Source organism: Podarcis raffonei, chromosome 7, assembly GCF_027172205.1.
Source record: "Podarcis raffonei isolate rPodRaf1 chromosome 7, rPodRaf1.pri, whole genome shotgun sequence".
NCBI lineage: Eukaryota > Metazoa > Chordata > Lepidosauria > Squamata > Lacertidae > Podarcis > Podarcis raffonei.
The window spans coordinates 7660231-7731006 of record NC_070608.1 but is presented as its reverse complement, the minus strand read 5'-3'; the positions used below and the strand labels follow the sequence as shown (position 1 = coordinate 7731006).

General features: G+C 41.6%; 10 protein-coding genes and 1 pseudogene across 11 annotated transcripts; all 11 read left to right on the top strand.

Annotated features, from left to right (window-relative positions):
• The first annotated feature begins 6823 nt into the window (after positions 1-6823).
• Positions 6824-7750, top strand: LOC128417920 (mas-related G-protein coupled receptor member H-like). Its single transcript, XM_053397152.1, has one exon. The coding sequence runs from the start codon at positions 6824-6826 to the stop codon at positions 7748-7750; it is 927 nt and encodes a 308-aa protein (XP_053253127.1).
• Positions 7751-14420: 6670 nt separating this feature from the next.
• LOC128417282 (regulatory factor X-associated protein-like) lies at positions 14421-15611 on the top strand (annotated as a pseudogene).
• Positions 15612-16954: 1343 nt separating this feature from the next.
• On the top strand, positions 16955-18390 carry LOC128417044 (mas-related G-protein coupled receptor member H-like). Its single transcript, XM_053395228.1, has one exon. It carries the CDS (start codon positions 16998-17000, stop codon positions 17979-17981), a length of 984 nt encoding a protein of 327 aa, XP_053251203.1. The 5' UTR covers positions 16955-16997; the 3' UTR covers positions 17982-18390.
• Positions 18391-21022: 2632 nt separating this feature from the next.
• LOC128417043 (mas-related G-protein coupled receptor member H-like) lies at positions 21023-24102 on the top strand. 2 transcript variants are annotated; one of them, XM_053395227.1, is made up of 2 exons: positions 21023-21388; positions 22606-24102. In XM_053395227.1, the coding sequence occupies exon 2, from the start codon at positions 22650-22652 to the stop codon at positions 23631-23633; it is 984 nt and encodes a 327-aa protein (XP_053251202.1). In that variant the 5' UTR covers positions 21023-21388; positions 22606-22649; the 3' UTR covers positions 23634-24102. The 2 variants fall into 2 exon arrangements, with proteins under 2 accessions (XP_053251202.1, XP_053251201.1); XM_053395226.1 differs by having other exon boundaries at positions 22603-24102.
• A 3648-nt stretch (positions 24103-27750) lies between these two features.
• On the top strand, positions 27751-28992 carry LOC128416847 (proto-oncogene Mas-like). The gene has a single exon (XM_053394864.1). It carries the CDS (start codon positions 27766-27768, stop codon positions 28732-28734), a length of 969 nt encoding a protein of 322 aa, XP_053250839.1. The 5' UTR covers positions 27751-27765; the 3' UTR covers positions 28735-28992.
• Positions 28993-31059: 2067 nt separating this feature from the next.
• On the top strand, positions 31060-32055 carry LOC128416846 (mas-related G-protein coupled receptor member H-like). The gene has a single exon (XM_053394863.1). It carries the CDS (start codon positions 31060-31062, stop codon positions 32053-32055), a length of 996 nt encoding a protein of 331 aa, XP_053250838.1.
• Positions 32056-36395: 4340 nt separating this feature from the next.
• Positions 36396-37549, top strand: LOC128416844 (proto-oncogene Mas-like). The gene has a single exon (XM_053394862.1). The coding sequence runs from the start codon at positions 36407-36409 to the stop codon at positions 37385-37387; it is 981 nt and encodes a 326-aa protein (XP_053250837.1). The 5' UTR covers positions 36396-36406; the 3' UTR covers positions 37388-37549.
• Positions 37550-41557: 4008 nt separating this feature from the next.
• On the top strand, positions 41558-43016 carry LOC128416843 (proto-oncogene Mas-like). The gene has a single exon (XM_053394861.1). It carries the CDS (start codon positions 41603-41605, stop codon positions 42533-42535), a length of 933 nt encoding a protein of 310 aa, XP_053250836.1. The 5' UTR covers positions 41558-41602; the 3' UTR covers positions 42536-43016.
• A 3262-nt stretch (positions 43017-46278) lies between these two features.
• LOC128416842 (mas-related G-protein coupled receptor member H-like) lies at positions 46279-47435 on the top strand. Its single transcript, XM_053394860.1, has one exon. The coding sequence runs from the start codon at positions 46318-46320 to the stop codon at positions 47320-47322; it is 1005 nt and encodes a 334-aa protein (XP_053250835.1). The 5' UTR covers positions 46279-46317; the 3' UTR covers positions 47323-47435.
• A 2637-nt stretch (positions 47436-50072) lies between these two features.
• Positions 50073-51068, top strand: LOC128416851 (proto-oncogene Mas-like). The gene has a single exon (XM_053394869.1). It carries the CDS (start codon positions 50073-50075, stop codon positions 51066-51068), a length of 996 nt encoding a protein of 331 aa, XP_053250844.1.
• Positions 51069-62116: 11048 nt separating this feature from the next.
• Positions 62117-63318, top strand: LOC128416841 (mas-related G-protein coupled receptor member H-like). The gene has a single exon (XM_053394859.1). The coding sequence runs from the start codon at positions 62117-62119 to the stop codon at positions 63110-63112; it is 996 nt and encodes a 331-aa protein (XP_053250834.1). The 3' UTR covers positions 63113-63318.
• The last annotated feature ends 7458 nt before the right edge of the window (positions 63319-70776 follow it).

Below are 70776 nucleotides of genomic sequence, written 5' to 3'. Positions count from 1 at the left end.
CACTGGCAATCATTTTTCTCATCACATGATACTGCCAAACTGTTTAAGTACAGATGGAGATTTCTGTATGAGTTCCTGTACATTTTGCAGTGAGCATGAAACACTGAATTTTCCTCAGGACTTCGGAGTTTCTCTGGTTTCTGCAAATTTTCTGATTGCAAGCTATTCCAGCACATTTATTTATTTATTTACTTATTGTCTCTTGATCTCTCTGATTCATTATACCTGACCCAAAGTTTGCCACAAGATATAACACTATCTTCGCCCAGCTTTGTTTCTCTTCAAAGGTGTATTGAAAACCATAGCGGGGTTGGCTTTGCACAGCCCTAAACAGGAGTATACAAGAGAATGTGCTTTGGAAGGCAAATTCCATGCTAGGGATCATTAGGAAAGGAATTGGAATTGGAATTGGAAATAAAACTGCCGATATCATAATGACATTATACAAATCTATCAGCTATCAGTGGCAATTGAAATGATCCTATGCATTTATCAAATACATTCTAACCAAAGGGAAAACAAAATTTTGCATTCAGGGAGCTGTTCATTCAAATCCTAGTTTTAGTGTCATCTAAACACTGGGCAATGTAAATGGTGGGGAAGCATTTACATGTGTATCCAAACAGGTTTGCAGACATAGACAGAGAATTTCTTCAGTGCAGTGCAGACCTCCATACCAATGTGTGGGACATTTTAAGGTGTGGCCGGCAGCATAGTTTTGAGGCTCCATATGCCAGTGTTCATGAAGTCTGGGATGAACTGGCCTTTTTTGCCCTTTACTTTCCCTCTTTACATGACATGTCTTTTTTAAAACAAACAAACAAACAAAACTTTATTTAAGATTCAACAATAACCAAAAATCCACAATAGCTGCTACATCAGTTCATTACAACTGACCATCTTTAACAATAGTTGAAAAATTGTGGAACATCACTTTAACTTACTCAAATTTTTATATTTAACTCTTATCTCTTTCTTAACAGATCAAAAAGAAAAAAGACCCAAAAAAAGAAGGTAAAAAGAAAAAAGAAGAAAAAGAAAAACAAGGGGGGGAGAGAGATTTAAAGAAAGAATTAAAAGAAAGGAAAAAAATATGAAATAATAATAATAATCACATTTGACATGTCAGCTTTGGTGCAAATACTGGCTTGTATTGTGCTAGAGTCCTCTGTTTCTTCACGCCAAGAAACTGTGGTCCAGTCTTGGTTCACCAGAGCAAGAGTGAAAGATGGTGAGAAGTGTTTGGCCTCGATGCCTGTTTATAGTATCATAAACAATTTACAAAGACTCAAATTATCATCCAAACACAGCTTGTGTTTACTTCCCTTCAGCTATCAATGACAATTTAAATGAACCCGTGAATTTATCCAATGCATTCTAACCAAAAGAAAACAGCATTTTTCACTGAAGGGGTTGTTCATGCAAATCCTAGTTTTGGTGTCAGTATCACCTAAACATTGAACAATGTAAATACTGGGGAAGCATTTACATGTGTACCTGAACAGCTTTGCAGACGTAGATGTAGACTTCTTCAGGGCAGGACAGACAACCTCAGTAATGCGTGGAACATTTTGGGGTGGGGCCAGCAATGTGCTTGTGAGGCTACATGGGCCGTTTTTCAGGAAATCCAAACCTCCTCTGCAGTAGGAAGTAACAATGGGACAAAGAATGTATTCTAAGGAGCTCTCATCCCCTAATCCCTGAAGGTGTCTGATATGTTTATTTAGCTGTAGCTATTAGATAAAATGTGTTAGTTAAGGACAGAAACGTGAAAAGCAATTATACATATTTGATGATTAAATGATATATAATTATCATTTAACAGAGATAAAGAATGCAATTAAAGATGTGGAATTAGACTTTATTTATTTTTAAATTGCTATCTCAGCCAGTGTGGTGTAGTGGTTAAGAGCGGTAGATTCATAATCTGGGGAACCGGGTTTGATTCCCCACTCCTCCACATGCAGCTGCTGGGTGACCTTGGGCTAGTCACACTTCTCTGAAGTCTCTCAGCCCCACTCACGTCAGAGTGTTTGTTGTGGGGGAGGAAGGGAAAGGAGATTGTTAGCCACTTTGAGACTCCTTCAGGTACTGATAAAGTGGGATATCAAGTCCAAACTCCTCCTCCCCTTCTTCTTCTTCTTCTTCTTCTTCTTCTTCTTCTTCTTCTTCTTCTTCCCTATGGAGGAAAATCACTGAAATATGTGGAGTTAGAATCATTTAAACAGGAACAGTTCACAGGGTAGAGGAGGAATTGGATAAACGATTACATAATTGGTCTGTATATTAAGTAGGCAGGCAGGCAGGTAGGCTTATAATATGAATGGAAGAGGGAGAGAGACAGAGGAAAAAGATTCCTGGCTCCTTATACTGCAAGATGATCATGGAAGTGTCAGAGGCAGACTGAGGCAGAAGAAACCCAGGCTCCATTGGTTGTGGAAGGGAGGGGAAAGGTAGAGAGAGATGCAGGCGGGGGGGGGGGGGAGAATGGAATGAAGTTGGAATGGAGCTTCACCGTCTGCATGTGTCTCTTTCTCTCTGCCTCTGTTATCCCTTCCAGAGTTGAGGGAGTCAGATTTCTTTTTCCCCCTCTGCCTGCCTCCACTATTTCCACACACATTGTGTAGCAGAGGGAGACTGGTTGCCATTCCCTGCTCTCCCCTTCTTGCTATGACACCTGAAGGAGCGTCTCCACCTCCATTGTTCAGCCCGGACACTAAGGTGCAGCTCCGAGGGCCTTCTGGTGGTTCTCTCCCTGCGAGAAGTTACAGGGAACCAGGCAGAGGGCCTTCTTGGTAGTGGTGCCAGCTCTGTGGAACACCCTCCCATCAGATGTCAAATAAATAAATAAACACTATCTGACTTTTAGAAGACATTTAGGGAAGCTTTTAATGACTGATGTTATATATAGATATAAAAAATTGTCCAGTAGCACCTTAGAGACCAACTAAGTTTGTTTTTGTTATGCGCTTTCGTGTACATGCACACTTCTTCAGATACTATTTTATTTTATATATATATATATATTTCTACTGTGTCAGACCAGCACAGCTACCTACCTTTTGTTGGAAGCTGCCCAGAGTGTCTGGGGAAACCCAGCCAGATTGGCAGGGCATAAATAAATTATTATTATTATTATTATTATTATTAAGAGGAGAAAAAGCAATTTGCTATTGCCCTCCAACACCAGCTTGCTAGCCAGAGGCTTTTGGTTATATATGGATTTTGCACAAACACACTGCACCTGTAACAGAATTGTTGTGTGTGATGATTGCGTTGTAATGCATAATGCACAATGGTACATAACACATAACGAATGACATATACAATCCAACACATCAAATTATACACAATATCAAGGGAATCGGACCACACACACAGGAGATTGCTGAAGAACCCAGGAGGAGAAAGAGAACCTGCACATGGCATTTGAGGCACCTGCTAACTGATTTGCACAATTTAACAGGATGTAAAATTATCTGCCCCACCCTTCCTGAACAAACTCAAATCTATCTGATGTTCTCTGACCAAGGTTGTGCGCTGCCTTCTGAATGGGCAACATCTCTTTTGAAAAGAGGTCTTGATTGAGACCCAAGAATTCTAAGAGAAGATCCGAAGCCTTATGGTGGGAAACCAGGTGGAATTGAATAAGGTAGGATATTTTGTGCAGAGAACCTTTTATGGGTGACCCATTTTCCTCTTCTTTGAGGCCACTTCCTATTCTCCCTTCCTTCACATCCTCCTCAAAGAAAACCTGTTCTCTAAAGATTTTGGCTTAACTTCTTTGTCATCATCCTAACCAAAATGAAAGCAAACCATTTCTAAATGACTTTGCTAATATTCATCTATTCCTTTCCAGATCTCCTTCTCTGTTTTTGACATTTAAGTGGTGGCTTCCTCTGAAAATTCTCTAAGTGTGACCATGGACCCAAGTAATAGCAGGATGGTCACTGATACATATGTATGTTATCTCTATCTTTCCCCTCAATGAGATCCACACTACGTGGGTATTTTGAATGGCACATCCCTTAAAGTTTGCATGTACCCTCTCTGAGCAGCTTTGCAAAGATGACTAACTGCAAGGGAAAAGCTTGTTTTCTAGTAACCACCATAGTACAAGTTAATACTAAAAACAGGGTGGGGGGAGAGAAAGGGAAACTAAATTTTATTCCGAAGGAGAAATTGACATGCTATATCTATGCTATTTTTTTTTTTGTAAACCACTTTGAGTGTTTCTTTTTTACAATTATACATATGATTGCAACTTACACACGTTTAACATCTGTGAATTGGACTTTATGTGGCTGAAGGCCAGCCAGTGTAAATTATTATTATTATTATTATTATTATTATTATTATTATTATTATTGATTGATTGACTGATTGATTTAGACCCCACCTTTTTCGCTGGCCTGACTCAAGGTGGCTTACAGGTAAAAATACAAACCACTAAAAACACAGAAAAGGATGATAATTTAAAAAACCATTAAACACTGAAAGAATTAAAACTGTATACACATAATCTATTAAAACCGTACAAATAATTACAATGAAAGCAACACAGCACAAGCACTTTTGTTAAAAGCCGTCCGATCCCAAAAGCCCGTTGAAACAAGAAATCACACAGATGAAATGCACAGAAGGCGGAGAGCTTAAAAACTCTTTTTTTGTACAGGGTTTTCCTGGTGCAGAAACAGCTTTCAAGCTCTTTGCCTTGCAGAACATTACCCAGGGTGCTCTCACGCAAGGCCCACTCAGTGCATGGTCCTAGAAAGATAAGAATGGGGGCAGTTCCAAAGAAGTGGTTTGAGTATATGTATTTTTTTGTAGATGCACACCACCCCTGGAACACGATCATACTGCATAAACGTTGTTAAATAAATAAATAACTATTGCTGCATGGTGTCTGTTGCAGAACCACCTATTCATTTGTCTGCCTTGACTCCTCTAGTGGCTTCAAAAGATCATACCACGTGGCTGCATATGAAGTAGGTGACCAAGTCCCACCAGGCCTACATGTTCTCTGCAAGCAACCATTATTTAATGAGGAAGAATACAAAAAAAATCTGCAATCTGGGTGTGTACATATTCTTGGTGGCATATTCTTCCACTCCCCCAACTCTCCCCAGTTGTCTCCCACATGCTGTCCAGAAAGAAAGTGTGTAATCTTCCATCACATCTTCTCATTTGTTTCCTCTGTCAATTTCAGCTTTCCCAATTCCTCATTTGCTATTTCTTAAAATAAAAAAAAATCAAATGAAGATTATTCAGCATTTTAGGGCACTTTATGCAAATTTAAGCAATGTTCTCCCCAGAGAGGCTCACCTGGTGCCTTCATTACATATCTTTAGGCAAAGGCATTTATCTTCCTTCAGGTCTTTGGCTAATTAAATAATGGTTGGCCTTTTAACCTGGGGTGGGGTATTGTTTTTGTTTGTTATGGTGGTATGTATTTTTGTGTTTTTTATATTGTAAACCACCTACGATCCTCAAACAAAGGAAATTTAATTGATAAAACATAATAATAAATAAGTTTCTGAGCACACTTGTAGCTAAGCATGTTTGCTTACTGATCAATCATATTCTTTGGCATTAGCACGCATAGCAACATGCTGTAAGAATTTTCATGGTACTTCAATCTGGGTTCAGGTGCAGTTTGCAAACTGAATCAGCCTTGATCACCCTCACTGGGGACCCATATTAAGGGTGCAACTCTGTTTCCAACTCTCTGATTCTATGATTCCATGCTCTGCAGGAATGGAGAAGGAAGAGGGATTATCTCAGCAACTATCTGCAGTTCAGCTTCAGCCTGGATTTTTAAAAAAATCTACAGGAATGTATGGAAAGATAGAAAAATTAATCAATTCAGAGCACGTAGACTAAGGTCATAGAATCATAGAACTGTAGAGCTGGAAGAAAACCTGAGGATAATTTAGTCCAATCCCCTGCAATGCAGGAATCTGCAGCGGTCCCATACAGGGATTGAACCTGCAACTTTGACGTTGCCAGTATCAACCTCTAACCAGCTGAACTATCTAGGCTAATGTTGTTGTTTAGTTGTTTAGTCATGTCCGACTCTTCATGACCCTATGGACCAGAGCACACCAAGCACTCCTGTCTTCCACTGCCTCCCGCAGTTTAGTCAAACTCATGCTGGTAGCTTCGAGAACACTGTCCAACCATCTCGTCCTCTGTCATCCCCTTCTCTTTGTGCCCTCCATCTTTCCCAACATCAAGGTCTTTTCCAGGGAGTCTTCTCTTCTCATGAGGTGGCCAAAGTATTGGAGCCTCAGCTTCAGGATCTGTCCTTCCAGTGAGCACTCAGGGCTGATTTCCTTAAGAATGGAGAGGTTGGATCTTCTTGCAGTCCATGGGACTCTCAAGAGTCTCCTCCAGCACCATAATTCAAAAGCATTAATTCTTTGGCGATCAGCCTTCTTTGTGGTCCAGCTCTGACTTCCATACATCACTACTGGGAAAACCATAGCTTTAACTATATGGACCTTTGTCAGCAAGGTGATGTCTCTGCTTTTTAAGATGCTGTCTAGGTTAGTCATTGCATCTAGGCTAATAATTATCATTATTTTTAATTCCTGAAAATGCCACAGTAACTGGAGATGAGCCAGGAAGAATTATTTCACTTCAACAATATTTTAGGAAATTGCTATAATGGATAAGGCAAGAAAGACTAGAGTAAACAGAAAGCTTTAATTCAATCTTCATTTGCTCAGCTACATTAGCAAAAACTAATTCCACCCTTGATTCTTTACTTCCAGCAGAAATATATATACCAGAAGAAGCACAGAAACAAAGATTGAAGATGATGACCAGTTTCAACCTAACATCTTTGTCCCTTTCATACAATGAAACTACTTTTTCCAACAACAGCAACAGTAATGATGACACAAAATCGATTGTGTATTATGAATTAGAACTAAATGTTTTGTTTGTATTAATAATTATAATTTGCATTTTGGGGTGCTGGGGGACTGGAAATGTCATCTGGTTGCTTGGCTTCTGTATTAAGAGGAGTCCTTTTACCGTGTACATCCTGAACCTCGCCATTGCTGACTTTGGCTTACTCACAGTTGAATTGATTATAGAAGTAGTTTGGGCTGTAGGAGGTCTGAAGGAGAGCCTTCTGCATGTGTTCCTTGGTGATGTTTTCCAATTCATGTACAATGCCGGTCAGTTTCTGCTGACAGCTATCAGCCTTGACAGGTGTGTGTCTGTCCTGTTCCCACTTTGGTACCGATACCACCGGCCGCCATATTTGCCAACCGTTGTGTGTGCGTTAATATGGATGTTTTCCTTCCTTCTCCCTGGAATTCACTTCATTGTCTGCCTGACTTTTAAGGGAAAACAGGATCTCATAAAATACTATCAGTATACTTTTAATGGCTTCTTTTGCCTACCACTCATGACTATCTCTACCCTGATCCTGTTTATCAAGGTCTGCTTTAAATCACAACAACGAAAACGGGGGAAACTACTAATGGTTATCCTGCTTACTCTGTTCTTCTTCATCTTTTTTTCTTTTCCAATGAATGCCTATTACATGATCATTTATATTTTTCATTCACCAGCGCCCTATTCCTTACCTTATTGCTACTTAAGCACTGCTCTGAACAGCAGTGTGAACCCTTTGATATATTTCCTGATTGGGAGACAGAAAAGAGGCACGCCTAGGGAGAGCATGGAAGCCAGGCTCCAGAATGTTTTCAAAGAAGAAGAAAACTCTACAAAGTAAGTGGAGGCCACCTTTGTTGAAATCCACTTATGATGACTCCAAAGAATACAGGTTTTAGCTGTATCACTCTAGTTACAATAAGACACTATAGTTTCTACTTAGTTAGATATTTGCGTGTTCAGACCCAGAAACCTCCCCCCTAAATAAATTTACACATGACTCAAATTTTTTGTTTGTTTTTGGCAGAATTTAGGCCACAACTTTATTGATTACATAAAGTGACTGGTTGCATAGGCTCTGGTTCAACTAGCTCCCTGCCATGCAGGGTTCCAGCATAGGTCAGCCAAGGGTGAACACCTGGATAAGCGGAAAGCTGGGAACAGGCTAACTCCGCCACCCAAATGTCCCCCTGGATTCAGGCATGGGCACAACCCCCTCTCAGGGGTTGACCAAACCATTGAGTCCATGGATTCCTTTAATGGAATACCCTTCACAGAGGGATGGCGAGAGTGTTCTCCCATCCCTATCACCTGAACCAGAGCCTTTCCGCAACCTTACAAGTTGTGATGATTTGCTACACGGCAGGCGAAACCCAAATGGCAACAGCCAATCAGCCAAGTGGGGAAAATTCCTGCCATGCCCCTGTCCCAATGGCAGATGACACACGATGGCATAGCAAAGTCAAGTGCAAAGTCCTAAATGTAGGGAGAGGTGGGCGGGTGTTCCAATGCACGTGCCGAAAGAGGGAGCTCTGGGTCACGTGCATGGGCATAAATAGGTCCCTTGAACCATTTGGACTGCGTCCCATTGGCCAGATTGCACCCAGCTACAAGGGACCTACCAATTGGGTGTTATGGCTGACCAATCGTACTCACCCACAACACAGGGTGTCGGTTTTCCAGGTCTCACCGTAATATGTGCCCTCTTTAAGGGAGGACCTGATGTATCCCAAATCTGCTGACATTTCTTTCTTGTTCAAGGGTGGTGAGGTTTGGCTACCTACTATAGGTCCAAACATGAGAAGTTCCACATATGAAAACTTATTTACTGTATTAAGGACATTTATAGTTCACCTAATCATATACCAAAGGAGCATATAGAGCTAAGCAACCATTGGACCATATAGCTCTGTATTGTAAAAAAAGGTAAAGGACCCCTGGATTGTTAAGTCTAATCAAAGGCAACTATAGGGTTGCGGTGCTCATATCACTTTCAGATCAAGGGAGCCGGCGTTTGTCCACAGACCGCTTTCCGGGTCATGTGGCCAGCATGACTAAACTGTTTCTGGTGCAACGGAGCACCGTGATGGAAACAAGAGTGCACGGAAACACCTCTGTTTACCTTCCCACCACAGCATTACCTATTTATCTACTTTCACTGGTGTGCTTTCAAACTGCTAGGTTGGCAGGAGCTGGGACAGAACAATGGGAGCTCACCCCATCATGGGGATTCGAACCGCCAACCTTCAGTGTATTGCATACAATGACTAGCTGGGGTGCAAACTTGAATGAAATATTGTGGGGGCCCAGGCAAGCCCCGCCCCCTAATTATCAACCACATGGTGCAGTGCACATCCACCATTTGAATGGAAATGCCCATCAACTTTGTGGGGGCCCAGTACTGTGGGGGCTGAAGCCCCCATGGCCTCTTGAAGTTGGCATCTATGCTGAGTGGCAGGAGTCTTTCACAGCCCTATCTGGAGATGCCAGGGATTTAACCTGTGATGCTCTGCAAGCAAGACAGATATTCTAGCACTGAACTACATCCATTCCCCTACACACAATATAGAGAATACAATAATAATAATTCACCATAAAATCAAACAGAATCAAAAACATGCTATACTGGGCACATGCTCTTGGCTGTTAAATGCCAGGAAGTTTTGATCTATACAGATTAGATTTGAGTGTTTTCTGTGGTGAAGGCAGTTACAACAGCATTTGATACAAAACCCATGCCATGAGAAAAATAACTATGTTAAAAAACAGAACCTTCCCAAGGAGCCTTCTGAGTCATGTCAAAATCATTTTGATTCCCTTCGAGAGAAAGCTACCAGATGTGAACTGCACATCTGGAAAAGCCCCCTGACAACCTAGGGACACACAGAAACCCTTCGAGAAATCTTCAATCGCATTTTGCGCTCTGTCTCCAAAGTTGCTTCTAGTTTTGCTCCTGCTGACCTTTTGGGTCCCGTTCCAAATATAATATGGCTTTTACTAGCATAGAGGTTCACATGTGACTGTCTTATAGACCGGCTCGGATCCAGATACAGGGATACAGAGTTTTACCAATGGTGGAAATGACTGGGAAGCCGTGGAAGGGAATCAGGGAGAGACAACAGAAGGTGTGAATGGCTAGAGATGTAAATAGTTGGGGCAGCCAAGTTTTGGATAAAGTGGAACAGTGAGGAAGCCCAGAGAGGAAAGTGTCACAGTAAACCATGCAGGAGATGATCATTGAGAGTTTGAACCATTTTTAAACTGAGGAGATGGAGAAGAATGGCAGGATATTTGTGCAAGGAGAAGCACCATGACTGACTAAACACAGGAAGCAAAGTTCAAGGAATAATGGAATTGGGGGCGGGGAACACTGCCAATTCTTCCTCCATTTTCCACTGATGCTGCTATGCGACCAACTCAGAAAATGTCAGGAAGGGAGGGATATCTTTCCCACTTTCCAGTTTGCCGAACAGATTTTGTTATGATGATTCTTAGGTTGTAATCTTGTATGTATATATATGAGTGGGTTTGTTTTTTTAATTAATACATTTGTATTTAACAAAAGTAATAATCTTAATAACAGGGGAGATGTATAGTAGCATATTGCTTCATGAAATAAATCCAGTAGATTTAGGAATTCAAAAGTTTTAATGTTACTGTTGGGAGCTGTTGATGTAAAAGATGCATGTTTACACATGTAATAAAATGTGCCATATATCTTGAAATGGAGTACCTTTAGCCAAACTTTTCAGGGCCTTAAAGTAGTATGTAATTTTCTGAGAAGGATTAGTCTTCCATACATTTCTTATGCAAGAGCATCACAAAAATCCTGTAAAGTTTTCCAATTTTGTACAACAGATTAATAATAAGAATAATAGTACATAATAATAAACAATAATAAAACTTTCAGTTACCAAGAAAAAATGTTTCAAGTTCTTTACATGTCGTGCTTTTATTATCTCCATCAAACACAGAGAGAAGTGCTATCTGTGGCACCATCTGAAATTGTACCTGTACAATATATGATATCCTGGGTTTTGGGTTGTGTATCCATGATTCTGCTAAGCAGCTTAAGCATGGAAATATAAAATCAAGGCATAACTAACATCAATAAAGGGATTTATCCTGATGAAGTTACTATAGCAGTGATCTACAGGTCAGGAGAACAACGAAGACTTCTCTAGTGCCTCCTCCATGTCTCTTCTGAAATGTGGGTTTAATTTTATTTCATGTGTGGTCAGGGCTTTCCCCCCCGCCAGAACTTATTGGAACTCAGTTCTGGCACCTCTCAGGTGGGCGCCATTTCCATTATAAGAGAACAAGGGAGGCATTCATGGTGAGTTCTGGCACCTCTTTGTCTAGAAAAAATAGCACTGTGTGTGGCCTCTCACTAAGAACTATCTCCACTCTTATCCTGTTCATAAAACTATCTTTGAGGTGACAACAGAAGAGGCAGCCAATCTGCTTGTACTCTGCTTCTTCCTTAACTTAGCTTGCCGGTTAATTTCGTTTTTCTTAACTGATCATTTCTTCATTCGGCTCTTACACATTTTTAGTTCTTATGCAGCTGTCTAAATATCATATTTCATCCACTGATGTGTTTCCTGTTTGGAAGAAAGAAAAGGGGTTGATCTAAGCAGAACACATAGGTCATACTCCAGATTCTTTTGAAGGAAAAGGAAGATACAGAGGAGCTAGAGTTCCAGGAGCAAAACCTGGTATGATGTCTTCAAAGTAATCAGAAACTGCATTTCTCTTCTGATTATAGTGCATGCTCCTTTCAGCTTTTTTTTCTTTCAAACAAATGTATTTACCATAAAGTGTATATGTCTGAAGCGCTTCAGAGATGTCCACTTATTTTATTTTTTCAACTGCTGAGTGATGTTTTTAGATTGTAATGCTTGCTATACTATGGTTATCCAGAGAGCAGCAAGAATGGCTATCTGGAGATCCTGTAATGTGATTCATGATGTAATGTGAATTATATGATTCATGCATGAAAGAGATTGTCTTATTATGATATTATTGTTTTAATGCAACAATTAGTTGGGATAAGAATAAGAGTTTAGAGAAAGGTAAACTTCCTGAATCAAAGAACAAAGTACTGTAAAAGCAATATTAATTGTGAAACTCAACAGAGATCCAACTTGAGTGCCATCCTGTAGACCAGTTTGTTTCTTGATTAATGATTTCAAATATTTATATTAATATCAGTACTGCATAAATATATTCATCTGGATCAAACAGACTTTTCACTGAAAGCATTTGTGGTAGAGCACTTTTAATAAAGCATGTTAAAAGCACCTGATAGCAGACTCTCAGGTGTCAAAGGCCAGGATAAAGAGGTGCAGGATCTGTATATGGTAAAATGTGCATAATGAAGGTACCAGGTGCATCTGTGTAGGGAGGGAATATCACAACTTAGTGTGTGCAACACAGAAGTTATCTCTCCTTGCACTCAGCCCCTGAACTTCTGTGGGTGGTGAAAGTAGACAGCAACAAAACTTAGTCAGATGACTGGTCCATCTTGCTCAATATTGTCTATACTGACTGTTAGTGGCTTGCCCAGATTTTTAAAAATTGCTTTTATTAAGATTAATTTGGGTAACAAAAATACATGTGGCACCTCTGCTTTCAGTTCATAGAGTCCTTTCTACAGATCAGTTATATTCAATGGGAGACACTAATGTTATAGACCGTATGAAGATGGGAGAGAAGAGAGGCATGGGGGGGGAGAAGGGGGGTAGAAAGCTTTCATTCTTTGACATAATGTGTGTGAGGTTTCTGTGTCACCGTCATGTGGGCAGGTTCTTTTTCCATTCATTTATTAGTTTTTGTTGGCAGTGAGAGAAGTGGGGAGCCCAGAGCATGGTTGCTTGCCTTCAGTTGACTGCAGTGAGTTTTATTAGCATGGGGGGGGAGGGGGGATTCCCAATATAGAACTCTACTACATCACCAACCAAGTATAATCCTATAGGACTAGACGAAACAATGGGCTCACATGGAGACAGACATAATTGAAGACACTCCCATCACCGCTTGGTGTTCTCCCAGTCCTACCTGAAAATTCTAAGACTGAACCTGGAACCTTTGCATGCTCTAAGGAACCAAGTCCATGTTATTATGGTGTGTGTGTGTTTCTGCCAACTCAAGTATATGATCACGTTACATTTGACATGCAACACACTTGTGAGAGGGGAGTCTTGTGTGAAGTTCTGAATATCTCAAACCTGTCTGTTCTCATCTGTGATCAAACGATTGGTTGGAAGTAGGATGTTTGAGGCTTGAAATCCTTCAGTCTTCTTTCATCCCAGATGTAGTGTATATAAAATTGGGCAAGAGCATAAAGCAGCTGCTTGCAGGGATAGAATTACAGCAATGTGAGTGCGTAATCAGGAACTGGTGTTTTAACAAGGCAGCAAGAAAGCATTTGCAGTATCATTTGGAATCCTTTTAAAGCAGCATTTTCAATGGGCTGGCACTGATGCATGAGATCTTTCCTTCCTGCTTTTTTCTCCTTCTCTGTGCTGCCTCCGCCTCTCTCTCTCTTTCGTTACACTCCTCTTCAAAAGCAGCATTTGCAGAAAAGCCCTGGTTTGATTGCTTTGTCCTGATCTCTCCTTCAGTCTGTTTTGGCTTCCATCATGTCCACAGCTCAATTCTTAAGATATGTATATGTGCGAGTCTGTGAATGTGGGAACATAGGAAAGCTGCTTTATACTAAGTTAAACTTATTACTCCATCTAGTTGCATGTCGAGGTCCCTAGGGCCACCCCAATAACTCACACATCACACAGAATTTTTTGTTTAAGGTTTTTGGTTGCTCAGGCATTGGTTGCGACTATCTGCCTCCCCATGGGGGACAGACTGAGCTCTTACATGGCCCGAGCCCCCCTGACAGGGTGGACAAGCAATAGTTAGCCCCTGATTCCTTTAATGCACGGGTGTCAAACACAAGGCCCGCGGGCCGAATCCGGCCCGCCAGACCTCGTCATGTGGCCCGTGTAGCCGTGTAGCCCCAGCCCGCTATTAAAAGCCCAGTCGCTTCCCACCCACCCATCGAACAGGCTGCCAACGCGAAGGCGCATGCGCGCGACGAATCCTCCCACTAACTCCAATATCATAAAGGAGATCGCTTACCCTAGCGGCCTTTTTTGAACATGCGCGACGTCGGGCGTGCAACGCGCATGCGCAGGCGGGGAAGGATTGGGGGGAAAGCCCCGCCGTCGCCGCCTCTGTGCTTGCGCGTTTAAGTGAGCTTCCGGGGAAAGGAGGCAGAGGTCGCGTGCACGTCGCCTTCCCCGCACGTGCGTAATAGCCGGCAACCTGTCAGCGCCCGACCCGTGGCACCCGTTTGCCGTTGCTGTGGCAGCCGAGGGGCCCTGCAGGAGGCCCTGGCTGCGAGGCCTGCTGAAGGGACGGAGCCTTCCAGGAACACGAGCGGCAGCTCGGCCGCTTTCTCCTCATCGTCGCCTTCCCCCTCCCCGCCGCAGCCGCTCACGCTGCTGGTGATGCAGCCCTGCGGCGAGGACGGGGAGGCGGTGGGTGCCTTGCTGCAGCCCCAGGTGGTGCGGCAGCTGCAGCCACCATCGCAGGGGGCCTCGGAGGCGCCCTCAGGCCTCATGGTCTTCTACGAGCTGGGCCCGGTGGTGGCGGGCGACGCGGACGGCGACGGAGGCCTGGAGGATCTGGACGACGAGGAGGAGGGTCGCGCCCAGTTGGGGGAGGAGGAGGAGGCGGCGGCTGCAAGAGCTGCACCTACAAAGGCTGCAGCAAGACCACCACACAAGTGGCCAAGCAGCACAAGCCCTGGATGTGCAAGAGGCACCGCAACAAGATGTGCAAGGAGAAGTACAAATGCAAGAAGAGCGACCAGGCCTTGGGGGGCGGTGGAAGTGGTGGAGGTGGAGCTGATGCAGAGGGAAGGCAATTTCAGGAGAGATGGGAAAGTGATAATAAAGAGTGGACACATAGTCCTACAGATACAACCGGCCCTTTGAGGGTGACCAAACTGCTGATGCGGCCCCCGATGAATTTGAGTTTGACACCCCTGCTTTAATGGAATCCTTTGCAGCAGCAGCATTAGAGGGGCAGGCATAGCCAGTCCATGCCCCTCAACCAACCAAACCATAAACCAATGCCTAACCACAACCTTACAAGTTGTGACAATTTGCTACGCAGTAGGCAAAAACCAAATGGCCCCAGCCAATCAGCCAGATGGACAAAATTCCTACCGGGCCCCTGCCCCAAGAGCAGACGACCCCATGACAGGCATAGCAAAGTCAAAGCGAACAACCCTAAATATAGGGAAGGGGGACAGGAATCTGATGCACGGGCGAAAAGAGGAAGCCCTAGCCTCGTGCAAGAAGTTTTAGCATTTCTGGCTGTCAATCAACAAATGGCAACATTAACTTCATCCTAACAACAAGGGAAGCCCCAATCGCATCAGTGGCCAATGATCAATTAGCCCGCCCCACAACTTTGGAGTGTCCTGGAGGCCCCCACTGCAACATGTGCTCTCCATGAAGGAGAACACGCTTTATCCTGCATCACAGGGGATTGGATTACATGGGCCTTGGGATCCATTCCAACTCTACCACTCTATGGTTCTAGTTCAGTGCTGTTAACACTGATTGACAGGAGTTCTCCAGGATTTCTGGCAGCAGCCTTTTACAGCTCTGCCTGAAGATGCAACAGATTGAAAAGCTCCATTATCGTCGCTGATTCAGTACAGAATCTGACTATTAATGCAACATGCCACTAAGCTTGAAACATCTGCAAGTACAAGCTGCAAATATCTTCTGAGGCTTTGCTAAGTTACAACCAAAACAATTTGAAGCGCACGCAGGGGATTGCTGATGCATCCTGGGAAAGAAAGTTAACCCTAACCTTTTTTTTGAAACACCAGCTAATGGATTTGCACATTTTAACAGGATATCAATTACCTGCCCCACCCTTACTGAACCAACATGATAGTCTATCTGATGTTCTCTGCTCAATGCTGAGTGCTGACAGCTGGATCGGCAACTTGTTTTGAAAAACGGAGAAGAAATACTGACTCAGACCTTAGAATTCTAAGAGAGCAAACATCTGTGATTGGAATTAAGGTAGGACATTCTTCCTCTTCTTTGAGGCCACATTACATTCTCCCTTCCTCCACACCCCACCTTAAAGACAAAAGCTTTGGGCTTAACCTCTTCATCTCCATCCAGAATGTAGGGAAATTATTTCCAAATGCCTTTGCTCATATTCATCTCTTCCTTTCCAAATTGCCTTCTCTGCTGTTGTCATTTAAACAGTGTGTTCCTCTGATATTTCCCCATGGATCAAAGTCACGGCAGGATGGTGACTGTCACCCTTGCAGTCCCCATGTTTACCCCAGTGATATTGCTGCTTCTGGATATTTTTGGATGGGACAGTCTTGAGATGGATGGGGCACTCCCATTCCAGTTCAGCTTTGTGCAGTTGATTAAGTGCAAAAAAAGAGCTGGCTTTCGGGTTACAAGTATAGAACTAGGATACTATTAAAGGGAGAAAATTCACTGCTTACAGAGGAAAAAACTGAACTCTACTAGAACCAGAATATTATGAAATGCAAACAAGCAAAAACAACACAACACTTTTTAAGAGGGAGAAAAGAAAAAGAATTTTACTATTTGAAAGGAGACATTGACAGCAAGAGTGAAACTGTTGCCTATCACTCCATGATTTCTGTTTCAGAACCTTCCATTCATTCACCTATCTTGCCTCCTTTACTGCCCTGGCTGGCCACATTCAAAGTGGGCCAGCAAGTCCAACTGGGATAGCTTCATGTCCTCTGCAATCAATGGGGTAGAAAAATGAAGCAATGGAAAGTGGTAGGATAACTTTATTGTCTGTATGTGTCTTTCTGAAAATGCAACTTTAACTGGAGAGGGTATAATAAGAAGCATTTCACCTTAGCAGTGGTTTCTCAGACTGAAGCAAGAAAGACTAGACTGAAAAAGTTTGTTCACCTTGTTAGCAAAAGGCTAACGTGACCTTTTCTCACATTTCTCCCAGCAGGAATCTCTACACCAGACAGAACACAAAAGCCAAAGTTGAACACAATGGCAAGTTTCAGCCCAACGCTCCTGTACCCTTTGGATGCTGGAGAGAAATATTATGGAACATCCAATGCAAGTGTTTTTTCCAACAACAGCCACAGTAATGATGACCCAGAATTTATATATAGGACAGTAACAATGTATATAGTGTGTGTATCAATAATTATAGTTTGCATTTTGGGATGCTTGGGGAATGGAACTGTCATCTGGCTGCTTGGATTCCGTATTCAGAGGACCCCCTTCACCACATACATCCTGAACCTCGCCATTGCGGACTTTGGTTTACTCGCTGTTGACTTTATTTTAGAAATACGCTATCTTCAAAACCGTAAACAGGATGAAGGCATCGTGTTTGAATTCTTCGAAGATATTTTCCAATGCATGTACAACACTGGTCAGTTTCTGCTGACAGCCATCAGCATCGACAGGTGTGTTTGTATCCTGTTCCCCCTTTGGTATCGATGCCACCGGCCGCCACATTTGTCTACCATTTTGTGTGCCTTGATATGGATATTTTCTTTCATTTTCCCTGGAATTCACTTCATTCTCTTCCTGATTGCTAAGAAGGAACACAAGTATATAAGGTGCTACCAGTATATTGTGAACGGCTTCATTTGCCTCCCACTCATGACTTTCTCCACTTTGATTCTTTTTATCAAGTTCTGCTTTAAAACACAACGGATAAGGCGGAGAAAGCTGATCACGGTCATCCTGCTTACACTCCTCTTCTTTCTTTCTTTTTCTTTCCCAATGAATGCCTTTTACATAAGCCATTATATTTTTGAGTCACCAACTTTGCATCGCATACAATATGGCTACTTGTGCGCCACTCTGAACAGCAGCGTTAACCCTTTGATCTATTTCCTGGTTGGGAGACCAAAGAGAGGCAAACCTAGGAGAAGCATGAAAGTCATACTTCAGAATGTTTTCAAAGAGGAAGAAAGTCATCCAGATGAAATGGCATCCTCGGCTGAAACTAAGTTATGATGGCTCCAAAAGATTTATCAATCATGCAATCACACATTCTTAGCCCCTGTGCTCAAGATTCACCTTCCATTTCTTCAAAGAATATGGGATGATTTGAAGTGACCTACATTGAGCTTGCCTCTTCAAGATGGTTCCCACCTGCCTCTGCAGGAATTGGGGCTATACCATGAAACCAGCTGAGAGAGGAACAGAGGAACGGGGCAGGGGATAGATTTCACCATCTACTAAGTAGAGGTGCACCTCCTTCTTTCACACATCTCCCCCTCCTATTCTACACCCTTTTCTTGCCCCTGCTCTCAACCTCATCCCCATGCACCCTCCTCCCTGCTTTGTTGTAAGCCCCTTAGCACCCCAATTTTCACATTCACCCCTTTCCCCTCCACTGTCTTCCTTCCCCCCCTCCAGTCTCCGTTTCACAGAGATCAACCCATTTCTGTGCCGAATGCAGAACGAGGAAATCCACTTGTGGAATCTTCTCCCCAGGAATCATCAGGTCCCCAGGGGGAGGAATCATTCCTCTTTTCCCAGACCTTGGAGTTAAACAATCTATGGCCTTTTAAATTGTGTATGTGGGGGGGCATCATTTTGTGTGTCTTTATCTTATATAATTTTTGTGTTTTTATACAGTGGTACCTCGGGTTAAGTATTTAATTCATTCCGGAGGTCCGTACTTAGCCTGAAACTGTTCTTAACTTGAAGCACCACTTTAGCTAATGGGGCCTCCTGCTGCTGCCGCACTGCCAGAGCACGATTTCTGTTCTCATCCTGAAACAAAGTTCTTAACCCGAGGTAATATTTCTGGGTTAGCGGAGTCTGTAACCTGAAGCGTATGTAACCTGAAGCGTATGTAACCTGAAGCGTATGTAACCTGAGGTACCACTGTACTTTAAACTACCCTGTGATACTCAGATGAAGGTTGGCAAACAAACAAACAAACAAACAAAGCCTTCCCCTCTCTCTTATTGCATGGCCTCCTTTGCAAGCACACCAGTATCATGTTCAACCTCTTCTTTCAACTCTCCCTTGCACACAGACCTGCCCCGTTTCCATACACCCTCCTCTGTCCTATTCTGAAGCACCATTTGCATGTGCACTAACTGCTGGTATATATTAATTTATCTTTAGGATGAATAAACTATTGAGAACAAGCCAGTCGCTTAGCTTATTCAGTTAGAGTGTTAAATGTTGTTTGATGGCCGTTGTACTTACATAGGTATCTGCTTGCTAATAAAATAGCTATTCAAAATTACTGACTCCACTGTTCTGTTTTTACTGCTGGTGTCTCTTGGGGCGTTTGAGCTCCATTTAGCGTGGGAAGCTGGCAGAACACTTTTTGAGTTGGCAGATAGGCAAGCCTTGAGCTGGACTACCTTCTCCTGCTCTGTGTCTTTCAGGCATGTGAGCCGCTGCGGAGCAGCTTGGTCAAAAGGACAATGTGGGACTTGGGCAGCACACATGCCACAGAGCTGACCACTTGGTAGCTGGTTTGTCTTGGGCCTCCTCCACCCTCCTGTGGGCAGTTGGTTATCAGTTGCCTCCTTTTGTGCCAGGAGTGTTGCAGGTTAGGACTCCACGGTCATCTCTGTCTCAGATTTGAGCGAGTGCATCAGCCACCTGCCCTTCCCCATTAGTTCTGCTGGTGGCCATGATATTTTAGACCTACTTTGGCTATAGAGCCCAGTGGCAGCCATTTTAGAGCAGGCCTGGCTTCAGCACATTCAACTTGCCTTCAAATATTTCTCTGATGAAAATAGGAACGTTCAATTCAATAATAATAATCAGTGCTTTTTTCTGGTGGGATGCAGGGGGATGCATACCCCTAAACATTTTGTGAATCTTTGTACTTTTGTCCATTTACTGTATTTATTTGTCTTGATTTGAACTGTAAAATGGTGATTTCCTTGAATCAAAATGAGAGCACCCCTAAACATTTTTTTTAAGAAAAAAGCACTAATAATAATAATAATAATGCCCCACACATCTGACAGTGCAGCTTCCAACATATATAAAGCATAATTAATTTATTATTTTTTTAATACACTGCCCTTCCTATACAGGGCTTCCTTCAGAAGTCTTCTAAAGGTTGTATAGTTACTTATCTCCATGCCTTGGGGATCGCATAACTCCATGCCCTCCAATATTTATCTAATGGAAATAGGGATGTCCTAAGGAAAAGTGGGACATTCTGGGATCAAATCAGAAACTGGGACGTCATCTGTAAACCTAGGATTGTCCCTGGAAAATAGGGACACTTGGAGGGTCTGTCTGAGGGCATTGGCCTGGTGACCATTTTGAGCAGCAGACTTGGTGAAATATTATTCAGGCCATGATAAACCCATGACCTATGGCTGGTTAGGTCTTGTGGACTTTGTACTAGCACCAGACAGTAGCCTTAGCCAGTACCTGGTTTATTCTTAATAGTTGACTTTTGGGTGGTGGTTGGCACAGAACCTACTTTGGCTGGGGTAAGAAGATAGCCTTGCCATTGACCCAGCAGGGGTTTGTTTGCCCGAATAGATATGGGATTTCTTAATCATAGTCAGTTCCCTCACCTACAACTCTTCTGTGCAGGTTTACGTCTAACATTTAATGAAATGGACCTTATCCAACCCAGCCATTTGTCTCTCTGTATATATTTCAGCCTTCGACCACACTAGAATGTTTACCTTCTAAAAGAGTTAGCTTGGCAATTTGTGGTTAAAATGTTATGGCGCATTTCATAGAACTGTAGAGTTGAAAGGAACCCCAAAGGTCATCTGGCCCAGCCCCCTGCAATGCAGGAATCTCAGCTAATGATTGCTGCATCTCAGCGTTTCTCAAATCTCAGCATTTGCCCAATATGTCTTCTTGGGGTCTGGCAAAGGGCATGACATAGAAACAGTTTGCTCTAAATCCACTTCCCCCTCCCTTAGGCACATGCAAAAATTGGCTAAAGAAGAAATTGCATGTTTACTGGAGTAAAGTTCACTTGAGCTATTGATCTCGCAGTGTCCAGTACTAAAGTTCATCTGACAGTTGATTGTCCGGAATCCAAATGTCAAATTTTACTATCAGCTGTGACCCTGGAAACACTTGTAAGTATAAAGTGCATATGTCACCTGAGGTTTTTGTAAGTTATAAAGGAACACACACTCACAGGAGATTCTTGAAGTATCAGGAAGCAAAAGACAATCCGTGGCTAAGTTGGGCACCAACTAATGGATTTGCACTTGTTAACAGGATTTCTGTTATCTGCCCCACACTTGCTGAACAAACAACTCTTCCATTTGACATTCTCTGCTCAAAATGTGTGCTGACTTCTGGATGAGTATTTTATTTTGAACACAGAGAAGAAATATCAACTGATATCCTAGAGGCATCAGAGAACATCTCAAACCTTGTGAGCAAACATCTGTGGTTGGAATAAGGTAGGAAATGTTTTGTAGAGGTTCTTTTCCTGATGGCACAATTTTCTCATCTCAGAGATCACTTTCCATTCTTTTTCTCCACTCCCCTTCTCAAAGCCAGTATTTCCTCTAAAGCTTTTGGCTTGACCTCTTCATCTTTATCCTAAACAAAATAAATCTACGTGCCTTTACCCAAAATCAAATTAATTATTGTTTTAATTGTTGAGATCTGCAGGTCCAGCTTAAAAGTCTTATCGCCTTACCCAAAACTCTCCAGTCACCGTACTTGGGGTAAGGTGGTGAAGTCTTAATTTTTTTAAAATGCAGGACGCTTTTGCAAATGCTGTCTATTAGAAAGTGTTTGTTGTCATTTGTCCAGCTTTTATTTCCTTTCTAACCTTTCCAAATTAATTCTTCTCCCATCCTTAAAAAAAGAAAAAGAAATCCAGAACATTTTGCATTTTTTAAATATATTTTTATTCTGTTCTCATTGCTAAGAATTATTACTATCAGCAGCAGAAGCATTAGAATTTGCTAACAACAAACAAACAACACGAAGCAGCCAGCTTGGCTGTTTAGCCTACTGGGGTTATATAAAGGAAAAGGTAAAGGTACCCCTGCCCATACAGGCCAGTCGTGACCGACTCTGGGGTTGTGCGCCCATCTCGCTTAAGAGGCCAGGGGCCAGCGCTGTCCGAAGACACTTCCGGGTCACGTACTGGGGTTATATATATTACCCAGCCTTGAATACTATTTTTCTTTCCCCTACTCTCACTGCTTCTGCTGGCAATCTGGCCCCTTCTTGACATGGTCTCTTTGTTGACTCCAATGAACATGTTAAAGGTAAAGGGACCCCTGACCATTAGGTCCAGTCGCAGAAAACTCTGGGGTTGCAGCGCTCATCTCACTTTACTGGCTGAGGGAGCCGGTGTACAGCTTCTGAGTCATGTGGCCAGCATGACTAAGCCACTTCTGGCAAACCAGAGCAGCGCACAGGTACCTATTTATCTATTTGCACTTTGACGTGCTTTCGAACTGCTAGGTTGGCAGGAGCAGGGACCGAGCAACAGGAGCTCACCCCGTTGCGGGGATTCGAACCACCAGCCTTCTGATCAGCAAGCACTAGGCGCTGTGGTTTCGACCACAGCACCACCTGCGTCCCAATGAACGTGTTACTTTTTATCATTGCTGACCAACTGCAAAAGCTAATCCCACTTTTTTCCCATGTCTTCCAGCAGGACTATCCACACCAGACGATACACAAAAGCAAAGGTTGAGCACAATGGCCATCTTCAGCCCAACATCCCTGTCCCCTTTGAATGTTGGAGAGAAATATTATGCAGCCTTCAATGCAAGCGCTTACCCCAACAGTAGCCACAGTAATGATGATCCAGAATTTGTATACAAGACAGTAACAATGTATATAGTGTGTGTATCAATAATTATAGTTTGCATTTTGGGATGCTTGGGGAATGGAACTGTCATCTGGCTGCTTGGATTCCGTATTCAGAGGACCCCCTTCACCACGTACATCCTGAACCTCGCCGTTGCAGACTTTGGTTTACTTGCTGTGGACCTTATTCTAGAAATACGCTGGCTTCAGAATCGCAAACAGGATGAGGGTGTTGCGTTTGAATTCTTTGAAGATATTTTCCAATTCATGTACAACGCGGGTCAGTTTCTGCTGACAGCCATCAGCGTTGACAGGTGTGTGTCTGTACTCTTCCCAGTTTGGTATGGATGCCACCGACCGCCACGTTTGTCCATTGTTTTGTGTGCCTTCATATGGGTGCTTTCTTTCTTTCTCCCTGGAACACATTTCATTCTCTACCTGGCTGTTAAAGAGTATCATGGTTCCGTAAGGCTCTACCAGTACATTGAGAATGGCTTCTTTTGTCTCCCACTAATAACTGTCTCCACATTGATCCTGTTCATCAAGGTCTGCTTTAAAACACAACAGCAGAAGCGGGGCAAGCTCATTATAGTCATCCTCCTTACTCTTTTCTTCTTTATCTTTCTTTCTTTTCCACTGAATGCCTTTTACATTGGCCATTATGTTTTCCATATTCCAACTTTGCATCGATTGCAATATGGTTACTTGTGCGCCACTCTGAACAGCAGTGTTAACCCTTTGCTCTATTTTGTGTTTGGGAGACGAAAGAGAGGCGGGCATGTAAAGGGCATGAAAGCCATACTCCAAAATATTTTCAAGGAAGAAGAAAACCCTACAGAGGAAGTGGAGACCTGTGCTTTAAGTCCCTTGTGATGGCTTTGAAAGAGTACAACTTATAGCTATACCACTCTGGTTACTATAAGTTGTTCTAGCTCCTACCAAGTAAACAAGTGTATATTTGTATTCCACTGCTGAGATTAAGTTTTGATGGCTCCAAAAGATTTATAATCCTAGTTTCTTTGAAGCATACATGTGTAATTTTGGTTTCCATTACCAGTACTTTTCTTGACCTGTATTCAGTGTGGGCTATTGATTCCAGGATGTGTTTAGAATTTCAGCAGGGTGAACTAGATGAACTCAGAAGCTCTTAATTATTCTAAGTCTTGTAGAGTTATGAAGCGAAGCATGCTATACCATCAAAACCATGTCTCTGTTTTACAACTAGTTACCAGAATCATGAATGTACAACAACCCATCATCTATATTTGATATACTGTAATCTTGTATGTATAATCACCCCTTGCATTGCTTTGTAAGCCACCGTTTCTAATACAAGTTTGCATCTAGCTGTAACATGTCTATACTTGTTTGCATTGCTGTTGTAAAATGCTGTCATGGACTGGGTGGGGGCAGAGAAGTGGTGGGAGGCACCAGCTGAAGAACCCCCAGGGAAGAAGACTCAGAGCCAGGGGATTGGTGGTGGGATAATGATGAGTGGTCAGAGGGAGGAGACTGGGAGGAGGAGGAGGAGGAGGAGGAGGTGGTGGTGGTGGTGGTATTGGAAGCTGAAGAGGTAACAGGGTTTAGTGGGCAGGAAGAGGCTGCGAAAGAGAGAAGTCCAGAATCTGGGTGGGAAAAAAGGAAGGAGGAGGGAAAGGATTTGGAAAGAGTTTTCTCCCCACCCTACATTCCCACTCTCGGTCTCACACACACAGAGGTGCAGAGAGAACTGTTCTAAAGCCCAGACAGTAAAATGACTGGCAGGCTAGGAGCATCAATGGTACCCCTTGGAGATTTCACCCAGGGCAAAAGTCCTGGCGTAAACCTCCCCCCCCCCCCCCAGCTATGGCTCTGCATTTGTGGAAGGCAACATCAGAGCACTATTAATCAAACACACTGAGAGCACTTTGCATGAGACTCCTTGCTTCACCCTGACTAAAAGTAAACACAGAGAACTCCGAGGTGATGTCATGCAATTGCAGCTGGACATATCAGATGCTTTTTCTGCCCCTGCCCCCAACTCACATACAGCTGCTGCACACGAGGGGAGCAAGATTTCACCTACCTCTTCCCCAAAGCTTCTTGCCAGCAGCGTTTGTTTAGCAATACCTTTTAGGAGCCTGATAAGGAATGCCTCACCAGCATGAAAAGGCATGGGGATGCCAGGAAAGCCTCCCTACTCTCCTTCAGGATGAGGCCTGGGATAAGGGGTATGCACTTCTGCTATGCCAACTAAATATGGTATAAGTAAAGGTAAAGGGATGGTTAATTCCAGCCAAAGGTGACTATGGGGTGTGGTGCTCATCTCGCTTTCAGGCTGAGGGAGCCGGCATTTGTCCACAGATGGCTTTTTGGGTCATGCAGCCAGCATGACTAAACCACTTCTGGTGCAATGAAACACCGTGATGAAAACCAGAGTGCATGGAAACGCTGTTTACCTTCCCGCTGCAGCTGTACCTATTTATCTACTTGAACCAGCATGCTTTCAAACTGCTAGGTTGGCAGGAGCTGGGACAGAGCAATAGGAGCTCATCCTGTCATGGGAATTCAAACCGCTAACCTTCTGATCGGCAAGCCCAAGAGGCTCAGTGGTGTAGACCACAGCGCCACCCATGTCCCTTAAAATATGGTATACGTGGTATGCATCACCTTTCAGTTTATCCTTACAACAATTCTGTGAGGTAGGGTAGGGTGAGTGTGTGACTGAATCAAGGGCACTCACTAAGTGCCATTGCTAAATAGTGATTTCAATCTAGCTCTCTCCACTCTTAGTCCAGCACTGGAATGCAAATGTGCAGGCAAGGTCAAGGTTCATGGCTGTCTCATGCAAAACTTTGAGATGAGTCAAAGGAGTGTTGACAAGACTAGTGATTTTATTTATTTTGCAGAAGGCTGTTTGGGAATGCTTTTGTATATAGTTCTTTTTCACATGACATATTGTAACTATCTTCATCGAGAGGAAACACCTGACTATCATCTACACATGCCCAAGCAAGATAGCTCTGATGGCAGATAATAATGCCCTGGTGTTTAACTGCCAAGAACATGTGCCCAGTATGTCATACATATTCGTATATATCAGTCTCATGTGCAGTAACACCAAGTTGATACTCCTGTAGACAAAACTGTATGACCTTTACATAAGAGGCATACTTCAGTAGATTTGGGTAGCTCTGAGAGGGGCATAAAAACCTCTGAACACCCCACTGAAAACTCAGTGGGATGGAATGTTGAATGAGTGAGAGTGAGTTGGAGTGGCATAGAATGGAGTGGCTTTCTCTCCTTCTTTCTTTTTTTCTCCCCCGCAAAAATACATCAGAAATAACATCTTATGGTATGGCTATGCCTTGTTCAGACTGAGATATTTTTCTCCATGTCCCCCAGGATGGAATGAAGAGTACTTGATATCAATAAATAGAGGCTTTAAAGAACTAGTGCATACGGGATCGGACAGAAGTGTACCCACACCCCACCAAAAAAAGCAGATTGGCCTCCCAGACATGTCAAAGTTGTCCCAAGGGGGTTGGAAAATTAAGGCGATAAAGGCCTGCCAGCAGAACATCACGGGGGAGGAGAGTACTGTTGTGTTCAGAAGCTGTTGTGGGCTTCCTTGAAGCATCTGTTTGGCCACTGTGAGACCAGGACAATTGACTGCAAGGGCCACTGACCTGATCTAGCAGGACTCTCTTTTTTGTTCTTCAGATATATTTCTCCACCCCAGCCTACGTTCTTCCCCAGCAGAACCAACCGCAAGCTGATTACTCTCTGAATACATTGGTTAGTCTTTCTGTTAATGGGTCAGGTGACACTCTAATCAGTAAAGATATTTCTCCAGATAAGGTCAAGAGAAGTTGGACTTGCTTACCACTTGCAAACTCTCTCTTCTCAAGAGTGCCTGACGGGGACACTGAATTTTAGAAGGCAAGAGTCTCCTCCTGAGTTTGCCAATGCACAAAGCAACCAGCTTATCAGACGATGCTGGCAAATGGATTACACAGTATTGAAGGAACATGGGCAGAATCCTACACTTCTTGCTAAGAACCAGATGAGGCGTCTTAACAATTTCTGAAAATCTTCCGATTACCTGCTTATTCCAGCACCACTTGCTGCTCCCACTCACCATGCCGGAGGGATGCTGATCCAAAGTTTTTGAGAGCAATGCGAATAGCTAATTTTGATGTCATTCATTAGCAAAGGTAAGAGGGGATCTGTAGCTGAATGGCAATGTTGTGCATCTTTGGCAGATAGGTGGGACAAGCTAACTCCATGGAGTGTTCTGTTAGAAGGATACCAGGCGGATGGCTGGTGAAGATGGCAGAAATTTTGGGTTCCCACATCCAGTCAGAGCAGAAAGTACTAGGCAGGATGGACTAAAGGTTTGTCTAATTCATTCCACATTGCAAAAATCTTGCTGTCTGGCTAATCTATTGTGGGTTGTTTTTTTTCTAATTTTCATATTTCTTAATAATCTCAATTCAACTTGAGTTTTATTTTATCCACTTTTGTTCAAAATCACATTTTAATAACAATAAAATTACACATGCCTTCCCAATTCATTCCAGAATCACAAGAGCTGTTCAACTCCTCATACTCCTCTTCTCCAACACCCAACCAAACAATGTCCATGACACAAGAGGTTAATTTCTGATCTTAAGGCTGAGTCAGAGAGCAGAAGAGGAGAATTTGAGTTGTAAAACAATATGCTTACTGATGTTGTGAATGTAATTTTTTTACTCAGAGCAAAGATCCACAACACATTGGCGAACTCCATTTCCCCCCTAAGCCTTTGAAACTGATAAATTGTGACAAACATTCCAATGACTACATTCCTAAAGTGTTCATCAGTCATGAATTCCCACTATAGCATGTCTCTTTTGTTATTGTTTGAGTGTCTCAGTTTAATATGGTTGAGCTTTACAGCTAAAACTGACTCCACATTTGTTTATTTTCTCCTGGTAGTAAGATCTATACAAGAAAAAGTACCCAAAAGTACAGATACAGCAAGATGAGCAATGATGGCCTGGGATCCTGGTCCACTTTGAATGCTTCATTGGAAGAGATTGGAGCAGAAAATGGAACTGACCTCTTAACCCCCCAGGATGATTTTGATCATGAATTATCACCATATCGTATAGCAGACATTCTTATCCCCATTTTACTTATCTCCATTTTACTTCTTAGCATTTTTGGAATCATTGGGAATGGAACTGTCATCTGGTTTCTTGGCTTTTCCATGAAGAGGAATCCTTTCACCACCTTCATCCTGCATCTGGCTGCTGCTGACCTTGGGGCTCTCATATCCTTATTTACTTTTTCCATTATATATCTTCTGAGGTCATTTTTATCTGTACCTCCCTATATGCATTTGATTGTATTATTGTTTTCCAATCTTTTTATCTTCATGTACAACACTGGTCAATATCTGTTAACAGCCATTAGCATGGACAGGTGTGTTTCTGTTGTTTTCCCACTTTGGCATAGATGCCACCGACCACCACACTTTTCCACCCTTGTGTGTGCCACAATATGGATCACTTCTTTCCTGCTCACTGTAATCAGCATGATTGTTTCTATTTTTAACATTCTACCGTATACCATTTTATTCCAGTTTCTAATGAATGCTATACTTTGCCTCCCACTCATGACTGTTTCCACTCTGGTCCTGTTTATAAAAGTTTACATTAGATCAAAACAGAGGAAGAAGGGAAAAGCTTTAACAGCCATCCTACTTGCCCTCCTCTTCTTCCTCTTCTTAGCTTTCCCTCTTTCTTGCATTGTATTAATCAGTTTTTTCACTCCATTTATAACCTATTTTGCGGAATCTGTTGGGTTCTTATGCAGCTGCCTGAATAGCAGTATTAACCCACTGATTTATTTCCTGATTGGGAGAAACAAGAGGGCTCGATCCAGGGAGAGCATGAAGGTCATATTCCAGAGACTTTTCAAAGAAGAGGAAAACTGCAGAGAGAAATGAGAAGTTTCAGTTCAAACCCGGATGTGAAGAAAGACTTCAAAATAGCTCAGAAAGCTTCATTTTCTATCTCTTGGTGTATTTCTTGGTACTTGTTTTCCTCTGTGCTCGCTATTTTATTATTTTGGATTCAGTTACTCTGTTAATTTTTGTTCTTGTTGCAGGAGTATCGTTAAAAGCCCCTTGGATTGGCCATTTGGCAGGATAAATGTTTTACATGTTTTAGAAAATTAAATAAAAATAAATGCCGCTTTAACAGTGTGAGTTGAGTGGAATGACTTGCTAAATGGTATAGAAAACAGATTCATTGCCAAAGGGAATGAAGTAAAGAAATCTTTACATGTAGAGCTCGAATGTTTGAAGTAAACAAAAGAAAATATTTCCCTCAGGATTTTAAAAAAAGTGCATGACAGAACATTCCACCAGTACAATCCCTATTTTCTGTGCTATTTTTCTAGAAAAAGAGGTGCAGAAACTCACCATAAAGGCCTGCCTTGTTCTCCTATTATAGCCATGGCACCCACCTGAGAGGTGTGGGAATTGAGCTCTGGTGAGTTGTGGCTGAAAAAAAGGCATGCTTATTATATGGATGTAGTGATATGGAAATTATCCCTTGATCTGGCTAGATTGCAGCTTTATTCAGACTGAGAATTAATTTTTTCCTTGTCGCCAAAATGGAATGAAGAGTGCTCAATATCAATAAATAGAGGCTGTAAAGAACTGGTGCATATGGGATCGGACAGAAGTGTGCCCACACCCCACCCAAAAAAGCAGATTGGCCTCCCACACATGTCAAAGTTGTCCCAAGGGGGTTGGAAAATTAAGGTGATTAAGGCCTGCCAGCAGAACATCATGGGGGAGGAGAGTACTGTTGTGTTCAGAAGCTGTTGTGGTCTTCTTTGAACCATCTGTTTGGCCACTGTGAGACCAGGACAATTGACTGCAAGGGCCACTGACCTGATCTTGCAGGACTCTCTTTTTTGTTCTTCACATATATTTCTCCACCCCAGCCTACGTTCTTCCCCAGCAGAACCAACCGCAAGCTGATTACTCTCTGAATACATTGGTTAGTCTTTCTGTTGATGGGTCAGGTGACACTCTAATCAATAAAGATATTTCTCCAGATAGGGGCAAAGAGAAGTTGGACTTGCTTACCGCTTGCAAACAATCTCTTCTCAAGAGTGCTTGCTTAGTGCACTGAACTTTAGAAGGCAAGAGTCTTTTTTTTGAGTTTGCCAAATGCTATCCTGAGACCCAAGGCACAAAGCAGCCAGCTTATCAGACGATGCTGGCAAATGGATTACACAGAACTGAAGAGACATGGGCAGGATTCTACACATCTTGGTAAGAACCAGATGAGGCATCTTAACAATTTCTGCAAAGATTCTGATTACCTGCTTATTCCAGCACCACTTGCTGCTCCCACTCACCATGCCTGAGGGATGCTGAGCCAAAGCTTTTGACAGGTATGCGAATAGCTAATTTTGATATAAATCCTTAGAAAGGTAGAAGGCAAGTGTAGCTGAATGGCAATGCTGTGCATCTTTGGCAGATAGGTGGGACAAGCTAACTCCATGGAGTGTTCTGTTAGAAGGATACCGGGTGGATGGCTGGTGAAGACGGCAGGATTTTTTGGTTTCCACATGCAGTCAGAGCAGAAAGTACTAGGCAGTATAGAGTAATGGTTTGTCTAATACATTCTACATTGTAAAAATCTTGTTGTCTGGCTAAGCAATTGTGGGTCATTTTCTGATTTTCATATTTCTTATCAAACTCAATTTGGCTTGAGTTTTATTTATCCACTTGTTAAAAATCAAATTTTAATAATAATAAAATTACAGATTCCTTCCCAATTCATTCTGGCTTTTGTTTCCCTAATCACAAGAGCTGTTCAACTCCTTCTCACACTCCTCTACCACCCCACCAACCAATGTCCATGACCCAAGAGGTTAGTTTCAGATGTTAAGGCTGAGTCAGAGACCAGAAGTTGAGAAACTTGACTTTCCAAAATGATATGCTTAGTGATATTGTGAATGTCGATTTTTTACTCGTAGGAAAGATCCATAACCCACCAGAATATTGCATTTCCCCTCAAAGCCTTTGAAACTGATGTGTTTCAACAAACACTCCAATAAACAAGATTCCTAAAGTGTTTGTTTGTTCATCAGACATGAATTCCCACTATAGCATGTCTCTTTTGCTATTGTTTGAGTGTCTCAGTTTAATATGGTTGAGCTTTATAGCCAAAACTGACTCCACATTTCTTTATTTTCTCCTGGTAGTAAGATCTATACAAGAAATAGTACTCAAAAGTACAGATATAGCAAGATGAGCAATGATGGCCTGGGATCCTGGTCCACTTTGAATGCTTCATTAGAAGATAATGGAGCAGAAAATGAAACTGACCTCCTAACCCCCCAGGATGGTTTCGATCACGAATTATCACCATATCGTATAGCAGACATTCTTATCTCCATCTCCATTTTACTTATTAGCATTTTTGGACTTATGGGGAATGGAACTGTCATCTGGTTTCTTGGTTTTTGCATGAAGAGGAATCCTTTCACCACTTTCATACTACATCTGGCTGTTGCTGACCTTGGGGCTCTCATGAGCTTATCTTGTTGTTCGATTATGAGAATTTTGAGTTTATTTTCATTCTTACCTTTGTATAGTAACTTGTTCGTAGTATTCGACTGTTTGTTGTTTTTCATGTACAACACTGGTCAGTATCTGTTGACAGCCATTAGCATCGACAGGTGTGTTTCTGTCGTTTTCCCACTTTGGCATAGATGCCACCGACCACCACACTTTTCCACCCTTGTGTGTGCCACAATATGGATCATTTCTTTCCTGCTCACTGTAATCGGCATGATTCTTTTTATTTTTAACATTCTACTGTATACCATTTTCTACCACCTTCTCATGAATGCTATACTTTGCCTCCCACTCATGACTGTTTCCACTCTGGTCCTGTTTATAAAACTTTACTTCAGATCACAACAGAGGAAGAAGGGGAAAGCTTTAACAGCCATCCTGCTTGCCCTCCTCTTCTTCCTCTTCTTAGCTTTCCCACTTACTTGCATTTCATTAATCCGTTTTTTCACTCCACATATAGACTATAATGTTGAATTTTTTGCAATATCTGTTGGGTTATTATGCAGCTGCCTGAATAGCAGTATTAACCCACTGATTTATTTCCTGATTGGGAGAAACAAGAGGGCTCGATCCAGGGAGAGCATGAAGGTCATACTCCAGAGACTTTTCAAAGAGGAGGAAAACTGCAGAGAGAAACGAGAAGTTTCAGTTCAAACCCAGATGTGATGAAAGACTTCAAAAAAGCTCAGAAAGCGTCATATTCTATCTCTTGGTACAGTGGTGCCCCGCAAGACGAATGCCTCGCTAAACGAAAAACCCGCAAGACGAAAGGGTTTTCCGATTTTTAGCGGCTTCGCAAGACAAATTTCCCTATGGGCTTGCTTCGCAAGACGAAAGCCCATAGGGAAATCTCCGGGGACAGCGGGGAAGCGCAGCGCGCCTTCTCCTCTGTTCCCGGACCTGTCCTGAAGGCTTGCGGTGGGAGGTCCGGGAACAGAGGAGAAGGCGCGCAGGGCTTCTCCTCTGTTCCCGGGGCTTGCGGTGGGAGGAGGGTTTTTCCTCCCCACCGCCAACATTCAGAACAGCATTCTGAATGTTGGCGGTCGGGAGGAAAGCCCTCCTCCCACCGCAAGCCTTCAGGACAGGTCCGGGAACAGAGGGGAAGGCGCACAGCCTGGTCTGAAGGCGGTCTCCATAGGAACACATTAATTGATTTTCAATGCATTCCTATGGGAAACCGTGCTTCGCAAGACGAAAAACTCGCAAGAAGAAAAAACTTGCGGAACGAATTAATTTCGTCTTGCGAGGCACCACTGTACTTGTTTTCCTCTGTACTCACTATTCTACTATTTTGGATTCATTTACTCTGTTAATTTTTGTCCTTGTTTTAGCAGTCCTTGTTTTGGTAGGAGTAATGCTTTGTATGTTTTAGAAAATTAAATAAAAAGAAATGCCACTTCAACAGACTTTGAGTTAAGAGGGATGACTTGCTAAATGGTATAGAAAACAGATTCATTGCCAAAGGAATGAAGTAAAGAAATCTTCACATGTAGAGCTCGAATGTTTGAAGAAAACAGAAGAAAACATTTCTCCCAGATTTTTAAAAAAGTGCATGATAGAACATTTCTCCAGTACAATCCCTATTTTCTGTGCTATTTTTCTAGAAAAAGAGGTGCAGAAACTCACCATAAAGGCCTCCCTTGTTCTTTTACAATTGCAATGGCATGCACCTGAGAGGTGCTGAAACTGAGTTCCAGTTAGTTACGGCTAAAAAAGAGCACTGCTTATTATCTGGATGTAGTGATATAGAAATTATAATTGCGTATCGAGGCCCCAAGACCTACCCCTGAAATAAATACACACGGACACTTATATTAGTTTAACTTTTGGGGCAAATTTTGGCCACAACTTTATTGAAATACAATCACGTGAGCGCTATTGGCTTAGGTATTGACTCCCCACTATAACTGACTCCACCTCTCAGGGTGATCGTCAAATGCGGTAAACCAAATGAGGGAACAAGCTCGATGAGAATCAACCTAAGCTCACCCTGGGGTTCCTGTGGTCCTGGCATGGCCCTAGCCCCTCAAGCAGACTTTGGGCGAGATCCAAGACCCCCAGATTCCTTTAACAGAATACCCAGTTCCTGGAGGGGCAGGTGATGGCCACACCTCCCCTCCCCACAATCCAACTGAGCCAATGCCTAACCACCACCTTACAAGTTGCGATGATTTGCTAAGGGGTAGGCAAAAATTAAATGGCTAAAGCCAATCTGCCAAATGGAAAAAAATTCCTACCAAGCCCCTGTTCCAAAACAGGCAAACCAAACCAAAGCAAGGCCAAGCGACTCTACCTAAACTTGGGAGGGTGGGTGGTTGTTCAGCCGTGCAAATGCAAGTGCCTCACTTGCATCACACTGCTGTTTTTAAAGCACCTAGGATCACGCCACCTACTGGCTATTGGCTAAACCAACCTGGCACGATCCCAGGGGAATGACCAGGACTTACTGCTCTCCCCCCCATTTCAACCCTGTCAGGTGAGCTCTTGGGACCTGAGCACAACCAGGACTCTGTTATGAGGATCCCATCTATGTGCATATAGAAATACACAAATTTCTGCCATCTACACCTTTATAGGGCAATGTGACAATTAGCAGAAGTGATTCATGATATCAATGTTTCTCTATCTTTCCAATAAAGTTTTTGGAAAAAACACCAGGGGATATAGGAGGGAGATGGTTCCATATCATGCCACAACGCACTTTCCACTCAATGCTAGCCATCAAGCCTACATCCAAACCTACACTAGACTCCTTTGCATGGTGAAAAACCAAAATCACCATGGATAAAGACTCACCTTGACACATCATCCTATTTAGAAGGATTGGGATGAGGCATGAGAATAAAGCAGTCAGGTGAAACCATGCAGTCCACTCTGCATTGCAGAGCAAAGAGTCACCTCTGAGCATGGGAGAAGATGACTGGGCTCCTCTTAAGCTGATTAGCTTTTCACTGGTACAACCTAAGTGACCCACCACAGTGTGCAAAGGCTCTAATGCAATTGAGAGGCAGCAAGCTGCTCACATAAAAGGCTAACCAAAAATCAGCCTGAGCATGTTACACTCATCATGAGAATGGCACAAAGCACCTGGTGGGTAACAGGGAGAAATTACTGTCTGCAATCCTAGCTCCTACAGTCTCTGTCTGTGTCTGTGTTTCTCTCTCTCTCTGTGTCTCTCTCTCTTAGTGTGTGTGTGCTTGTGTGTGTGTGTGTGATTAATGAAAGTAAATATGATGCTTCAAAAGAGAGGAATTAACGCTGTTGGACTGCTGAAGAAGGATAGAACCCAAGGATTGAGAACTGAATGTGGTCTGAGGCCCAGACCTTTAATTACTCCCATAATGTTTTGGAATTCTTTTGCATATCATTATTACATACTTTGGCCACCTCATGAGAAGAGAAGACTCCCTGGAAAAGACCCTGATTTTGGGAAAGATTGAGGGCACAAGAAGAAGGGGACGACAGAGGACAAGATGGTTAGACAGCGTTCTCGAAGCTACAAACATGAGTCTGACCCAACTGCGGGAGGCAGTGGAAGATAGGAGTGCCTGGCGTGCTCTGGTCAATAGGGTCACGAAGAGTCGCACACAACTAAACGACTAAACAACAACAACATTACATATGTAGTTGTTTTCCCCATAATATAAGTTTTGGGTTAGATGCTTTTGTAACTGTCTCCTCTCACAGGAAACACCCAACTATCTTCTGCAGAAGTTCAAGCAAGATAGCTCTGGTGGCAGATAACAATGTCCTGGCATTTCACGGTCATGAACATGTGCCCAGTATATCATTCTCATACAGACTCTTCTATATCACGTATTTCAGTCTCATATGCAGTAATATAGGTTGATACTTTCCATATTTGGGCTCCTGTATCAGTAGGAGGGACAAAGAGAAGTTGGACTTGCTTACCGCTTGCAAACTCTCTCTTCTCAAGAGTTCCTGCTTGGGACACTGAACTTTAAAAGGCAAGAATCTCCTCCTGAGTTTGTCAAATGCTATCCTGAGACCCAATGTGGAATACAATCATCTTATCACGTGATGCTGGCAAATGGGTTACACAGAACTGAAGACATGTGGGAAGGATCCTACACATGTTGCTAAGAGCCAGATGAGGCATGTTAACAATTTCTGCAAATCTTCTGATTACCTGCTTATTCCAACACCACTTGCTGCTCCCACTCACCTTGCCTGAGGGATGCTGATCCAAAGCTTTCGAAAGGTATGTGAATAGCTAAATTTGATGTCATTCATTAGCAAAGGTAAGAAGGGATCTGTAGCTGAATGGCAATGCTGTGCACCTTTGGCAGATAGGTGGGGCAAGCTAACTCCATGGAGTGTTCTGTTAGAAGGATACCAGGTAGATGGCTGGTGAAGACGGCAGGAATTTTTGGTTCCCACATCCAGTCAGAGCAGCAAGTACTAGGCAGGATGGACTAACAGTTTGTCTTATTCATTATGTTGTAAAAATCTTGCTTCTCTATTGTGGGTCTTTTTCTGATTTTCATATTTCTTATCAGTCTTGAAGTCCATAAAAAGGTTAAATATTTAGGGATTTGGTTAACATCAAGAAACATAAACCTATTTAAAAATAACTATGAAAAAAATTTGGCTTGAGATAAAAAGAAATTTAGAAATATGGAGCAGAATGAATCTCACAATGTTAGGAAAAATATCGGCAATAAGTCACACCAACAGGCTAAAGAACAGTTTCTACCTGTGGGCTGTGAGAATGCTGAATGGAAGACAGCAACATTGCAGCTGATGTTCGGGGTAGGTAGTCGTAGGACAGCACACAGACTGTAACAAGGACTGAGAGATTGTGGGGAGGAGGGGGGCTCATTTAATCTCACTGTAAACAAGTGGTTGAGTGACAATAAATTATTTCTATTTCTAATATGAGTGTCTCACTTTCATATGGTTGAGCTTTGTAGCCAAAACTGACTCCATATTTGTTTCTTTTCTCCTGGTTGGAAGAGCCATGGAAGGAGTAGCTCAAAAGTAGAGATCCAGCAAGATGAGCAATGATGGCCTGGGATCCTGGTCCCCTTGGAATGCTTCATGGGAAGATATTGGAGCAGAAAATGAAACTGACCTCCTAACCCCCCAGGATGGTTTTGATCATGAATTATCACCATATCGTATAGCAGACATTCTTATCCCCATCTTCATTTTACTTATTAGCATTTTTGGAATCATTGGGAATGGGACTGTCATCTGGTTTCTTGGCTTTTGCATGAAGAGGAATCCTTTCACCACTTTCATACTACATCTGGCTGTTGCTGACCTTGGGGCTCTCATGAGCTTATCTTCTCTTTCGATTATGAGCATTTTGAATTTATTTCCATACTTACTTTGGCATATTTACTTGGTCCCAGTATTCGGGTATTTGTTGTTGTTCATGTACAACACTGGTCAATATCTGTTGACAGCCATCAGCATGGACAGGTGTGTTTCTGTCGTCTTTCCCTTTTGGCATCGATGCCACAGACCACCACACTTTTCCTCCCTTCTGTGTGCCACAATATGGATCATTTCTTTCCCGCTCCATGTAATCGGCATGATTTATTCTCTTTTTGGAGATATAATGAATCCCCTTTTCTATCTGCTTCTAATGAATGCTATACTTTGCCTCCCACTCATGACTGTTTCCACTCTGATCCTGTTTATAAAAGTTTACTTTAGATCACAACAAATGAAGAAGGAAAAAGCTTTAACAGTCATTCTACTTGTCATCTTCTTCCTCTTCTTAGCTTTCCCATATACTTGCATTTTATTAATCAGTTTTTTCACTCCACTTATAGACTATAATGTGGAATCTGTTGGGTTCTTATGCAGCTGCCTGAATAGCAGTATTAACCCACTGATTTATTTCCTGATTGGGAGAAACAAGAGGGCTCAATCCAGGGAGAGCATGAAGGTCATACTCCAGAGGCTTTTCAAAGAGGAGGAAAACTGCAGAGAGGAACAAGAAATTCCAGTTCAAAGCCAGATGTGAAGAGTTCAAAATAGCTCAGAAAGTGTCATATTCTATCTCTTGGTGTATTTCTTGGTACTTGTTTTCCTCTGTACTCACTATTTTACTATTCTGGATTCATTTACTCTGTTAATTTTTGTCCTTGTTTCAGGAGTATCGCTAAAAGCCCCTTGGATTGCCCATTTGGCAGGATTAATGTTTTGTATGTTTTAGAAAATGAAATAAAAAGAAATGCCACTTCAGCAGACTTTGAGCTAAGAGGGATGACTTGCTAAATGATTTAGAAAACAGATTCATTGCAAAGGGAATGAAGTAAAGAAATCTTCACATGTAGAGCTCAAATGTTTGAAGAAAACAGAAGAAAATGTTTCTCCCAGATTTTTTTTAAAAGTGCATGATAGAACATTCCACCAGTACAATCCCTATTTTCTGTGCTATTTTTCTAGAAAAAGAGGTGCAGAAACTCACCATAAAGGCCTCCCTTGTTCTGTTATAATTTCAGCGGCACGCACCTGAGAGGTGCTGGAACTGAGTTCCAATTAGTTACGGCTGAAAAATAGCACTGCTTATTATATGGATGTAGTGATATAGAAATTATAATTGCGTCTCGAGGCCCCTAGACCCACCCCTAAAATAAATACACACAGACACTTATATTAGTTTAACTTTTGGGGCAAATTTTGGCCACAACTTTATTGAAATACAATCACGTGAGCGTTATTGGCTTAGGCATTGACTCCCCACTATAACTGACTCCACATCTCAGGGTGATCGTTGAATGGGGTCAACCAAATGAGGGAGCAAACTTGATGAGAACCAGCCTAAGCTCACCTTGGGGTTCCTGTGGTCCTGGCATGGCCCTAGCCCCTCAAGTGGACTTCAGACAAGATCCAGGACCCCCAGATTCCTTTAAAGGAATACCCAGTTCCTGGAGGGGCAGGTGATGGCCACACCTCCCCTCCCCACAATCCAACTGAGCCAATGCCTAACAGCCACCTTACAAGATGTGATGATTTGCTAAGGGGTAGGCAAAAATCAAATGGCTAAAGCCAATCTGAAAATGGAAAAAAAAATCCTATCCAACCCCTGTTCCAATACAGGCGACCGAAACCAAAGCAAGGCCAAGCGACTCTACCTAAACTTGGGAGGGTGGGCAGGTGTTCAGTGGTGCAAATGCAAGTGCCTCACATGCATCACATTTCTGTTTTTAAAGCACCTGGGATCACACAACCTCCAGGCTATTGGCTAAAGCCAGCTGGCATGATCCCAGGGGAATGGCCAGGACTTCCCGCCCCCCCCCCATTCCAACCCTGTCAGGTGAGCTCTTGGGTCCCGAGCACAACCAGGACTCTGTTATGAGGATCCCATCTATGTGCATATTGAAATACACAAAGTTCTGCCATCTACACCTTTATAGGGCAATGTGACTATTAGCAGAAGTGATTTGTGACATCAATGTTTCTCTATCTTTCCAATAAATTTTTGAAAAAAACACCAGGGGATATAGGAGGGAGATGGTTCCATATCATGCCACAATGCACTTTCCGCTCAATGCTAGCCATTGATGCTATATCCAAAGCTACACTAGACTCCTTTGCACGATGAAGAACCGACATCACCATGGACTCACCTTGACACATCATTCTCGTCAACACTTATTAAGAAGCATTGGGATGGGGCATCAGAATAAAGCAGGCAGGTGAAACCATGCAGTTCACTCTGCACTGCAAAGCAAAGAGTCACCTCTGAGCAGGGGAGAAGATGACTGGTCTCCTCTTAAGCTGATTAGCTTTTCACTGGAACAACCTAAGTGACCCACCAAAGTGTGCAAAGGCTCTAATGCAATTGAGAGGCAGCAAGCTGCTCACATAAAAGGCTAAACAAAAATCAGCCTGAGCGAGTAACACTCATTATCAGAATGGCACAAAGCACCTGGAGGGTAACAGGGAGAAATTACTGTCTTCAGTCCTAGCTCCTGCAGTCTCTGTGTCTGTGTCTGTGTTTGTGGCTGTCTCTCTCTCTCTCTTAGTGTGTGTGTGCTTGTGTGTGTGTGCGATTAATGAAAGTAAATATGATGCTTCAAAAGAGAGGAATTAACTTGCTGTTGGACTGCTGAAGAAGGATAGAACCCAAGGATTGAGAACTGAATGTGGTCTGAGGCCCAGAACTTTAATTACCCCATAATGTTTTGGAATTCTTTTGCATATCATTATTGCATATATAGTCACTTTCCCCCATAATATAAGTTTTGGGTTTGATGCTTATGTAACTGTCTCCTCTCAAAGGAAACACCCAACTATCTTCTGCAGAAGTTCAAGCAAGATAGCTCTGGTGGCAGATAAAAAGGTCCTGACATTTAACGGTCATGAACATGTGCCCAGTATATCATTCTCATACAGAGTTTTCTATATCACGTATTTCAGTCTCATATGCAGTAATATAGGTTGATACTTTCCATGTTTGGGCTCCTGTATCAGCAGGAGGGACAAAGAGAAGTTGGACTTGCTTACCACTTGCAAATTCTCTCTTCTCAAGAGTTCCTGTTAGCGACACTGAACTTTAAAAGGCAAGAATCTCCTCCTGAGTTTGTCAAATGCTATCCTGAGACCCAATGTGGAATACAATCATCTTATCACATGATGCTGGCAAATGGGTTGCACAGAACTGAAGACATGTGGGAAGGATCCTACACATCTTGCTAAGAACCAGATGAGGTATCTTAACAATTTCTGCAAATTTTCCGATTACCTGATTATTCCAGCACCACTTGCTGCTCCCACTCACCTTGCCTGAGGGATGCTGATCCAAAGCTTTTGAAAGGTATGTGAATAGCTAAATTTGATGTCATTCATTAGCAAAGGTAAGAGGGGATCTGTAGCTGAATGGCAATGCTGTGCACCTTTGGCTGATAGGTGGGACAAGCTAACTCCATGGAGTGTTCTGTTGGTAGGATACCAGTTGGATGGCAGGTGAAGATGGCAGGAATTTTTGGTTCCCACATCCAGTCAGAGCAGAAAGTACTAGGCAGGATGGACTAACAGTTTGTCTTATTCATTACACATTGTAAAAATCTTGCTGCCTGGCTTATCTATTGTGGGTCTTTTTCGGATTTTCATATTTCTTATCAATCTCAATTTGACTTGAGTTTTATTTTATTCACTTTTCTTAAAAATCACCTTTTAATAATAATAAAAAAACAGATGCCTTCCCAATTCATTCTGGCTTTTGTTTTCCTAAACACAAGAGCTGTTCAACTCCTTCTCCCACTCCTCTTCTCCACCACCCAGCCATTCCACCCTCAATGTCTGCAACACAAGAGGTTAGTGGTCTGAGGTCCAAAACGTCAATGATCCCCATAATATTTTGGAATGCTTTTGTCTATCATCATTACATATATAGTTACTTTCCCCATAATATCAGTTTTGGTTTTGATGCTTTTATAAGTGTCTCCTCTCACAGGCAACACCCAACTATCTTCTCCAGAAGCTCAAGCAAGATAGCTCTGGTGGCAGATAACAAGGGCCTGGCATTTCGTTTTTCAGGTTGTGTTTTTTCAGGTTACGGACGTGCCAAAACCTGGAAGTACTGGAATGGGTAACTTCTCGGTTTCGGCGGTTGTGTGTGCGCAGAAGTACTAAATCGTTCTTTGCACATGCGCAGAAGAACTGAATCACAACCCACGCATGCGAAGGTGCACTACTGCAGGTTGCGAATGCTGCGGAGGAATAACTAATTTTTATTCCTTTCCATTGAAAATCTTCCAATTAATGACAAATCAAAGCAAATCATTCCATATTACAATAATAGCAGTACCACCAATTATATATTCTCCACAACCCAACCAATGTCTACGACACAAGACATTAGTTTCTGATCTTAAGGCTGAGTTAGAGAGCAGAGGAAGAGAAATTGAGTTCTAAAATGATATGCTTACTGATGTTGTGAATGTAGTTTTTTTTTACTCAGAGGAAAGATCCACAACACATCGGCGAACTCCATTTCCCTCCAAAGCCTTGGAAACTGATAAGTTGTGACAAACATTCCAAAGAACTATATTCCTAAAGTGTTTGTTGATCAGTCATGAATTCCCACTATAGCATGTCTCTTTTATTATTGTTTGAGTGCCTCAGTTTAATATGGTTGGGCTTATAAGCCAAAACTGACTTCACATTTGTTTATTTTCTCCAGGTAGGAAGAGCAATACAAGGAGTAGCTCAAAAGTAGAGATCCAGCAAGATGAGCAATGATGGCCTGGGATCCTGGTCCACTTTGAATGCTTCATGGGAAGATATTGGAGCAGAAAATGGAACTGACCTCCTAACCCCCCAGGATGGTTTTGATCAGAAATCATCACTATATCTTCCAGCAGTAAATATTCTATATTTCTTAATTCTAGTTATTAGCATTTTTGGACTTATGGGGAATGGGACTGTCATCTGGTTTCTTGGTTTTTGCATGAAGAGGAATCCTTTCACCACTTTCATACTAAATCTGGCTGTTGCTGACCTTGGGGCCCTCATTTGCTTATCTTCTTATTTGATTGTGTATCTTGTGGTGTCATTTCCATCCTTATCTGTGGATATTAGCTTGTGTGTACAGTTGTTTGAGTTTTTCTTGTTGTTCATGTACAACACTGGTCAATACCTGTTGACGGCCATTAGCATGGACAGGTGTGTTTCTGTTGTTTTCCCCCTTTGGCATAGATGCCACCGACCACCACACTTTTCCACCTTTGTGTGTGCCACAATATGGATCATTTCCTTCCTGTTCTCTGTAATCAACTTGATTCTTTTTATTTTTAATATTTTTCTGGACCTCCTTTTCTACCAGCTTCTGTTAAATGCTGTTCTTTTCCTCCCACTTATGACTGTCTCCTCTCTGAACCTGTTTATAAAAGTTTGGTTTCAATCACAACAGAGGAAGAAGGGAAAAGCTTTAACAGCCATCCTACTTGCCCTCATAATCTTCCTCTTCTTAGCTTTCCCATTTACTTGCATTTCATTAATCTATTTTTTCGATCCACCTTTGGACTATGATGTTTCATCTTTTAAAGTATCTGTTGTGTTATTATGCAGCTGCCTGAACAGCAGTATTAACCCACTGATTTATTTCCTGATTGGGAGAAACAAGAGGACTCGATCCAGGGAGAGCATGAAGGTCATACTCTAGACACTTTTCAAAGAGGAGGAAAACTGCAGAGAGGAACAAGAAGTTCCAGTTCAAAGCCGGATGTGAAGACTTCAAACTAGCTAGAAAGCTTCATTTTCTATCATTTGGTGTATTTCTTGGTACTTGTTTTCCTCTGTACTCACTATTGTTTTATTATTTTGGATTCATTTACTCTGTTAATTTTTGTCCTCGTTTCAGTAGTATCGTTTCAAGCCCCTTGGATTCCCTAATTTGCAGGATAAGTGTTTTACATGTTTGAGAAAATGAAATAAAAAGAAATGCCACTTCAACAGACTTTGACAAGAGGGATGACTTGCTAAATGGTATACAAAAGAGATTCATTGCCAAAGGGAATGAAGTAAAGAAATCTTCACACGTAGGGCCCAAATGTTTGAAGAAAACAGAAGAAAATATTTTCCCCAGATTTTTTGAAAAAAAGTGCATTATGGGACATTCTACCACTATAACCCCTATTTTCTGTGCTATTACAATTTCAATGGCACCCATCTGAGAGGTGCCGAAATTGAGTTCCGGAGAGTTCTGGCTGAAAAAGATCCCTGCTTATTATACGAAGGTAGTGATATAGACATTGTAACTATGTGCATATAGAAATCCATAAAATTCTGCCATCTACAACTTTATAGGGCAATGTGACAATTAGCAGAAGTGATTCATGACATCAATGCTTCTCTATCTTTCCAATAAAGTTTTTGAAAAAAACACCAGAGCATACAGGGGAGATGGTTCCATATCATGCCACAATGCACTTTCCACTCAATGCTAGCCGTCAAGCCTATATCCAAAGCTACACTAGACTCCTTTGCATGGTGAAGAACTGAAATCACCATGTATAAAGACTCACCTTGACACATCATTCTGGTCAATACTTATTAAGAAGGATTGGCATGGGGCATGAGAATAAAGCAGTCAGGTGAAACCATGCAGTCCACTGTGCATTGCAGAGCAAAGAGTCACCTCTGAGCAGGGGGGAAGATGATTGGGTTCCTCTTAAGCTGATTAGCTTTTCACTGGCACAACCTAAGTGACCCACCACAGTGTGCAAGCTGCTCACATAAAAGGTTAACCAAAAATCAGCATGAGCAAGTAAGACTCATCATCAGAATGGCACAAAGCCCTGATGGGTGACAGAGAAAGATTACTGTCTTCAAACCCAGCTCCTGCAGTCTCTGTATCTCTCTGTCTGTCTTTCTCTCTCTCTCTTAGTGTGTGTGTGCGCGCGTGCACGATTAATGAAAGTAAATCTGATGTTTCAAAAGAGAGGAATTAACTTCCTGTTGGACTGATGCAGAAGGATTGAACCCAAGGATTGAGAACTGGATTTGGTCTGTGGCCCAGAACTTTAATTACCCCCATAATGTTTTGGAATGCTTTTGCATATCATTTTTGCATATATAGTTATTTTCCCCATAATATAAGTTTTGGGTTTGATGCTTTTGTAACTGTCTCCTCTAACAGGAAACACCCAACTATTTTCTGCAGAAGTTCAAGAAAGATAGCTCTGGTGGCAGATAACAAGGTCCTGGCATTTAACGGTCATGAACATGTGCCCAGTAGACCATTCTCATACAGAGTCTTCTATATCACATATCTAAGTCTCATGTGCAGTAATATCAAGTTGATATTTCTCATGTTTGCCCTCCTGTATCCAAAATTATACCACCATTGCATAAGAGGCATGCTTTGTGTAGCACTGAGAGGGACATAAAAACTGCAGAACAACCCAAAAAAAATTCAGTGGAATGGGATATGGAATGACTAAATGGAAAAAACTAAGAACCAGGTGGAAGGAGGCATTCTGTAGCTCTCTCTCTCCCTCCCCCCCCTCTCACACACAGAGAGACATTAGCATGGACAGGTGTGTTTCACCATTGCATAAGAGGCATGCTTTGTGTAGCACTGAGAGGGACATAAAAACTGCAGAACAACCCAAAGAAAACTCAGTGGAATGGGATATTGAATGAGTGAGTGTGGAAAAAAATTAGACCCTGATGGAAGGCGCATGCAGTAGGTCTCTCTCTCTCTCTCTCTCTCTCTCTCACACACACACACACACACACACACACACACACACAGTCCCTTGATCTGGCTAGATTGCAGCCTTATTCAGACTGAGAATTAATTTTTTCCTTGTCACCCAGATGGAATGAAGAGTACTCGATATCAATAAATACAGGCTGTAAAGAACTGGTGCATATGGGATCGGACAGAAGTGTGCCCACATCCAACCAAAAAAAGCAGATTGGCCTCCCACACATGTCAAAGTTTTCTCAAGGGGGCGCTTAAGGCCTGCCAGCAGGACATCACGGAGGAGGCGAGTACTGTTGTATTCAGAAGCTGTTGTAGTCTTCCTTGAAGCATCTGTTTGGCAGTTGTGAGACCAGTACAATTGACTGCAAGGGCCACTGACCTGATCTAGCAGGACTCTCTTTTTGTTCTTTAGATACATTTCTCCACCCCAGCCTACGTTCTTCCCCAGCAGAACCAACAGCAAGCTGATTACTCTCTGAATACACTGGTTAGTCTTTCTGTTAATGGGTCAGGTGACACTCTAATCAAGAAAGATATTTCTCCAGATAGGGACAAAGAGAAGTTGGACTTGCTTACCACTTGCAAACTCTCTCTTCTCAAGAGTGCTTGCTTGGGGCACTGAACTTTAGAAGGCAAGAATCTCCTCCTGAGTTTGCCAAATGCTATCCTGAGACCCAAGGCACAAAGCAACCAGCTTATCACACGATGCTGGCAAATGGATTAAACAGAACTGAAGAGACATGGGCAGGATTCTACACTTCTTGCTAAGAACCAGATGAGGCGTCTTAACAATTTCTGCAAATCTTCTGATTACCTGCTTATTCCAGCACCACTTGCTGCTCCCACTCACCATGCCGGAGGGATGCTGATCCAAAGTTTTTTGAGAGCAATGCGAATAGCTACTTTTGATGTCATTCATTAGCAAAGGTAAGAGGGGATCTGTTGCTGAATGACAGTGCTTGCACCTTTGGCTGATAGGCGGGACAAGCTAATTCCCTGGAGTGTTCTGTTATTAGAATACCAGGTGGATGGCTGGTGAAGACGGCAGAAATTTTTGGTTCCCACATCCAGTCAGAGCAGAAAGTACTAGGCAGGATAGAGTAATGGTTTGTCTAATATATTCCACATTGCAAAAATCTTGCTGTCTGGCTAATCTATTGTGGCTTTTTTTTCTAATTTTCATATTTCTTAACAATCCCAATTCAACTTGAGTTTTATTTATCCACTTTTGTTCAAAATCACATTTTAATAACAATAAAATTACACATGCCTTCCCAATTCATTCCAGAATCACAAGAGCTGTTCAACTCCTTCTCACACTCGTCTTCTCCACCACCCAACCAACCGAAGTTAATGACACAGAGGTTAATTTCCGATCTTATGCCTGAGTCAGAGAGCAGAAGAGGAGAATTTGAGTTCTAAAATGATGTGCTTACTGATGTTGTGAATGCAGTTTTTTTACTTAGAGGAAAGATCCACAACACATCGGCGAACTCCATTTCCCCCCAAAGCCTTTGAAACTGATAATTTGTGACAAACATTCCTGTGAACCATATTCCTAATGTGTTTGTTTATCAGTCATTAATTCCCACTATAGCATGTCTCTTTTATTATTGTTTGTCTCAGTTTAATAGGTTGAGCTTTATAGCTAAAACTGGCTCCACATTTGTTTATTTTCTCCTGGTAGTAAGAGCTATACAAGAAAAAGTACCCAAAAGTACAGATCCAGCAAGATGAGGAATGATGGCCTGGGATCCTGGTCCACTTTGAATGCTTCATTGGAAGATATTGGAGCAGAAAATGAAACTGACCTCCTAACCCCCCAGGATGGTTTTGATTATGAATTATCACCATATAGTATAGCTGACATTCTTATCCCCATTTTACTTATCTCCATTTTACTTATTAGCATTTTTGAAATCATTGGGAATGGAACTGTCATCTGGTTTCTTGGCTTTTGTATGAAGAGCAATCCTTTCACCACTTTCATACTACATCTGGCTGTTGCTGACCTTGGGGCTCTCATGAGCTTATCTTGTTGTTCGATTATGAGAATTTTGAGTTTATTTTCATTCTTACCTTTGTATAGTAACTTGTTCGTAGTATTCGACTGTTTGTTGTTGTTCATGTACAACACTGGTCAATATCTGTTGACAGCCATTAGCATTGACAGGTGTGTTTCTGTTGTTTTCCCACTTTGGCATAGATGCCACCGACCACCACACTTTTCCACCCTTGTGTGTGCCACAATATGGATCATTTCTTTCCTGCTCACTGTAATCAGCATGATTCTTTATCTTTTTAGAGATACAATGAATCCCCTTTTCTATCTGCTTCTAATGAATGCTATACTTTGTCTCCCACTCATGACTGTTTCCACTCTGGTCCTGTTTATAAAAGTTTACTTCAGATCACAACTGAGGAAGAAGGGAAAAGCTTTAACAGCCATCCTACTTGCTCTCCTCTTATTCCTCTTCTTAGCTTTCCCATTTACTTGCATTTTATTAATCAGATTTTCCCCTCCACTTATAGACTATAATGTTGTAATTTTTGCAATACCAGTTGGGTTATTATGCAGCTGCCTGAATAGCAGTATTAACCCACTGATTTATTTCCTGATTGGGAGAAACAAGAGGACTCGATCTAGGGACAGCATGAAGGTCATACTCCAGAGACTTTTCAAAGAGGAGGAAAACTGCAGAGAGGAACAAGAAGTTCCAGTTCAAACCCGGATGTGAAGACTTCAAAATAGCTGGGAAAACTTCATTTTCTATCCTCTGGTGTATTTCTAGGTACTTGTTTTCCTCTGTACTCACTATTTTATTATTTTGGATTCATTTACTCTGTTAATTTTTGTTCTTGTTTTAGCAGTACTGTTAAAAGCCCCTTGGATTGCCCATTTGGCAGAATTAATGCTTTTTATGTTTTAGAAAATTAAATAAAAAGAAATGCCGCTTTAACAGTGTGAGTTGAGTGGGATGACTTGCTAAATGGTATAGATAACAGATTCATTGCCAAAGGGAATGAAGTAAAGAAATCTTCACATGTAGAGCTCGAATGTTTGAAGAAAACAGAAGAAAGTATTTCCCCCAGATTTTTTGAAAAAATGCATGATGGAACATTCCACCAGTACAATCCCTATTTTCTGTGCTATTTTTCTAGAAAAAGAGGTGCAGAAACTGACCATAAAGGCCTGCCTTGTTCTCCTATTATAGCCATGGCACCCACCTAAGAGGTGTGGGAATTGAGTTCTGGTGAGTTGCGGCTGAAAAAAAGCCATGCTTATTATATGGTTGTTATAAAAATTGTTAAAATTCTGCTATCTACACCTTCATAGGGCAATGTGACAATTAGCAGAAGTGATTCATGACATCAATGTTTCTCTATCTTTCCATTAAATTTTTTGAAAAAAATCATCAGAGGATACAGTAGGGAGGTGGTTCCATATCATGCCACAATGCACTTTCCACTCAATGCTACCCGTCAAGCCTATATCCAAAGCTACACTAGACTCCTTTGCATGGTGAAGAACTGAAATCACCATGTATAAAGACTCACCTTGACACATCATTTTCGTTAACACTTATTAAGAAGGATTAGGATGGGGCATGAGAATAAAGCAATCAGTGAAACCATGCAGTCCACTCTGCAGTGCAGAGCAAAGAGTCCCCTTTGAGCAGGGGAGAAGTTGACTGGGCTCCTCTTAAGCTGATTAGCTTTTCACTGGCACAAGTTAGTAACCCACCACAATGTGCAAAGGCTCTAATGCAATTGAGAGGAAGCAAGCTGCTCACTTAAAAAGCTAAACAAAAATCAGCTTGAGCAAGTAACACTCATCATCAAAATGGCACAAAGCACCTGATGGGTGGCAGAGAAAGATTACTGCCTTCCAACACAGCTCCTACAGTCTGTTTGTGTGTGTGCGCGCGCGCGTGTGCGTAACGAAAGTACCATAAATCTAATTATTCAAAAGAGAGGAATTAACTTGCTGTTGAACTGATGCAGAAGGATTGAACCCAAGGATTGAGAATTGGATATGGTGTGAGTCCCAGAACTTTAATTACCCCCATAATGTTTTGTAATTCTTTTATATATCATTATTGCAGATACAGTTATTTTCCCCATAATATAAGTTTTGGGTTTGATGCTTTTGTAACTGTCTCCTCTCACAGGAAGCACCCAACTATCTTCTGCAGAAGTTCAAGCAAGATAGCTCTGGTGGCAGATAACAATGTCCTGGCATTTAACGGTCAAGGACATGTGCCCAGTAGACCATTCTCATACAGACTCTTCTATATCACATATTTCAGTCTCATATGCAGTAATATCAAGTTGATACTTTCCATGTTTGGGCTCCTGTATCAGCAGGAGGGACAAAGAGAAGTTGGACTTGCTTACCGCTTGCAAACTCTCTCTTCTCAAGAGTTCCTGCTTGGGAAACTGAACTTTAGAAGGCAGTGTCCTCCTGAGTTTTTCAAATGCTATCCTGAGACCCAATGTGGAATACAATCATCTTATCACATGATGCGGGCAAATGGATTACACAGAACTGAAGACACGTAGGAATATCTTACACATCTTGCTAAGAGCCATATGAGGCATCTTAACAATTTCTGAAAATCTTAAGATTACCTGCTTATTCCAGCACGACTTGCTGCTCCCACTCATCATGCCTGAGGGATGCTGATCCAAAGCTTTTGAAAGGTATGTGAATAGCTAAATTTGATGTCATTAATTAGGTAAGAGGGGATTTGTAGCTGAATGGCAATGCTGTGCACCTTTGGCAGATAGGTGGGACAAGCTAACTCCCTGGAGTGTTCTGTTAGAAGGATACCAGGCGGATGGCTGGTGAAGACGGCAGGAATTTTTGGTTCCCACATCCAGTCAGAGCAGAAAGTACTAGGCAGGATGGACTAACAGTTTGTCTTATTCATTACGTTGTAAAAATCTTGCTGTTTGGCTTATCTATTGTGGGTCTTTTTCTGATTTTAATATTTCTTATCAGTCTTGAAGTCCATAAAAAGGTTAAATATTTAGGGATTTGGTTAACATCAAGAAATATAAACCTATTTAAAAATAACTATGAAAAAATTGGGCTTGAGGTAAAAAGAAATTTAGAAATATGGAGCAGAATGAATCTCTCAGTGTTAGGAAAAATATTGGAAATAAGTCACACCAACAGGCTAAAGAACAGTTTCTACCTGTGGGCTGTGAGGCTGCTGAATGGAAGACAGCAACATTGCAGCTGACGTTCGGGGTTGGTGGTCATACGACAGCACACAGAGTGTAACAAGGACTGAGAGATTGTGGGGGGAGGGGGCTCATTTAATCTCACTGTAAACAAGTGGTTCAGTGACAATAAAGTATTTCTATTTCTAATACGAGTGTCTCACTTTCATATGGTTGAGCTTTGTAGCCAAAACTGACTCCACATTTGTTTCTATTCTCCTGGTAGGAAGGAGTAGCTCAGAAGTAGAGATCCAGCAAGATGAGCAATGATGGCCTGGGATCCTGGTCCCCTGGGAATGCTTCATGGGAAGATATTGGAGCAGAAAATGGAACCGACCTCCTAATCCCCGAGGACGATTTTGATCATGAATTATCAACATATCGTATAGCAGACATTCTTATCCCCATCTTCATTTTACTTATTAGCATTTTTGGAATCATTGGGAATGGAACTGTCATCTGGTTTCTTGGCTTTTGCATGAAGAGGAATCCTTTCACCACTTTCATACTACATCTGGCTGTTGCTGACCTTGGGGCTCTCCTGAGTTTCTCTTCTCTTTCGATTATGAGAATTTTGACTTTATTTCCATTCTTACCATTTTATATTTACTTGTTTGCAGTATTCAATAATTTGTTGTTGTTCATGTACAACACTGGTCAATATCTGTTGACAGCCATTAGCATGGACAGGTGTGTTTCTGTCATTTTCCCACTTTGGCATCGATGCCACCGACCACCACACTTTTCCACCCTTGTGTGTGCCACAATATGGATCATTTCTTTCCTGCTCACTGCAATCAACTGTATTTTTTCTATTTTTAACATTCTACAGAATACCATTTTATTCCACTTTCTAATGAATGCTATACTTTGCCTCCCACTCATGACTGTTTCCACTCTGGTCCTGTTTATAAAAGTTTACTTCAGATCACAACTGAGGAAGAAGGGAAAAGCTTTAGCAGCCATCCTGCTTGCCCTCCTCTTCTTCCTCTTCTTAGCTTTCCCACTTACTTGCATTTCATTAATCCTTCTTTTCACTCCATTGATAGCCTTTAATGTGGGATCTGTTGCAATATCTGTTGGGTTATTATGCAGCTGCCTGAATAGCAGTATTAACCCACTGATATATTTCCTGATTGGGAGAAACAAGAGGGCTCAATCTAGGGAGAGCATGAAGGTCATACTCGAGAGACTTTTCAAAGAGGAGGAAAACTGCAGAGAGAAAAGAGAAGTTTCAGTTGAAACCCGGATGTGAAGACTTCAAAATAGCTCAGAAAGCTTCATTAATATCTCTTGGTGTATTTCTTGGTACTTGTTTTCCTCTGTACTCACTATTTTATTATTTTGGATTCATTTACTCTGCTAATTTTTGTCCTCTTTTCAGGGGTATCCTTAAAAGCCCCTTGGATTGCCAGTTTCGCAGGATAAATGTTTTATATGTTTTAGAAAATTAAATAAAAATAAATGCTGCTTTAACAGTGTGAGTTGAGTGGGATGACTTGCTAAAAGGTATAGAAAACAGATTCATTGCCAAAGAGAATGAAGTAAAGAAATCTTCACATGTAGAGCTCGAATGTTTGAAGAAAACAGAGGAAAATATTTTCCCCAGATTTTTAAAAAAGTGCATGATAGAACATTCCACCAGTACAATCCCTATTTCCTGTGCTATTTTTCTAGAAAAAGAGGTGCAGAAACTCACCATGAGGCCTTCCTTGTTCTCTTATAACTGCAACAGCATGCAGCTGAGAGGTGCTGAAACTGAGTTCCAGTTATTTACGGCTAAAAAAGAGCACTGCTTATTATCTGGATGTAGTGATATAGAAATTATAATTGCGTATCGAGGCCCCAAGACCTACCCCTGAAATAAATACACACAGACACTTATATTAGTTTAACTTTTGGGGCAAATTTTGGCCACAACTTTATTGAAATACAATCACGTGAGCGGTATAGGCTTAGGCATTGACTCCCCAGTATAACTGACTCCACCTCTCAGGGTGATCGTCAAATGCGGTAAACCAAATGAGGGAGCAAGCTCTATGAGAACCAACCTAAGCTCACCCTGGGGTTCCTGTGGTCCTGGCATGGCCCTAGCCCCTCAAGCGGACTTCGGACGAGATCCAAGACCCCCAGATTCCTTTAACAGAATACCCAGTTGCTAGAGGGGCAGGTGATGGCCACACCTCCCCTCCCCACAATCCAACTGAGCCAATGCCTAACCACCACCTTACAAGTTGCGATGATTTGCTAAGGGGTAGGCAAAAATTAAATGGCTAAAGCCAATCTGCCAAATGGAAAAAAATTCCTGCCAAGCCCCTGTTCCAAAACAGGCAAACCAAACCAAAGCAAGGCCAAGCGACTCTACCTAAACTTGGGAGGGTGGGTGGTTGTTCAGCCATGCAAATGCAAGTGCCCCACTTGCATCACACTGCTGTTTTTAAAGCACCAAGGATCACGCCACCTACTGGCTATTGGCTAAACCAACCTGGCATGATCCCAGGGGAATGACCAGGACTTACTGCTCTCCCCCCACCCCCACCCCCCATTTCAACCCTCTCAGGTGAGCTCTTGGGTCCCGAGCACAACCAGGACTCTGTTATGAGGATCCCATCTATGTGCATATAGAAATACGCAAAGTTCTGCCATCTACACCTTTATAGGGCAATGTGACAATTAGCAGAAGTGATTCATGACATCAATGTTTATCTTTCCAATAAAGTTTTTGAAAAAAACACCAGGGGATATAGGAGGGAGATGGTTCCATATCATGCCACAACGCACTTTCCACTCAATGCTAGCCATCAAGCCTATATCCAAACCTACACTAGACTCCTTTGCATGGTGAAAAACCAAAATCACCATGGATAAAGACTCACCTTGACACATCATCCTATTTAGAAGGATTGGGATGAGGCATGACAATAAAGCAGTCAGGTGAAACCATGCAGTCCACTGTGCATTGCAGAGCAAAGAGTCACCTCTGAGCAGGGGAGAAGATGACTGGGCTCCTCTTAAGCTGATTTGCTTTTCACTGGCACAACCTAAGTGACCCACCACAATGTGCAAAGGCTCTAATGCAATTGAGAGGAAGCAAGCTGCTCATATAAAAAGCTAACCAAAAATCAGCCTGAGCAAGTAACACTCATCATGAGAATGGCACAAAGCACCTGATGGGTAAGAGGGAGAGATTACTGTCTTCAATCGTAGCTCCTGCAGTCTCTGTCTCTGTTTGTTTGTTTGTCTGTCTGTCTGTCTGTCTCTCTCTCTCTCTTAGTGTGTGTGTCCTTGTGTGTGTGTGCGATTAATGAAATTAAATCTGATGCTTCAAAAGAGAGGAATCAAATTGCTGTTGGCCTGCTGAAGAAGGATAGAGCCCAAGAATTTGGAACTGAATTTGGTCTGAGGTCCAGTTCTTCAATCATCCCAATAGTATTTTGGAATGCTTTTGCATATCATTATTACATATATAGTTACTTCCCCCATAATATCAGTTTTGGTTTTGACGCTTTTCTAAGTGTCTCCTCTCACAGGAAACACCCAACTATCTTCTGCAGAAGTTCAAGCAAGATAGCTCTGGTGGCAGATAACAATGTCCTGGCATTTAACGGTCATGAACATGTGCCCAGTACAGTCATACCTCAGGTAACAGATGCTTTAGGTTGTGTTTTGTAGGGTTACAGACGTGCCAAAACCCGGAAGTAGCGGAACAGGTTACTTCCAGGTTTCAGCGGTTGCACATGAGCAGAAGCACTAAATCGCGCCTTGCACATGCACAGAAGCGCCGAATCGCGACCCACGCATGCGCAGATGCACTGCTGCAGGTTGCGAAAGTGAATCCTGCACAGATCACATTCACAACCCAAGCATCCACTGTATACCATTCTCATACAGAGTCTTCTATATCACATATTTAAGTCTCATGTCCAGTAATATCAAGTTGATACTTCCCATATTTGGGCTCCTGTATCCAAAACTATACCACCATTGCATAAGAATTAATTGAATAATTAATTTCTTTCTGGGTGAGCTTTGCCAAATCATGAGGTAACAAATATGACAAATGCAAAAAGACAGCAGTCGCTCACCTCATTAATCCACACGTCGAGATGAGAGTCCTTTTAGAGTCCAAAACTTAGCAACCAGCAACTGTATAATTAGGCAGATTTTTCTTTTATCTCTTTCCATCTGGAACATGCCTGTTTTTTGCCCAAATCTCCTTCATTTTTTGAAAACAGATATTTTGGCTCATGGGAGTGGCTTCAGAGAGTGCCCAGCTCATCATTTCATGCTCCAAGCCCATCTTGTTGTGGAGGACAGATAACGGACGATCTGGAGAGGGGAGGGAAAAGGCGGAAGTATTTTTTGCCTGCAAAAAAAGATAGAAAAGGGAACAAAGACCACCACTTAATGCCTGGGAACGGACTGCCAAGGGACAATAGAACTGCCGTACTGTGAATCGCGCTGTTTATGGACAATGCAACTTTTTGACAGCTAACTCTGTAAGAGAGATACTTTGATTCTGAAGGGTTTCTCCGGACTTGAAACTGTTGCTTACTTCGTTAAAGGGGGGATTTGGGAAAGTTGGAAAAGTTACTTTATTGCAACAAGTTTTGACTGTTACTGTGTCCCCCTAGAGGAACTTTGAAATTGCTACAACTGGCCAGGGAATTTTCCACTCTAAACTGGCCAGGGGAATTTGCCACTACAAAACAAGCTCTAACTGTGGGACTGACCTTGATCCATAGATAAAGTGTTATGGCAAACTTGCCTCAGGAAAAAACAACAAGATCGGGTAAAATTAGACTGCAGCAGCGAAGAGCATCAGCATCTGGCCCTTCTGCTCCACTAGGGGAAGATTCTGCTCAAGTTGGGCTAAAAGGAATGGCATCTGAAGAGGGTTTAGCTTCAGAATTAGGAAAAAAAATTGAATCTTTGGAAAAATTAAGCAAACAAGTTGCTGAAGCAACAACTAAAATTGATCAAAACACTTTAAGCATCAATAACTTGGGGCAGAAGGTGAACTCCAATACAGAATCTATTGAGAAACTGCTGCAGGAATCTACTTCGAATCGAAAGACAGCTGAAGAAGCAAAGGAAAAAGCATTGGCTGTAGAGAAAAAGATACCACCGATATGTAGGCAACTCGAGGATCACAGGTCATTGCTGTCTATGATTGAATTGAAAGAAAAACAGACAAATTTAAGGATCAGGGCTGTACCTGAACTTGAGAAAGATAGTTTGAGTGATTTTCTTACGCAGGAATTTGCAGACTTTTGGAACTTAGACTCAGATAAGCAAGATTTCAAGATAGTAAGCGCTTTTAGACTTGGAAGAGGGGGGAGAAAGAACAGGGTGAGAGACTGTTTGATTACCCTCCGAACAAAAGAGGAAAGAGACAAAATATTGAGTCTGCACTTCCAGAAGACTTTGGAAATACATGAATCAAGAGTGGAGATATTTAAGGACATCCCGAAATACCTTTTGGATCTTAGGGCTAATTACGGAGATCTGGTGGCCCTGTTGAGAGGAAATAGAACCGTTTTTAGGTGGGAATTCCCCCAAGGCCTATCCTTTACCTCCAAAGGGAGAAAGTTTAAAATAAGATCAGTGGAAGATAAAGAAAATTTTTTGAGAGAGCACGGAGAAGACCTGCAAAAAGAAGCTGAAGAAGAGCCAAGAGCATTAAAACCAGGAATACAAGACATAGTACCACTACCTTTGGGACTGGACAAGCTAGAGAAAGTGATACCACCGACAGAACAAGAACAACTACTGGGTGCAGTTGGAGGAAAAGCAAAATAAATACACCATGTCTCTGCAACTATTAAGTTGGAATATTCATGGCTTTAACTCCCCAGAGAAAAGGAAAAAAGTCTTTCATTTATTGAAAAAGGAACAGTTGGACTTGATTTGCTTACAGGAAACACATGTGATAAGGCTACATAGGAAAGTATTGATTAATAAAAGATTGGGTCAAGAGTTTATTTCATCGGACAAGGTCAAAAAGAGAGGAGTAGTAATTTATGCAAAAGAGAGCCTATCACCGAAATTTATCTTTAAAGATGACCAAGGAAGATTTGTGGCAATTGAAATCCAAACACAAGGAGAGAAATTTTTGATAGTAGGAGTATATGCACCAAACGAGGGGAAATCTGAATTTTTTAAGAAGTTGCATGAGACATTGTTGGACTATATGGATTACAACATTATTATGATGGGAGATATGAATGGAGTGGTATCTACAAACATGGATAAGTCACAGAGACAGGTAGTTACTAAAGATGGCAGACTACCAAAAACTTTTTTTGAGATGACTGACAATATGGACTTGATTGACATTTGGAGAACAAAGAATCCCTTGGGTAGAGAGGGAACTTTCTTCTCTGAAGCCAAAATGACATGGACAAGAATTGACCAAATCTGGATAACTAGAGGACTGGCTCCCAAGATTCGAAAAGCGGAAATTTGCCCTAAAACTTGCTCCAACCATAATGCTGTGAGAATGGACATGAAACTAACACCAACTGGTTCCTTTAGATGGAGGATGAATGACACCTTGTTTAGAGAAGCAGAGGTTACTAAGAAGGCCCAAAAAACCTTGAGAGACTATTTTGAGATAAATATGAACACTACTATGGAAAAAAGAGTAATCTGGGACACAAGCAAAGCAGTTATGAGGGGGTTCCTAATTCAACAGAATGCAATAAAGAAGAGAACTCAAAATGAGAAAAAAGATAAAATTTTGGAGAAAATAAAAGAGGGAGAGAGGAAATTGAGAGCGAAACCAAAGTCACAAGAGATTCTGAGAGAAATAAAGTTATATCAAGTTCAATATATGAAAATGATGAACCAGGAAATAGAATGGAAAATCAAACAGATGAGACAAAGGACATTTGAATTGGCTAACAAATGTGGGAAACTGCTAGCTTGGCAAATGAAAAAAAGACAAAAACTCAACACTATTACCAATTTGGAAGTGGAAGGAAAGAATATACAGAATCCAGTGGAAATTAGAAAATGTTTCCAGAGGTATTTTAAACAGTTATATACACAAGGGCCACAGAAAGAAACTGACATAAATCAATTTCTAAAAACAAATGGACTACAAAAAAATCTCTCAAGAAAATAAGTTAATGTTGAACTATAAAATAACAGAACAGGAGGTGGAAGGTGCCATCCAGAATATGCAGTTGGGCAAATCTCCAGGGCCGGATGGTTTAACCTCAAAATATTATAGATCTTTGAAAGATTGGATAATTCAACCACTAAAGGAGGTCTGCAATGAAATTTTGGAGGGGAAAAAAGCGCCAGAGTCGTGGAAGGAAGCCTATATTACACTTATACCGAAAACTGAGTCTGAAAAGACACAACTTAAGAACTACCGCCCCATATCCCTGCTTAATGTGGATTACAAAATTTTTGCAGATATCTCGGCTAAAAGGCTAAAAAAAGGATTAGTGGAGGAGATACATAAAGACCAAGCTGGCTTTCTCCCAGGTAGACACTTGTCTGACAACACGAGGAATATAATTAACATCTTGGAGAAGTTGCAAGTGAACATTAACACTAAAGCAGTCCTAATCTTTGTAGATGCAGAGAAAGCCTTTGATAATATTTCTTGGAGTTTCATGAAGAAAAATCTTCAGGGGATGGGGGTTGGACAAGGGTTTGAAAATGGTATAGGTGCAATTTACTCAGAACAAAAGGCTAAACTAATAGTTAATAATGTGGTGACAGAGTAATTTAAGATAGAGAAAGGGACATGACAAGGCTGCCCAATTTCCCCATTGCTTTTTATTTCGGTCCTGGAGGTTTTGCTAAATATGATCAGAAGGGACCGTTTGATTAAAGGTATACAGGTCAGAGCCAAACAGTACAAATTGAAAGCTTTTGCAGATGACTTAGTACTGATGTTACAGGAGGCAGAATCTAGTACTAAAAGAGTATTAGAACTGATTCAAGAATTTGGTCATGTGGCAGGATTTAAGTTGAACAAGTTAAAAACTAAAGTTCTTGAGAAAAACTTAACACTGATCGAGAAAGAGAGGTTTCAGAAGGAGACAGGTTTAACATTGGTTTAAAAAGTAAAATACCTGGGGGTTAATATGACCGCTAAGAACTTAAACTTATTTAAAGACAATTATGAGAAATGTTGGTCAGAAGTGAAAAAGGATCTAGAAATATGGTCAAATTTGAAGCTTTCCTTGTTAGGTCGAATTGCTGTCATAAAGATGAATGTATTGCCAAGAATGTTATTTTTGTTTCAATCATTGCAAATTTTGGACCAAATGGACTGTTTCAAGAAGTGGCAGAGAGACATTTCTAGATTTGTTTGGCAGGGCAAGAAGCCCAGAATAAAATTTAAAATACTAATTGATGTAAAGGAAAGAGGTGGATTTGCCCTGCCAGACCTTAAACTCTATTATGAATCAGCAGCATTCTGCTGGTTGAAAGAATGGCTGCTTCTTGAGAACACAGACATTTTGGATTTAGAAGGTTTTAATAACGTTTTTGGGTGGCATGCATATTTGTGGTATGACAAGGTTAAAGCACATAAAGCATTTAGAAACCATATTGTCAGGAAAGCATTGTTTAATGTCTGGATAAGATATATGGACCTACTTGAAAATAAAACCCCAAGGTGGTTGTCACCGATGGAAGCGAAGGCTCAGAAAAAGCTCAATATGGAGGCCAAATGGCCGAAATATTGGGAAATTCTGGAACAAGAAGGAGACAAATTGAAATTGCAGAGTTTTGAGAAATTAAAAGATAAAGTGCGAGACTTGCTTCACTATTATCAAATAAGGGAGGCTTACAATTTGGACAAAAAAAATGGCTTCCAGGTGGAAAAATCAAAATTGGAAACAGAACTGTTAGATCCCAAAACTAAGATACTTTCAAGAATGTATAACTTGCTGTTGAAATGGAATACTCAGGATGAAACGGTTAAATCTGCTATGATTAAATGGGCACAAGATGTTGGACATAACATTATGTTTGCGGACTGGGAACAGTTATGGACCACAGGTATGAAATTTACGGCATGTAATGCCTTAAGAGAGAATATTATGAAAACGATATACAGGTGGTACATGACACCAGTCAAGCTTGCAAAAATCTATCATTTGCCCGATAATAAATGTTGGAAATGTAAAGAAAATGAAGGTACATTCTTTCACCTTTGGTGGACGTGCCCAAGGATTAAGGCTTTCTGGGAGATGATATATAATGAAATGAAAAAGGTATTTAAATATACCTTTCTGAAGAAACCAGAGGCCTTTCTCCTTGCCATGGTCGGCCAATTGGTGCCAAAGAAGGATAGAACTTTCTTTATGTACGCTACAACAGCAGCAAGAACACTCATCGCAAAGTATTGGAAGACACAAGATTTACCCACCCTGGAAGAATGGCAGATGAAAGTGATAGACTATATGGAACTGGCAGAAATGACTGGCAGAATCCGAGACCAGGGAGAAGAGTCGGTGGAAGAAGATTGGAAGAAATTTAAAGACTATTTGCAGAAACATTGTAAAATTAATGAATGTTAAAATGATGTTGGATTGAAATCAAGCGGCCTTAGCAACAAGGTTAACAAGAATATGTAAAAACGGATTGATAACGGATGAAAATATAAAGTTATAATATGTTGAGATATAGAATTAAGATAAATAGAAAGAGGGTAAGGATTTGCTGAATTAACCATGTGAACGGGAATACAAAAAAGGGAGGTGTGAGGAGGTCGGGGAAATAAGTAAACGAAATTTAAGATATGAAAAGATTGATTTGTTTTTAACTATTTTCGATTTATTTTTTCTGTACTTTGTATCCTTTTTTCTATGTATTTTTGTACTTTTTGTATTTTTCCTTTCTTTTTTTTCTTTTTTATTCTGTAACTTTCTTCTTTTTGTAAAACCTTAATAAAAATCTTTAAAAAAAAAAGATAATGGACGATCTGTGGGCAAGACAGCCCTCCCCCACCATGGTGCGGTTGGCAGGGCTGATTGCCCCCTTATCAACCCTGAATTACTGGAACAGCTGAGAGTCCGTTCTTGTGGGAGGCAGCCATTTCCCTCAGCAGGAAACAGGAAGTCTATATCACTCTTGTTCTAATGAGTCATTCTAATTCCTAGTAAGTCAGTGTGCGGTACTTTGGGTTGCATTGTCCGTAGCCTTGTTGACCTGCATTCAATGTGGATTACTGATTTCAGGTTGACCACAGGATTTTAGCATTGAGCAGGGGGTTAAAATAGATGACCTCCAAAGTGCATTATCTTCATGTTATTTTAGATATGTGCCCAGTATAGGATTCTCATACAGAGCCTTCTATACCACATATTTTAATCTCATATGCAGTAATATCAAGCTCATACTACCCATGTTCGGGCTCCTGTAGCATAAGAGGCATAAAACCTCAGAACACCCCAAAGAAAACTCAGTGGAATGAGATATTGAATGAGTGAGTGTGGAAAAAACTTAGAACCTGATGAAAGTAGGTCTCTCTCTCTCTCTCTCTCTCTCTCTCTCTCTCACACACACACACACACACACACACACAAACACACACACACACACACACACACAATCCCTTGATCTGGCTAGATTGCAGCCTTATTCAGACTGAGAATTAATTTTTTCCTTGTCGCCAAGATGGAATGAACAGTACTTGATATCAATAAATAGAGGCTGTAAAGAACTGGTGCATATGGGTTCGGACAGAAGTGTGCCCACACCCCACCAAAAAAAGCAGATTGGCCTCCCACACAGGTCAAAGTTGTCCCAAGGGGGTTGGAAAATTAAGGTGATTAAGGCCTGCCAGCAGAACATCACAGGGGAGGAGAGTACTGTTGTGTTCAGAAGCAGTTGTGGTCTTCCTTGAACCATGTGTTTGGCCACTGTGAGACCAGGACAATTGACTACAAGGGCCACTCACCTGATCTAGCAGGACTCTCTTTTTTGTTCTTCAGATATATTTCTCCACCCCAGTCTACGTTCTTCCCCAGCAGAACCAACCGCAAGCTGATTACTCTCTGAATACACTGGTTAGTCTTTCTGTTAATGGGTCAGGTGACACTCTAATCAATAAAGATGTTTCTCCAGATAGGGACAAAGAGAAGTTGGACTTGCTTACCACTTGCAAACTCTCTCTTCTCAAGAGTGCTTCCTTGGAGCACTGAACTTTAGAAGGCAAGAGTCTCCTCCTGAGTTTTCCAAATGCTATCCTGAGACCAAATGCACAAAGCAACCAGCTTATCACACAACGCTGGCAAATGGATTACACAGAACTGAAGACACATGGGCAGAATCCTACAGATCTTGCTAAGAACCAGACGAGGCATCTTAACAATTTCTGCAAATCTGCTGATTACCTGCTTATTCCAGCACCACTTGCTGCTCCCACTCACCATGCCGGAGGGATGCTGATCCAAAGTTTTTGAGAGCAATGCGAATAGCTACTTTTGATGTCATTCATTAGCAAAGGTAAGAGGGGATATGTAGCTGAATGGCAATGCTGTGCACCTTTGGCTGATAGGTGGGACAAGTTAACTGCATGGAGTGTTCTGTTAGAAGGATACCAGGTGAACTGCATGGAGTGTTCTGTTAGAAGGATACCAGGCTGGTGAAGACGGCAGGAATTTTTAGTTCCCAGAGCAGAAAGTACTAGGCAGGATAGAGTAATGGTTTGTCTAATACATTCCACATTGTAAAACTCTTGCTGTCTGGCTAATCTATTGTGGGTTTTTTCCCCCTAATTTTCATATTTCTTAACAATCCCAATTCAACTTGAGTTTTATTTATCCACTTTTGTTCAAAAATCACATTTTAATAACAATAAAATTACACAGGCCTTCCCAATTCATTCCGGAATCACAAGAGCTGTTCAACTCCTTCTCACACTCCTCATCTCCAACACCCAACCAACCAATGTCCATGACACAAGAGGTTAGTTTCTGATCTTAAGGCTGAGTCAGAGAGCAGAAGAGGAGAATTTGAGTTCTAAAACGATATGCTTACTGATGTTGTGAATGTATTTTTTTTACTCAGAGCAAAGATCCACAACACATCAGCGAACTCCATTTCCCCCCTGAGCCTTTGAAACTGATAAGTTGTGGCAAACATTCCAATGACTATATTCCTAAAGTGTTCATCGGTCATGAATTCCCACTATAGCATGTATCTTTTTTTATTGTTTGAGTGTCTCAGTTTCATATGGTTGAGCTTTACAGCTAAAACTGACTCCACATTTGTTTTTTTTCTCTTGTTAGAACTATACAAGAAAAAGCCCAAAAGTCCAGATACAACAAGATGAACAATGATGGCCTGGGATCCTGGTCCACTTTGAATGCTTCATTGGAAGATATTGCAGCAGAAAATGGAACTGACTTCCTAACCCCCCAGGATGGTTTCGATCACGAATTATCACCATATGATATAGCAGACATTCTTATCTCCATCTCCATTTTACTTATTAGCATTTTTGGAATCATTGGGAATGGAACTGTCATCTGGTTACTTGGTTTTTGCATGAAGAGGAATCCTTTCACCACTTTCATACTACATCTGGCTGTTGCTGACCTTGGGGCTCTCATGAGCTTATCTCCTCTTTCAATTATGAGAATTTTGACTTTATTTCCATTCTTCACTTTTTATAATAACTTGTTTGCAGTATTCGAGAATTTGTTGTGGTTTATGTACAACACTGGTCAATATCTGTTGACAGCCATTAGCATGGACAGGTGTATTTCTGTTGTTTTCCCACTTTGGCATAGATGCCACCGACCACCACACTTTTCCACCCTTGTGTGTGCCACAATATGGATCATTTCTTTCCTGCTCACTGCAATCAACTTGATTGTTTCTATTTTTAACATTCTACAGTATACCATTTTCTACCACCTTCTAATGAATGCTATACTTTGCCTCCCACTCATGACTGTTTCCACTCTGGTCCTGTTTAGAAAAGTTTACTTCAGATCACAACAGAGGAAGAAGGGAAAAGCTTTAACAGCCATTCTACTTGCCCTCCTCTTCTTCCTCTTCTTAGCTTTCCCATTAACTTGCATTGTATTGATCTGTTTTTTCACTCCATTTGTAGACTATAATGTGAGATCTGTTGTAATATCTGTTGGGTTATTATGCAGCTGCCTGAATAGCAGTATTAACCCACTGATTTATTTCCTGATTGGGAGAAACAAGAGGGCTCGATCCAGGGAGAGCATGAAGGTCATACTCCAGAGACTTTTCAAAGAGGAGGAAAACTGCAGAGAGGAAGAAGAAGTTCCAGTTCAAACCCGGATGTGAAGAAATACTTCAAAATAGCTCAGAAAGCTTCATTAATATCTCTTGGTGTATTTCTTGGTACTTGTTTTCCCCTGTACTCACTATTTTATTATTTTGGATTCATTTACTCTGTTAATTTTTGTCCTCGTTTCAGGAGTATCGTTAAAAGCCCCTTGGATTGCCCATTTGGCAGGATAAATGTTTTATATGTTTTAGAAAATTAAATAAAAATAAATGCCGCTTTAACAGTGTGAGTTGAGTGGGATGACTTGCTAAATGGTATAGATAACAGATTCATTGCCAAAGGGAATGAAGTAAAGAAATCTTCACATGTAGAGCTTGAATGTTTGAAGAAAACAGAAGAAAGTATTTCCCCCAGATTTTTAAAAAAGTGCATGATAGTTAATTCCACCAGTACAATCCCTATTTTCTGTGCTATTTTTCTAGAAAAAGAACTGCAAAAACTCACCATGAAGGCCTCCCTTGTTCTCTTATAACAGCCATGGCACCCACCTGAGGGGTGTGGGAATTGAGCTCTGGTGAATTGTGGCTGAAAGAAAGCCATGCTTATATTGATGTAGTGATATAGAAATTATAACTATGTGCATATAGAAATCTACACCTTTATAGGGCAATGTGACAATTAGCAGAAGTGATTCATGACATCAATGTTTCTCCAACTTTCCAATAATTTTTTGAAAAAAACACCAGAGCATACAGGGTGGAGATGGCTCCATATCATGCCACAATGCACTTTCCACTCAATGCTAGCCATCAAGCCTATATCCAAACATGCACTAGACTCCTTTGCATGCTGAAGAAATGAAATCACCATGTATAAAGACTCACCTTGACACATCATTCTCGTTAACACTTATTAAGAAAGATTAGGATGGGGCATGAGAATAAAGCAATCAGGTGAAACCATGCAGTCCACTCTGCACTGCAGAGCAAAAAGTCCCCTTTGAGCAGGGGAGAAGTTGACTGGGTTCCTCTTAAGCTGATTAGCTTTTCACTGGCACAAGTTAGTGACCCACCACAATGTGCAAAGGCTCTAATGCAATTGAGAGGAAGCAAGCTGCTCACATAAAAAGCTAACCAAAAATCAGCCTGAGCAAGTAACACTCATCATCAAAATGGCACAAAGCACCTGATGGGTGGCAAAGAAAGATTACTGCCTTCCAACCCAGCTCCTACAGTCTGTGTGTGTGTGCGCGCGCGCGTGCTCGCGATTAATGAAAGTACCGTAAATCTAATTATTCAAAAGAGAGGAATTAACTTGCTGTTGGACTGATGCAGAAGGACTGAACCCAAGGATTGAGAATTGGATGTGGTCTGAGGTCCAGAACTTTAATTATCCCCATAATGTTTTGGAATTCTTTTGCATATCATTATTGTATATATAGTTATTTTCCCCCATAATATAAGTTTTGGGTTAGATGCTTTTGTAACTTGTCTCCTCTCACAGGAAACACCCAACTATCTTCTGCAGAAGTTCAAACAAGATAGCTCTGGTGGCAGATAACAATGTCCTGGCATTTAACGGTCATGAACATGTGCCCAGTAGACCATTCTCATACAGAGTCTTCTATATCACATATCTAAGTCTCATGTGCAGTAATATCAAGTTGATACTTCCCATGTTTGGGCTTCTGTATCCAAAACTATACCACCATTGCATAAGAGGCATGCTTTGTGTAGCGCTGAGAGGGGCATAAAACCCCCAGAAAAACCCGAAAAAAATTCAGTGGAATGGGATATGGAATGACTAAATGGAAAAAACTAAGAACCAGGTGGAAGGAGGCATTCTGTAGGTCTCTCTCTCTCTCTCTCACACACACACACACACACACAGAGAGAGACCATCTCTTGGTAGATTGCAGTCTTATTCAGACTGAGAACTTGTTTTTTTCCTTGTCGCCAGGATGGATTAAAGAGTATATAAATAAAAATAGAGGCTTTAAAATATTGATGCATGTGGGATTTTGGTGTTTGGTCCCACCAAAAAAAGCCCATCAGCCTCCCACACATGTCAAATTTTTCCCAACGGGATTGGAAAATTAAGGAGATTAAGGCCTGCCAGCAGATCATCATGGGGGAGGAGAGTCCTGTTGTGTTCAGAAGCTATATGTGGGTTTCCCTGAAGCATCTGTTTGGTCATTGTGAGACCAGGACAGTTGGCTGCAGGGGCCTCTTATCTGATCTAGCAGGACTCTCCATTTGTTCTTCAGATATAGTTCTCCACCCTAGCAGAATCAACAGCAAGCTCATGGCTCACTTAAGACATTAGCTACTCTTTCTGTTAATGGGTCAGATGACACTCTAATCAATAAAGATATTTCTCCAGATAAGGTCAAAGAGAAGTGGGACTTGCTTACCACTTGCAAACTCTCTCTTCTCAAGAGTGCCTGACGGGGACACTGAACTTTAGAAGGCAAGAATCTCCTCCTGAGTTTGTCAAATGCTATCCTGAGACCCAATGTGGAATACAATCATCTTATCACATGATTATTGCAAATGGATTACACAGAACTGAAGAGACATGGGCAGGATCCTACACATCTTGCTAAGAGCCAGATGATGCATCTTAACAATTTCTGCAAATCTTCTGATAACCTGCTTATTCCAGCACCACTTGCTGCTCCCACTCACCATGCTGGAGGGATGCTGATCCAAAGCTTTTGACAGGTATGCGGATAGCTAATTTTGATGTCATTCATTAGCAAAGGTTAGAGGGGATCTGAATGGCAATGCTGTGCACCTTTGGCAGATAGGTGAGCCATGTTAATTCCATGGAGTCTTGTGTTACCAGGTGGCTGGGTGGTGAAGATGGCAGGTTTCCACATCCAGTCAGAGCAGAAAGTACTAGGCAGGATAAAGTAATCATCATCATCGTTTTTAATTTGTATACCGCCTCTCTATCTTACAATACTCAAGGCGGTTTACAAGCTGAAGAAACAAAAAATGCACATCTCACAACAATCTAATGCAATACAAAAATATGACAATAAAACTCAACAATAAAATAGGCAATCTCCATCAAAAAAGTAACATTCAACAATCATTAGAACAGTATAAAATAACAATATCAACACATAAAAGTTAAACAGAAATCCACTCAACAGTCACAATAATATCTAAACTATAATCAATAAAACAATGGCAAGCCATGGTACATAAAACAATACAATACACATTGAGAAGCAGAAGGTAGAGCAAGGCAGGTGGAAGGAGGCCTTGCCTGATCGAGTCTCTCCCCTCACAGTTCTTCCTCCAGGCACAGCTCCCTAGGGAGGACTCCTAGGGCTGCAAGGTGGGGCAAGGCAGGTACAAGGAGGCCATTTTCTACCACCTTTTAATGAATGCTATACTTTGCCTCCCACTCATGACTGTTTCCACTCTGGTCCTGTTTATAAAAGTTTACTTCAGATCACAACAGAGGAAGAAGGGAAAAGCTTTAACAGCCATCCTACTTGGCCTCCTCTTCTTCCTCTTCTTAGCTTTCCCATTTACTTGCATTTTATTATATACTCTCTGCAATGGTGGAAACAATACAGAAATATTTCTTGGGCTCTTATTCAGCTGCCTAAACAGCAGTGTTAACCCTTTGATTTATTTCCTGCTTGGAAGAAAGAAACACAGTCGATCAAGGGAGAGTTTGAAGGTAATATTCCAAAGGGTTTTCAAGGAGGAGGAAGATGGGAGAAAGAAGAGAGATGTTCAGGTCCAGTCCTGGATCTGATGACTTCAAAAAAAATCAACCCATGAAAAAGACTTTGAACTAAAAGTGGAGACGACAAGTGTATCTTTCCATGTTTATCTGTTTGCTTTGTAACACAAAGGCTTTAATTTAAAAAACTGATTAAGTTTTCCTCCAAAAACCCCCTCATTTTCTATCTCTCCTTATATTTCTTGGTACTTCTTCTACTTTGAACTCAGTATCTTAATATTATAAATCTATTTATTAATATCCACATATTGTATATCTCTGGGGAGACATAGAGGTCTTTCCATTTTTTTTCAACCACTCTTTCCATTTTTTTCAACCAGAGATTTATATATTATTATTATTATTTGTTGAATTTATATACTGTCCTAAACACGGAGGTCTCAGGTGAGTGAGGCCTGCAGTTCTTTGTGGTCCTTTTATTTTCTTCTTGGCTATTTTTTTCATTTGAGAGTAGAGAAAATAAATGTCAACAATAAGGTATTTGTGCTGGGAAACATCCTAAAAATCCTGTGAATAGAATTGGGGATAGATGTCAGAAGGTCTGAATGGCAAGGAAAGGGAATGATTCTGACACCTGAATGTTGGATAGATTGGACAGCCAAGCAAATTCAGAGCAGTTCACCCTTACCCATTTGAGAGATGGACACAGAGAGTGTGAAGTGAGGAAGCAGAGCTGAGTAGAAAGTTATTTGTCTTAAGCCACCCACCTCTCCTCCACTTCCCACTGATCCTGCTGCTATAGTACAACAAATAGATATCAAACACAAGGCACATCGTAAGAAGAAAACACATCATAAAAGCAAGCTGAAGAGTTGGCCTTTCTGGAGGGCTTGTCTTTATGAATCATTTTCTTCTGATGTGTCTTATGTTTGATACAACCGTGAATGCAGTTAAGAATCTCCTCCTACACCAGCCATCTTGATAACCAATGGGGGGGGGGATCTTACTGTTAGGATATTTCCGTTCCACCTTAAAAGGGAGCAGACTATGTGAGTCACAGAGTCTGCGTATTTCCTGTTCACAGGATGTTTATGTTTTCTATTGCTTTCGTTTCTCTCTGTGCCTGAACACGCAAGCAGGCAGTCATGTTTTTCTTTGTTCTGACCAACGCTGAATAAACTTGGAAAAATGCTCTCCTGCTGTGCATCTTTCTGAACAAGATTGTTAAGGAGCTACCCCCACACATCCAAGAACAGATCCTCACCAACACACCAACAGAACCTCGACCAGGAACTTTCTATCTTCTACCTAAAATACACAAACCAGGAAATCCAGGACGCCCCATCATTTCAGGTATTGGCACTATTACAGTGGGTGTCTCCGGTTATAAGGACTCTGTTCTGAAACCATATGCCATCAGTGCTCCCAGCTATGTACGTGACACCACAGATTTTCTGAGGAAAATACAATCTTTAAATAATCTTCCCAACAATACTATACTAGCTACTATGGATGTGGAATCTCTGTATACCAACATCCCACACAACGATGGTTTACAAGCTATAAGGAACACCATTTCAGATAAAACCACAGCGGACTTTGCCACCAAACTCTGCCAATTTGTCCTTACCCACAACAACTTCAAATTCGGTGATGACCTGTTCCTTCAGATCAGCGGCACAGCAATGGGCACCCGCATGGCCCCACAGTATGCCAACATCTTCATGGCAGATTTAGAACAACGTTTCCTAAACTCCCACCCACTCAAACCTCTCTTGTACCTGCGATACATTGACGATATTTTTATCATCTGGACACATGGTCAACAGACCCTGGACACCTTCCACCAGAAATTCAATGATTTTCACCCCACAATCAACCTAACAATGAATCAATCTATGCAAGAAATACATTTTTTGGACACTACTATAAAAATACAGGATGGGCACATAGACACCACCTTATACCGTAAACCAACTGACCGACAAACATATCTACATGCCTCTAGCTACCATCCCAAGCATACCAAGCAGTCCATTGTATATAGCCAGGCACTACGTTACAGCCGTATCTGTTCCAATTCTACAGACAGAGACTCTCACCTAAGAGATCTACAGCAAACCTTTTTAGAACTAAAATACCCAGCAGATGAAGTTAGACAACAGATCAACAGAGCCAGACTGATACCCAGAGAGAACTTGCTGCAAGACAGACCCAAAAAAGAAAATAACAGAACACCTCTAGTCATCACATACAGCTCCCAAGTTAAAACAGTACAACGCATCATCAGAGATCTACAACCTCTCCTGGAGAATGACAGTTCTCTTTCTCAAGCTCTGGGAGGAAGACCTTTCATTGCCTACAGACAGCCACCCAATCTTAAACAACTCCTAACCCACAATAATACTACAACCAGACGTAACACGGACACTGGCACCAGAGCCTGCAATAAACCCAGATGCCAACTTTGCTGCCACATACACCCGGACAACACCATTACTGGCCCCAACAACATCACACATACCATCTCGGGACTATTTAATTGCTCATCGTCTAACATTGTATATGCCATCAAATGCCAACAGTGTCCCTCAGCTCTCTATATTGGACAAACAGGCCAAACCTTACGCCAAAGAATAAACGGACATAAATCGGACATCAAGAATCACAAGACAGAGAAACCAGTAGGAGAACACTTCAATCTCCCAGGACATTCTATACAAGATCTCAAAGTAGCCGTTTTACTACAAAGGAATTTCAGAAATAGACTGGAAAGAGAAGCTGCTGAATTGCAACTCATTACCAAACTTAAAACCATGGAGAGACCTGGTCTGAACAAAGACATTGGATTCTTATCTCATTATACATGACAAAGCCATTTTTCACCTTCTCACCCCATGCTTTTTCCTGTAAGACCTATTGCAGTCGTTAAGAGTCGTCAACAGGCTCATCACAGCTATCTGCCAATCACCCATTCCCACCACCCTTCTGAGTAATACCCCTCCCCACCTTCTCACTATATAGAAGGATCTGGCAACTTCTGTTTCGGTGTATCTGAAGAAGTGTGCATGCACACGAAAGCTCATACCAAGAACTAACTTAGTTGGTCTTTAAGGTGCTACTGAAAGGGAAAAAAAATTTTGTTTGTTTTGACTATGGCAGACCAACACGGCTACCTATCTGTAGTTGCTCACAGGTATGTGAATGTCTCAAGTTGACACAGTTCATTTGCAAAAGCAGAAGGGGAAGCAAAGGCAGAAGTGTACATGCATTGCTGGCAGGAAAATCCAGGCTGAATCCCTGGAGAAGGGAATACTGGGCTGGAGAAACCAATAATCTGCCCCACAACTGCTCTACAGTAGGGATAAAACATTTTTTTAAAAAAAGAATCTCAGTGTCAGACTCATAAGCAAATCTCTCTCTCTCTCTCTCTCTCTCTCTCTCTCTCTCTCTCTCTCTCTCTCTCATAGCTCTCATTTTGCTGCTTGAATCTCCTCCTACACCAGCCATCTTGATAACCAATGGGGGGGGTGTTACCTCATGATATTGACAAGAACAGATAAAAGAAGTGATAGAAATTAGTGGGTGGAGCCCTAAATATCTAGCAGGAAGCTTGATAAAACATCTGCTGTTTCTTTGGAGCTACATTCATTTCTGAAAATGCTCTGACCCCCTACTTATTCCAGCACAGGATACATTGTACTTCCTTCTGCATTCCACACACCATCTCTGAAGATTGCTGATCAAGAGTTTCACACAGGTATGCAAATGTTTCAAGTTGATGCAGCTTATTTGTAAAAGCAAGAGGGGAACCATAATACGGTAGCAGAGGTCTGCATGCAGGAGGAATACCCTTGAAGAGATACCAGTTTCTTTGTGACATAAATTACATTCCTATTATTCTTTACTATATGCATTCTGTGATTAGAGAGCATGGATGAGAGCAGATTAGGACACAATAAACTGTAGATTAAAATATCGTTGTTGTTTTTCCGTATGTGAACCATGACTGACT

Coding starts and splice junctions, on each gene's coding strand:
- LOC128417920 (XM_053397152.1), top strand. CDS start 6,824: ATGACCAGTTTCAACCTAACATCTTTGTCCCTTTCATACAATGAAACT.
- LOC128417044 (XM_053395228.1), top strand. CDS start 16,998: ATGGCAAGTTTCAGCCCAACGCTCCTGTACCCTTTGGATGCTGGAGAG.
- LOC128417043 (XM_053395227.1), top strand. CDS start 22,650: ATGGCCATCTTCAGCCCAACATCCCTGTCCCCTTTGAATGTTGGAGAG.
- LOC128416847 (XM_053394864.1), top strand. CDS start 27,766: ATGAGCAATGATGGCCTGGGATCCTGGTCCACTTTGAATGCTTCATTG.
- LOC128416846 (XM_053394863.1), top strand. CDS start 31,060: ATGAGCAATGATGGCCTGGGATCCTGGTCCACTTTGAATGCTTCATTA.
- LOC128416844 (XM_053394862.1), top strand. CDS start 36,407: ATGAGCAATGATGGCCTGGGATCCTGGTCCCCTTGGAATGCTTCATGG.
- LOC128416843 (XM_053394861.1), top strand. CDS start 41,603: ATGAGCAATGATGGCCTGGGATCCTGGTCCACTTTGAATGCTTCATGG.
- LOC128416842 (XM_053394860.1), top strand. CDS start 46,318: ATGAGGAATGATGGCCTGGGATCCTGGTCCACTTTGAATGCTTCATTG.
- LOC128416851 (XM_053394869.1), top strand. CDS start 50,073: ATGAGCAATGATGGCCTGGGATCCTGGTCCCCTGGGAATGCTTCATGG.
- LOC128416841 (XM_053394859.1), top strand. CDS start 62,117: ATGAACAATGATGGCCTGGGATCCTGGTCCACTTTGAATGCTTCATTG.